This window comes from Pan paniscus, chromosome 18 (genome assembly GCF_029289425.2).
Source record: "Pan paniscus chromosome 18, NHGRI_mPanPan1-v2.0_pri, whole genome shotgun sequence".
Classification (NCBI taxonomy): Eukaryota; Metazoa; Chordata; class Mammalia; order Primates; family Hominidae; genus Pan; species Pan paniscus.
In genome coordinates this window covers 67,150,108-67,216,785 of record NC_073267.2, presented here as the reverse complement: position 1 = coordinate 67,216,785, position 66,678 = coordinate 67,150,108, and the positions used below count along the sequence as shown (strand labels likewise).

Sequence of the window (66,678 nt, the reverse complement as noted above, 5' to 3'; positions counted from 1 at the left end):
TTTACTCTTCCGGCAGAGAATTTGGGGATGAATGAGTAATATGGACATAGAAAACACACAGATTAAAAAAAAAAAAAAGAACGATTATTAACTCCAGGGAAACCAAGTTATTAAAAAGAAATAGTCAGTGGTAAATGACACTTATGCGTCCTTACATTATAAACACCGCCTATTGAAATGGTGCTACTGGGAGGGTGGGAGGAGAAACACGAGCCATGGGGCTGGGAGTGGTGCCATGAGAGAGCTAAATTCTCATCCTTTACAGTAGGAAGAGAATAACTAATGTGTTAACTTTTTTTTTTTTTTTTGAGATGGAGTTTCGCTCTTGTTGCCCAGGCTATAGTGCAATGGTGCGATCTTGGCTCACCACAACCCCCACCTCCCGGGTTCAGGTGATTCTCCTGCCTCAGCCTCCCAAGTAGCTGGGATTACAGACATGTGCCACCACACCCGGCTAATTTTGTATTTTTAGTAGAGATGGGGTTTCTCCACGTTGGTCAGGCTGGTCTCGAACTCCCAACCTCAGGTGATCCGCCTGCCTTGGCCTCCCAAAGTGCTGGGATTATAGGTGTGAGCCACTGCGCCTGGCCACGGTGTTTTTTAAATAAGAAAAGAAAGAAACTGTGGTATGACCATGTCGTCTAGAAAGGTGGAGGCGATCAGCAAAGCACAGACAAAAGCACAGAAAGTTTAGGCTCATGGAGAATGGGAAGGAGTGGGGCAGAAGTTTCCTCTTTCCATTGAAATTAATTGTAGAAATACTGGTATTTGAGGTTTTAAATTTTAGGCTATGTACAACTTCTATACAGATGAAAACTAAATTAAAACAGAGCACAAGGAAACAGATCTGGCCATTCCAGGCTGCCTCTAATAGCACCAGGGAGCCAAGGCAGAGTGGGGACCACCTGGAGTCAGGGTACAAGCTCCCCGGTTCTTCATGGCTGTCCCACGCAGCCACCTCACTCATTCATGTGACCTGCAGGGCCCCTGGCGGCATGTGACATCCCTCTAGGTTCTAAACACACACACACACACACACACACGTGCACGCAGACACACACATCCAAACACACATACATCCAAACACACACACACACACACACACACACACACACACACACCCGCACATCCCCCCACCCACACGAGGCAGCAGTGCATGTCAATGCCAGGCTAATGGGGGTGGAGTGGGTGCCACACTGCCCGGTTAGTGCTCCAGGAGCAAAGCAGCCAACGTAGTCCAGGCAGGCTTCCTGGAGGAAGCAGCACAACTGCAGAGCCTGAAGACTAAGGCAAGTGTGCGTGCACAGGAGGCAAGCTCGGAGGCCTACTTTTGGCAGCTTCCAGGTCCCAGACACGGATGGAGCCCGACTGAGAGCCGGCCACGATGAGCTCCTCGGGGGTGTTGAGGCGGACGCTCTCCACTGGGGATGTGTGGCCCGTCAGGCTCTGTGGAGAGAGAGCAGCAGCTTCAGTGCACTGCTGGACAGACCCCTGCAGTTGTGCCCTGAATTCCAAGTCCCCCGGAAAGGCTTCAGCAAGAAATGGCTAAGGCAGGAGGGGGCGCCCCATGGGGGCCACAGCCTAGCCCTCCTGCAGGCCCTTTCTGAGCACCTACTCCTCTCGGCCTCAGCTCCCAGGGCTAAGAGTGGCCAAACCCCAGTCATCCCCCCACCACCTCCCTCTTCCCTGCTGTGCTTCTGACATGGGCGTCACCTGCAGAAATGGCCCTGGGCCCCTTGGAGGGGAGCGACTGGCCAAGATAAAGGGATGCTGTCCCTTCAGCCCTAAGTTAAGCAACCCTGCCCCCGCTCTGTTCCCATCTTCACTCTGCCCCAGGCAAGCCCCTCAGCGAGGTAAGCCACAGCAGAACCAAGGCCTGCCTAGTCCTGGGCACACATCTCGCCCCTCTAGAACCCCTGGCTCTCCCTGACTGCCCATCCCCATGGAAAGGAGAGGGCTGTGGGGGTTGGAGGAGGGTGGAAGACTTTTCACTGTGGATCCTCTATCTTTTGGATGTTGAACAGAATAAGTGTATCCCATACTCAAAAATAAAAATAAATCCAAGTGGACGGCCTGCAGGGGGACAGCGTGCACAGAAACCCCAAGGGGAGAGAGACCCCGGCAGGCTGGAGGCACTGTGAGGCCTGGGAGGCTGGTGTGTGTGAGCCAGGGCAGTGGCCCGGGGTGAGGCCGGCTGGGGCCTGACAGCTGCACCTGGCGTTCTAAAACAAGCCTGCAGGCCAGGCCCCAGACGGTTGGCCCCGTTTCTCTGGGGGTCGTGGCATGTCCTATTTTTGGTCAGTCATTGGTGATGCTTTTTCAACTTGTGTATGCTACTACTTTGGCATTTCATGGGGGTAGAAAACACATTTGAATCCTAAAAACAAAGTAAAACAAAACATTTCAATTCATCATTACTGACCCCTGGCACCCTTGCTGAGGCTGGGGTGGATCTCAGTTCTCCCCCTGGATCTCAGAAAAACACTGAGGTGATTAAGTTTCTACTAAGAAATTCATCCTTTGCCATATTCTTTTTCTTTTCTTTTGAGATGGAATCTTGCTCTATCACCCAGCCTGAAGTGCAGTGGCACAATCTCGGCTTACTGCAACCTCCGTCTCCCAGGTTCAAGCGATTCTCCTGCCTCAGCCTCCTGAGTAGCTGGGACTACAGGTGCCTGCCACCACACCCGGCTAATTTTTGTGTTTTTAGTAGAGACAGGATTTCACCATGTTGGCCAGGGCGGTCTCAAACTCCTGACCTCAGGTGATCCACCCGCCTCAGCTTCCCAAAGTGCTGGGATTACAGGCGTGAGCCACTGTGCCCGGCCTATTCCTCTTCATCTTTATTTCACCAAGAGTCACAACAATGATACTCCCTGGTTGGCAAGGGATGGGGGTTGGGGCAGGGAGGAAAGGGCAGGTTCCGATGCTGCTGGTGAGAATGTAAAATGATTTCTGGAGGGCAATTTGGCAATCTGTTTTGAAAGCTTTAACAAAAGCACACACCCTTGGATTGAATGCAATGATCACGGATCTGCTCAAGGATCTAGATGGCTGAGGATGTTCACCACAGGGTGCTTTAGCGGAGCCAAAAAAAAGCCGGAAACAATCTCTATGCTGATAACAGGGTGTGGCTAAGCTAATTACGGCTCATCCCTACAATGGACGTTAAGCCATTCAAAATTATGTTGTAAAAGAATACTTGTTGACACAGGCAAATCCTTACAACATTGTTATTTTTAAAAACCAGGCTGCACAAGAGTGGCAGTGTATTTTTATTTATGTGTGTGTGCTTGTATGAGTATTTGTGTGTATACATGTGTACATGCATGTACAAGTGTGCACTTACGTGCATGTACACGTATATGTATCTGTCTCAGCATCTAGAAGGACTCACACCAAAACACCAACTGTGGTGGCCTTTGGATAACGGAACTATATGTAGTTAATTTTGTGTTTTCTCCTTTATGCACTCCTATTTGGAAAACAGTTTCCAGCATTGAACATATAGCTGCATAAATAGTGGGGAGATGCTATTTAAGAACTAGCTCCCTAACCAGCTCCAGCCAGGTCCCCTCAAATCCTCATTGGGGAATGAAGGCTGGGAATGAATTAAAATAAACGCCCACATGTTGCTGCCAGGCAGGCAGATGGGCAGGTGGGAGGGGAGGGGACGGGTACAAGTCTTTTGGCTCAACCACAGGCCCGGGGCTTATTTTAATCTTCTCACGCAGCCTGCCTGGAGTTCTTAATAGTACCACAGGCAGGTGACTCCCTCGCTCCTGAGGGCTGGCCACTGTCCCAGCCATGCTGGGCTGTCCTGGGCCTCACTGAGCAGACAGCTGGGGGAAGCACTGATGGTGTCCCCACCACGCCCCCTCCACCCCTGAGCTAGGCCCCAGCGGATAAGGGGCCCTGGGCTCAAGAGAGTCTGAGAAGCTGCTCACTCTTCAGCCTCCAACCCCTGTCCCCGTCCCCTCCCCAGGCCCTTGTCCTGACCCCCTGCCAGCTGTCGGGGCTCACCATGATGCAGTTGGGCTTGTTGATGGACCACAGGTTGACGCGGCAGTCATCCCCGCCTGTAGCCAGCAGCCGCCCGGAGGCTTTGCCCAGCACCAGTGAGGACACATTGCTGGCATGCGCGACGATCTCTTCTACACAGGGAAGGAGAGGGAGAGGCCATCAGGGCGGCCCGATGGGGCCTTGTGAAGGAGGGGTGACCCTGCTCGGCTACCCGCTTTGGAACCTGAAGCCCAGTGGAAGGATCTGCCTCCTTCAGCTCCCCCTTTGGTGTCCACCATGAGCTGCAGGACCAGCAGACAGGGCAGGGCATGGGCCTGAGACGGAAATCACTGTTTCTCAACTTTCATCATGCCTGTCCTTCCTACCTTTAGACTTCACGATTTTCTTCCTGTTTCTGCACATCACCTGGTAATATTGACTAGTTATACTCAATTTTTAAAATTGACTTGCTATTTTTATTAGCTTGGGCTTAAGCAATGTCCATGAAATTACAAGTTTGATATACTCATGATACTCTTTCTATGATACAAAAAGAAAAACAATTATTAAAATAAAAAAAATTGACCCATGCACTGCCTACACACCTCTCAGCTGCTGCTTGTGTGTATATACAAACCCTGCTTTGGAGAACACACTTTAAGAACAACCGAAGTCACCTCTAGACAAGCTGCCCCCAGGTAAGCCTGCACAGGGCTTCGGCTCAGATTCACAATCACGGATCAGGTTCTGGTCTGAGGTCTGTGATCTGCTATTGCGTGGCCTTGGCTACTAGGTCACTTGTCCTCTGGGGGCCTGGCTCCTCGTCTGGAAAGTGGGGATGCCCATGGTGTCTGCTCACACCTGATGCTGAGGACTCCCTCAGAGCGCGCCTACGTGCTGCTTAGTAGCAGGCGAGGGCTCCGTGACATTGGGCAGGCTCGGGGCTAGTCACCATGAGAGAGTGGGCATGGGGGCCTGGGTGGGCACCAGAGGGTGGGCTTCATGAGGAGGGGGCAGGAGGCAACAGACTGAGCAGCTGGGGTGGGGGTGAGGGCTGACCACACAGAGGAGGAGGCTGTGCAGACAGCCCAAGGCCCTGGCCTGGTCCGTGGAGATGGCAGACATGAGCCTCGGAGGACTCTGCAGGGAGCAAAGCACAGGCAGGGAACCAAGAGGCGGCCCGGGCCTCAGAACCCATCCCTGCATGAGCTCCTCCTGGAAAGAAGGGAGAAAAAAGACAGTTCTCCCCAGACAGGCCAGGGGAAAACCCCAAGGTGCTGACGCCCCGAGGCACCCGGAAGGCCAGCGTGGGTGACGCCAAGGAAAAGGGTGTTGCAGCCACGGCACTCCACAGAGGCCCCTCCTGCACCCCAGCTCCGACTCCACCCTGCCTGGGTGTCTCTGCTGCGGGCTTCAGACCACAAGTAGGTTGGGAAACTGGGCCCAGGGAAGCTGCTTGCCAGAAACCTGGGCTCCAAGGGGCCACCAGGAATACCCAGGGGACAAGTCGCAGGCTGAATCTCACCGATGACACCCTGCCTCCTGGGCCGGTCGGGGCAGAGCCGGCACAGGCAGCAGCGCCAGCAAGGGCGAGGGTTCCCTGTGGTCCCAAACCTGGGCCAGGGCGCTGGGAGCTCGCCATGGGGATCCCAGGGAGCTGGGCCCCACTTTAGTCCCATCTCGATGAGAGCCTTCTGTCCTCTGGACACTGTCGGGACAGAAACCTGGGGAATTCCAGCCACAGACGTGTCTGTTCAAGGTTTCCACCTGACCCGGAAAGAGGGCAAAGCACCCTCTCCCTGGCATTCCGTGCCCGAGCCTGGTGTCCTCTCCGTGGAGGCACTGCTTGCTCCCCCTGGCCTACCTGGAGGGCTCTGTCTGTCCCCTGGCCCTCACTCCTCCCAGGGAAAGTGTCTGGCTGGGCCCCACCTCACTGGGCCTCAGGACTGCTGCCCCTGGAGTCAGGGGCATTCATTCATAATATCAGTATTTCCTGGGTGCCTGTTCTAGGCCTTGCACGAAATATGCCCCAGTATAATCAGATGGTGGTGGGGGCGGGACACTGAGGTGGCAAAACCGCAGACTTTGGAGTGAGAAAGATTCAGAAGTTGGGCCCTTCTGGAGGAGCCCACATCACTCCCCTCTAAGCAGCCTGACCAGGGACTGACTGGAGCCCACAGAGGGAGGGCAGAGGGGCAGGGACACAGCACAGGCACCTGCAAAGGAGGCACGGGGCACCACCCCAAGAGCTCCTCCTTCATCCTGGCTTGTTGGACAGCAACCAACAGCCCAGGCCGAATACTTGATTTTCATACCAAAAATAAAAAATAAAAATCCTCAGTGTCTACTGGCAGGCCAAGCTCTGGGAGTACAACCTGGGCCCCACATCCAGCCAAAGCTGGGGAACACGGTGCGGCGTGGCCAGAGGGGCTGAGGATCAGCATCCCAAATGCAAGATACAAAGTACTAGGTTTCAACGACCTCATGTGGGCCACGCACCTCTGATCCTCACCAGACCCTGGAGCCACAAGGAGCCAGAGGTCACGTGGCCCTGGGCTCTTCAGAGTTGATTCCCATGGACACCACCGTGCACATGAAATCAGCAGCAGCAGATGCCCAATACGCCTGATCTCATTACCTCCTGCTCGCACACACTGATGGCTTGGCCTTGCCTTTATGATAAAGCACGGCAGCCTCAGGAGGGCTGGGGTCCTGAGAACTCACTAGGTCCATGCGGCCCCACATTCCTCCTGCTGCTGTGCCACTGCCCATGGCCTCCCTTGAGTCCTTCCAATGCACTGAGCCTCCTGCCTCAGGGCCTTTGCACTTGCTGTTCATGCGGCCTGCAGCATTCCCACCCCACCCCTACCCCTACCCCCCAGCTAACTGATTCAAAGCACAGGCACCAGCTTGCAACTAGAGGAGACACAGAGGGATACGGTTATCCAGTTCCTGCCTGTTGCTCTCCCCAGGCTCTGAGCTCCCGCTGTACAGAGACCTTGACTACTTTGTCCCCCAGTGGCTCCCCAGTGCCTAGCTCTGGGGAAAGGTCAGCTGTCGAAGGGATGAATACGTAATCCCAATAATTACAAAGCCACTCTGACCACAGTGTGCCCTCCTTGGGGAACCATAACAGGGTTCTCCCAGACCCCTAGAGTTTTGGGGAATAACATGAAAATGGCCCAAACCTCTCACTTAGCAAACAAGGAAACAGAGGCCCTGCAAAGAGCTTTGCCCAGAGTCTTATGGTTAAATTCATGGTTAAAAAGTGTGGAGTCTTGGCCAGGCATGGTGGCTCATGCCTGTCATCCCAGCACTTTGGGAGGCTGAGGCAGGTGGATCACCTGAGGTCAGGGGTTTGAGACGAGTCTGGCCAAAATGGTGAAACCCCGTCTCTACTAAAAATACAAAAATTAGCCGGGTGTGGTGGCGGGTGCCTGTGATCCCAGCTACTCGGGAGGCTGAGGCACGAGAATCGCATGAACCTGGGAAGCAGAGGTTGCAGTGAGCTGAGATTGCACCACTGTACTCCAGCCTGGGTGACAGTGAGACTCTGTCTCAAAAAAAAAAAAAGTGTGGAGTCTTGTCCCAACTCCTGAAAACCAGCCCAGGGACAGCTGGCAGCAGACAGTGACCAGGTGGAGCACACAAAAGCTATGCCAACCAGTTACAATAGGTGGGGCAGGGCCCACCAAGGTGCCAATGTGTAGGGGAATTCTCAAAATATTATCTGGGGATGCTTGGGATCCTCAAGATCCTTTCGGGGGGTCTGAGAAAACAAAAGGATTTTCACAATAACACTAAGATGGCATCTGCCTTTTGCACTCTCATTTGCTCTCAAGCATATGGTGGAGTTTCCCAGAACATCACTAGAGGCCTATTTGATTATATACTCTTGTTTGAAAATGTCTCAGTATTAACTTCTAACATGGTAAATACTGACAGATATATAACTCCAACAAACAAAAGCACTCTGGGGTCCTCAATAATTCTTAAAGTATGAAGTCTTCAGATGAAAGAGTCCAGATCCACTTGTATAGGGCAATGGTGGGAGTGGACAGTGCCCATCAGTTACAGTCCGAGCCCTGTCTGCATCCCTCTGCCCGCCCCTCCTCGCTCCCACTCCTTCCCCCATCCCAGGCCCAAGATGCTTTTATCTGACTGGGGAAGTTTGACTTGTGAGATGTCTGAGAATGCTGTGAACATCTTTCAGGATTTCTCACCCCACTGTCAGCCTAACTGGAAATGCTGTGCTAAGTGCTTTAGGATGGGTTCATCCTGTCACTTGAATTTCACAGCAACCATAGAATGCAGGTGTCATCTCATTGTACATATAAAAAAACTGAGCCTCAGAGAGGTTAAGTCACCTGCCCAGTGTCACCCAGCTAAGAAGTGCCACAGTCATGATTTACATCATGGTCTATCTTACTCCAAAGTCTAGGAGTCTCCTCCTGTGCCAAGAACAGGAAACAAAGCTGTGGGTTCAGGCCTCCCAGCAACAAGCCGCTAACAGAATAAATGGGGTGATAAAGAAAAATGAAAACCACTCACGCAACTTCCAGGCTGTCTTGGTGACCACAGGGGTGGCCATCCTTCAGCTGGCTGGCACCTGAAGCCCCACCCACAAAATAAACTGTGCTTTCCTCGTGGGGTGGGGGTGGATCCCCCCCCAGATCCACCAATCAAGTTGGCAGAGAGTTCCCACACATCCAGGCAGACAGAATGCCTCGTCTTCTGGCCCTGGGGTGCCTCGTGGTTCCAAATTACCCACAGCAGCAACAGCAGCAGCCTGTGCACATCTGTCACAATCCTGGATCGTGGAATGTTAGGCTCGAGCCATCTCAGCTCAATACAGGGCTGCAATACAAACAAGAGGTGACGTCATGTTAGAAAATGCTTGGTAAGAGCTATTGCTCCCTGGATCACCAAGGCCACTTGATAAAGTCTGACACCCACCAAAGCCACCAGAGTCAGAAGCTGCACTGCAAATTAGGTTTGGGAATCTGCAGAGGGGGCACCTCAGGTAGGGTGATTTGGAACATAAGGAGAAAGAAACTCCTCCCAGAGGCCAGGATAATGAGCTGCAGCTCTGTTCCGGGATGCTGGCTGCCTAAAGTGCAGCAGCCGCAGTGGGGCGGAGAAGACCACGTGTCTGCAATTCACATAGATTTCCTGGGAGTCGTTGTTTTTGTCTGACGTGTGGGATGTGGGAGAGCGGAGTCAGAAGCTAAGCTTATGGGCCTAGGAAAGGCATCCCAGAGATGGCCACTGAAGTCCTCCCTGGAAAGAATCTCGAAGACGACCCTGATGGTCCAATTCCCCAGCTCCTGGCAAGGGAACCGCTCCTGCTCCCTGCGATTCCCAAGGACAGAGCTAGGAACTAGGCCTCCAGTCTGGGCGTGAGTGGCTATGACTCTTCAACTCTAAAAGGCCTCCTCATGGAGCCTCCCACCTCCTTCCCACAGCCACTTCACCTCTTTCCCATGAGCCCGCTCCCCTCCGTCCCCTTTCTCCTGGGTCCCCGGGTCTGCCTCTCTAGTCCTCCGTTCACACCCCCTTTTCTCCCTGCTCCCTGAGTCTCCCACTTATGCACATCCTGTCTCCCGATATCCCTCACGTGGCCCCTGCCTCGCCAGACTCCCGTTACTGCCCTTTCCCATATGCTCCCGGGGTCTCCCATTCATTCATTCTCCTACTTCTCTTCTCCCTATTCATTACCTGTCCTTCTGCAGACCCCCAGCTCTGCTTCCGGCCTCCCTGGTTTTGCCCCCTCCGGCCTCCACCCCGACCCCTCTCGTCCGGGGGCGGGGGCAGGTCCCTCGGCCACGGCTGATCCTCCCAACCCTCTGCTTGCGGAGTACGGGCTCTAGCCTCCCCACGCTCAGAGCTCTCTGCCCGCAAGCCCAGCCAGCCCCGCCTGGCTCGGCCCAGCCCAGGGCCCACCGTCCCCTCGCCACCTCGTCCCCTTGCCCACTCCACCTGCAGCTGCGGCTCCGGAGGCCGAGGCTCCGCTCCAGGCGCGACCCCCACTTGCCTCCATCCCCTGCCCTGATTGGCCGCTGCTTGACAACCGACCCTCACAACAAAACCTCCGGCTCAGAGCCCCGCCCACCTTGCCTCCCGCACCAATCAGCTGCCGCGGGTGCTCCGCCTCTTGCCAGGACTGACCAATGGAAGCAGGCGCTTCTGCCGCTTTTCCTCAGTACCCGCCCTCTTTTCCTAAATCGGACTAATCAAGAGGAAGGAGCGTTCAAGAGCCGCCCCTTGGCCTCTAATAAACCAATGCAAGCTGCCGTTTCCTTAGTCCCGCCTCCGTCTCAAGTTTTCCCTTTCCTCTCCGTTTCCTTCCTCGAACCTATTTTGTGTCTGAAAACTTTTGAGAGCCGCCCTCCAATGGCCGCTGCGCCAATGGCTTGAGCAACCGTCCTGGATTGACCAATCAGCGTCCGCATTATTGGAAAACCCATTCCCAGATAGCCAATGGGAAAGGAACTTCGGGGGCAGTGTGAAGCCTCAGGCCTTCCATCTTGGAGTGGGGCAAAACCTAAGGAGGCCTTAGTCGGCATTTTGCCGAAGCTCCTCATTCTTCACATTACCTGCAGATGGTCCCCCGTGGCAGGAGGACTTTGTTCCTGTTCTTTGACCCGGACGCCGGCTTGAATCCCCCATGGGAGGTCTAGAAGGAAACAGCCTGATTCCGGAGCCGAGGCAGGCGCTGAACCCTGTAGCACTGCACACGCAGCCACCGCCTCGACTAATGGATGCGTGGGCAAGGGGCTGCTCCCTGAATGGCTGCAATCAGGGAATCGGAGAAAGGCCAGCTTTATTTGTGACACGTTGGGCGGGGTGGGCTCTGGGAAGCGCCGTAACCCTTCTCGACTCAAGGCCCCTCGCGTGGCCGCTTAGGAGGGACTTGGCCCCGCAGCCGCCTCTCCCTGTTGCCCAGAGGTTGTCCCAGGCACCCAGAGCCCCTCGAACCTCGCCCTTCGGCCTCCAGCCTCTCACCGCAGGTCAGGGCTCCTTGGGCTCACATAACGCCCAGTACAACCATAAAGGGTAGGAATTCCTGTTCCCATTTACAGATGAGGAAACTGAGGCCCGGGTTAAGATGCTTGCAGAAAACCACACGGTCAGAAAGTCATAGCCCCAGAATTCGAACCCTTGTTCTGAAAGCCAAAGCGTGGGGGAGTCCCCACTCTGCCTTCTGCTTCAGCCTTCTGCTTCAGATTCTCCTGCTTCAGCCTCCTGGGTAGCTGGAACCACAGGCGCCCGCCACCACGACGGGCTAAGGCTAGTTTTTATATTTTTAGTAGAGACGGGGTTTCTCCATTTTGGCCAGGCTGGTCTTGAACTCCTGACCTTAGGTGATCCACCCGCCTCAGCCTCCCGAAGTGCTGGGATTACAGGCGTGAGTCACCGCAAGACACCTTTAAAAGTTTAGCAGAATAACATCGGATCAAAACTGTCTAGCCTGCAGTTCCCCTTAACTTTTGTATTATTAAAAAAAAAACTAAACAGAGAAAACTTTAAAAGACAATATAATGATACCACGTAGACCACGTAGATTCCAGTACTTGTTAACAGTTTGCCATATTTGCTTCGTCTGTGTGTCTTTTCGGAACCATTTGAAAATTGTAGATATGACATTTCACCCCAACACCAAATACTGAGCATGTATCTCTTAAAAATAAGGCCCTTGGCCAGGCGCGGTGGCTCACGCCTGCAATCCCAGCACTTTGGGAGGCCAAGGCGGGCGGATCACCTGAGGTCAGGAGTCCGAGACCAACCTGGCCAACATGGTGAAACCTCGTCTCTACAAAAAATACAAAAATTAGCCGGGCGTGGTGGCGCACGTGCCTATAATCCTAGCTACTGGGGAGGCTGAGGCAGGAGAATCACTTGAAACTGGGAAGCAGAGGTTGCGGTGAGCTGGGATGGGGCCACTGTACTCCAGCCTGGGCGACAGAGTGAGATCCATTTCAAAAAATAAAAATAATGCCCTTATTCTACAATAACCATTGTTATCACCACTGCTAAGAAAATTTAATTCTGTAACAACCAGTCCATATTCGTATGTCCCCAGTCATCCCAAAAACCTTTTAGGACTTTTTTTTTCTAACTAAGAACCAATCAGTATTCACCACACTTGACTCTTAAGTTCTTTCCATTTCTGTCCCCAAACTTTTATTTTTATGACATCGATCTTTTGAAGAGATCAGGCCATTTACCTAGATTGTCCCACGTTAGGAATGTTTCCTTTTAGTATCATTTACCTGAATTTCCTGAAGTTCTTGTTAGATGGACGTTCTTCTTAAATGCATTTCTTCCCTTGAATTTCTTAAGTTAGGGCTAAAGGCTTGATTAGATTCATGACAACAAGCACTCAAAAACACTCCAGAGGACACATTGTAAGTGCACAAGGTTGATGAATTTTTACAAACCGAACACACCCAGGTCAAAAAGCAGAACATGACTAGAAACCAGAACCCCCTCCCAGGGCTCCATGCTCACATCCATTCACTAACCCTCACACTCCGAGAGTGACGGTTGTCCTGACTTCTAACATCACCAATTAATTTTCCTTATTTTTGTTCTTTCCATAAATGGAATAATAGAGTATGTACTTTTGTGTCTTGAATCTTTTGACATTATACTTAGGCAGTTTGACCATATCATTCCATATAGTTGTGTTGCAGTTCATTCATTTTCATTGCTCTATGATATGGTTTGGCTGTATCCCCACCCAAATCTCATCTTGTGAATTGTAGCTCCCATAATTCCCACATATTGTGGGAGGGACCCAGTGGGAGATAACTGAATCATGGGAGGGGTTTCCCCCATACTGTTCTCATGGTAGTGAATTAGTCTCACAAGATCTGATGATTTTATAAGGGATTTTCCTTTTTGCTTGGTTCTCATTCTTTCTTGTCTGCCACCGTGTAAGATGTGCCTTTCGCCTTCTGCCATGATTGTGGGGCCTCCCCAGCCATGTGGAACTGTGAGTCCATTAAACCTCTTTTTCTTTACAAATTACCCAGTCTTGAGTATGTCTTAATCAGCAGTGTGAAAACAGACTAGTATGCTCTATAACCTCAGTATTATTGGCATTTAGACCTAGATAATTATTTGCTGTGGGGGGCTGTTCTGGGCATTGTAGAATGTTTAGCAGCATCCCTGGCCTGTATGCACTAGATGCCAGTAGCATTCTCCCTAAGCAGTTCTCCCTAAGCAGTTAAAGACAACCCAAAATATCTGAAGACCACAATTTATGTATCCATTCTGCTCTTGATGGGCATTTGGGTAACTTCCAAGTATGGTGCTATTATCAATAATGCTGCTATGAACGTTCTAGCACATGCCTTTTAGCAGATAACTATCTATCTACATTTCGGTTGAGTTGTTCATCATTCTTACTTGATGAATGATGGATTGGAGTAGAACCTAAGAGTAGAATTGTTGGGCTTTAGTTTAGCTTTAATAGATAATGCCAAGCAGTTTTCCAAAATGGTTGTACTGATTTATACTTTCACTAGGAAGGCTATTTGGGAGTTCCAGTTGTTTCTCATCATCACCAGTACTTTTTATTTTTTTCATACCGGAGGGTGTTGTGACATTTCATTTGCCAGATGACTCATGAATTTGACAACCATTTCATGTGTTTTTTGGCTATTTTGTAAGCTAACATTTAATGACTGCTTTCTATGTGCCATTCCCAGCCTCCCTGCTTTATAATTTATGTCTTTTTTTTTCTTTTTTTTTTGAGACAGGGTTTTGCTCTGTTGCTTAGGCTGAAGTGCAGTGGTGCAATCATGGCTCACTGCAGCCTTGACTTCCTAGGTGAAAGTGATCCTCCTACCTCAGCCTCCTGAGTAGCTGGGACTACAGGCTCATGCCACCATGCCTGGCTCTTTGTTTTTTTTTTTTTTTTTTAGAGATGGGGTCTTATTATGTTGCCCAGGCTGGTCTCAAACTCCTGGGATCAAGTGATCCTCCTGCCTCAGCCTCCCTAAATGTTGGGATTACAGGTGTGAGCCACCACACCTGGCCATAAGTCTTATTTAATGCAACAATGCTACCCCATTCCACAGATGGGTAAGTGGTATCTGGTAAGAGGAGGAGCTGGGATTCAGTCCTCAAATTCTGGGGCATGCATCTTAGCTTTCCCCATCCCACTTGGTGAGGTGGGCCACCCGAGTCACATTGAGATCTAACCAGTTGTTTGCAGATGGCTGTGGGACCATCTGCAGAGGTGCTGTGAAGACCTGACATTCCAACGGAGAGAAGGACAGGAAGCAAATGACAGGCCAAGGGGAGGAAGGGGGTGGTCCCAGGCTATAGATAACAGAAGAAGAGAAAGGCTGCTGCTGGAGCTTGTGAAGTGCGAGGCACAAATGGCAAATTAAGAGTGTGTTTATTTACAGGAAAATCATGAGAAGCAGGAACAAACAGGGCTGTAGGGGAGGTGGGCTGGCAGTGAGGCCAGGTGTCTGTGTAAACAGGCATTGGCTGGATAGAGGGAACACAGGAGCCAGGCTGCAGGAAGAGGTTTCCTTTCTCTGGCAGCTCTGGCTGAGGCCCCAGGAGGGACATCAAGCGAATATTTTCTGGAGCTCCCCCAGGCGTGGGTCCTTGTAGAGCTTTTCCTCCAGAGCCAGGTACTTCAGTGGGGCCAGTTCCTTGTGTCTGAAGTCAGAGAGGCAAGGAAAGAGGGTGAGGGGTTACAAAGCTGGTGGTCCAGCCTCCCAGTGGGTTCTCTCCACCTGCCCTGCCTGCTCACCGATTGAGGCGCTGCTCCAGGATGCGGATGCGGAACATGGCCTGAGAGCAGTAACTCAGGTACAGGTCTTCATCCTCGGGTGTCAGCGTCACCTGGTTCTCCTGGTACCACTGCTGCTTCTTTTGCAGCTCCTGGGTCTCCTGTGGTCATAGGGTGGACAGAGAAGGAGGACTGACAAGGCTGACCTTCACCCAGGCTGCAGGCTGTAATCCCATGGGTCACTAGACAGCACCATGACGGTTGGCCCTACTGTCCCCACTCACACAAGCCACCTATCCATACCTGCCACAGAGGCAGGGGCCACAAAATATCTTGGGTGGGAGCCAGTGGGGTCATGTTTATAGGGATGTCATGTCCATGAGATCAGAGCAGGGGGCAAGACTGAGAGAGCCATGTAGCTCTGGACAAGTTACTGGCATTTCAGAACCTGCAATTTCTTGTCTACAAAAGGAGGGTCATTGTACTCCCCCCTCCCCTTGTAGAGCTCCTTGTGAAGATTAAGTGACATAATCTTAGTAGTGCACGGGAACTACATGGTGTGTGCCTGACCAACAAAAATGGGTCAAGGACTAGGAGTTGTTACAATGTACCATCTCTCTGTCTACCCAGCCATCTGCCCATCTATTCCTCTGCCCATCCCTCCACCCATCCCTGCCCATCCATCCGTCCATCTATCCACTCGTGCATCCATCCATCCACCCACCCACCCATCCACCCACCCACTCATCCATCCACCCACCTACTCACTCACTCATCCACTCATCCATTCATCCATCCATCCATCCACCCATCCATCCATTCATCCATCCACCCACCCACTCGTCCATCCACCCACCTACTCACTCATCCATCCATCCATCCATCCACCCACCCACCCACCCACTCATCCATCCACCCACCTGCTCACTCACTCATCCACCCACCCACTCACCCATCCATCCATCATCCATCCATCCATCCACCCACCCACCCATCCATTCATCCATCCACCCACCCACCCATCCACCCACTCATCCATCCACCCACCCACTCACTCACCCATCCATCCATCCACCCACCCACCCACTCATCCATCCACCCACCCACTCACTCACCCATCCATCCATCCATCCACCCACCCACTCATCCATCCACCCACCCACTCACTCACCCATCCATCCATCCACCCACCCACTCATCCATCCACCCACCCACTCACTCACCCATCCATCCATCCACCCACCCACTCATCCATCCACCCACCCACTCACTCACCCATCCATCCATCCACCCACCCACTCATCCATCCACCCACCCACTCACTCATCCACCCACCCATCCATCTATCCACCCATCCATCCATTCATCCATCCACCCGCCCACTCACCCATCCACTCACCCATTCATCCATCTGCCCACTCACTCACTCACTCATCCACCCATCCATCCATCCACCCACTCATCCATCCATCCACCCACTCACTCACTCATCCATTCATCCATCTGCCCACTCACTCACTCACTCATCCACCCATCCATCCATCCACCCACTCATCCATCCATCCACCCACTCATCCATCCATCCACCCACTCACTCACTCATCCATTCATCCATCTGCCCACTCACTCACTCACTCATCCACCCATCCATCCATCCACCCACTCATCCATCCATCCACCCACTCACTCACTCATCCATTCATCCATCCACCCATCCATCCATTCACCCATCTACCCACCCACTCATCTATCCACCCACCCACTCACTCATCCATTCATCCATCCACCCATCCATCCATTCATCCATCTACCCACCCACTCATCCATCCACCCACTCATCCATCCACCTACCCACTCATCCATCCACTCACTCACTCACTCACTCACTCACTCACCCACCCACCCATCCATCCACCCACCTATCCATACCTATACCCATACACCTATCTATCTACTCACCCATCCATTCATCCTCCCATCCATCTATCCATCCATTTATCCACCCATCCACCCACCCATCTGTTCATGCACCCACCCATCCCTCTATCTACCCATCAATCCACCCACCCATCTATCTACCTATTCATCCATCTATCTACCCATGCATTCATCCACCCATCTATCCATCCATCCATCCACCCACCCACCCACCCACCTATCCATACCTACATCCATCCATCCCCCTATCCATTCATCTATCTGATAAACAAGTGTGAGGAGGAACAACTCAGTCATTTGGAAACCCCAAGCATTGACATATTCATCCCCCTCATCAGGCCCTCACAAGCCTGTGAGGTAGTGGGCAGACAGCCGCGGGCCCATTTCCTGGATGCAGATGCTGAGATCCCCCCCTCCCCAACAAAGGCCCTGGTGGCACCTTCTCAAAGCGGGCCTGGATGAGGTTGGCCTTGTTGATGAGCCGCTGCTTGAAGTCGCTGAGGCACTCATCCTTGAGGCGCACCGCCTGCCAGCGTGTTAGTTTCTCTCCTGGCGGGAGCTGGGCCAGGAATGGGGCCAGGTAGTCCAGCTGGGTCTCCACCTGCCGCAGGTGCTCTTCGTGCATCATGCGCTCCTGTAAAGGTGAGGGGCAGATAGCTGGATCAGCAGGAACTACAGAGACCTCTCCACCAGCTCTGCATCAGCAGTGTGCCAGCACAAAGCCAGACCTCACAGCCAGGTTCCAGTGCATGGCGCCTCCAAGACAGGCCTTAGAAGGGCCCACATGCTGGTCTCTGGACCTGTGTTTACTGGTGACAGCCAACTCTTTTTTTCTTACATCAATTTGTATCTCACTACCTGAGCTTTGGTTTCCTTCTCTGAGGATCTGAGGATCTGACAGGATCATGTCTGTAAAGCACGCAGCCTGATGCCTAACAATCCATAGTAGATGCTTATTCAGTCAACAGTAGTGGTTATTAATGATATTAGTTAAAAACTGCCAGTAACTCCCTTCACTTTTCTTTTCCACCCTGGGGCCTGTGTCCTCCATCTGCAGACAGGGGGCAGTGAAGTTGGAGACGTGGGGGCTGACACCCTCCCCTGGGATCTGAGAACAGTCATCTGATGCCCATCCTGCCTCACGACCCCCAAACTAAAATCTCAACTTGGTTGGTGAAAGGGATTCAGAAGCCGGCCCTGAAAACCAGGCGGGGCCTTGCAACCTGAAGGTGTAACCTGAATGCCCTCCCTGTGCTGGAGAGCAGGAGAGCTCAGGCCTGGAGCCAGAGGTAGCTCACTGGGGCCACTGGCCCAGGGTGCAACCTCAGTGGGAGCCCTGAGTAGAGGTGGGCACATAATTTTAATTCTTTTCCCAACCACAGGGCCTTGGCTTGGCTACAGCCCCTGGGGATGAGGGGAAACCTTGCCCAAATCCCAAGTACTCTTTGGGATGAACCATAGAAATGGTCAGTTGAGCAGCAAGGATGACCGCATGGTATCAATAACCGTATCCCCCACAGAGGGTTTCTCAGCAGAATCCCTCATGGTCCCCACCACCCTGGAGACCAGGGGGGTCTAGGAAAAGCTGGGGCCTGGAGAAGGGATTGGGACTGACCATGGCCTCCCGATATTCCTTGCTCTTCTCATTCCGCTTGGTGTCATAGATGGAGATGGTCAGTGTGTGCGCCGCCTCCTCTTCCTCTCGAAGCTTCAGAATCTCCAGCACCTGAAATGAGAAGTGTTGGAGGGCGTGATGGAGACACCCCCGCTCCACTCCTGTAACCCCAGCACTTTGGGAAGCCAAGGAGGGCAGATTGCATGAATTCAGGAGTTTGAGACCAGCCTGGGCAAAATGGAAAAACCCCATCTGTTAAAAAACAAAAACAAAAACAAGAAATTAGCCAGGCATGGTGGTGTGCGCTAGTGGTCCCAGTTACCTGGGAGGATGAGGTGGGAGGACCACCTGAGCCCGGGATGTAGAGCCATAATTGCGCCACTGCATTCCAGCCTGGGTTATAGAGCAAGACCCTATCTCAAAAACAAAGATACCGCCCACCTGCTCACTCTCCCACAGGACCCTACCTCCAGCTCTGACTCCCAGACCTGATGTCTGGACAGCTTCTCCTCCCTCTTCAGGTGCATCATGGCCTCGTACTGGTAGAGCAGCTTCTTGGTGTGCTCCATGGGCTCCACCTGGGACAACAACCACCTTAGTAACACAGAGAGGCTGCCATGATCGGGGCATAGGACCACCTGGGTTCAAATCTACCCCTGCCACTTTCCAGCTGTGTGACCTCGAGCAAGTTGCTAAACCTCTCTGAGCCTTAATTTTCTCACTTATAAAAATACAGATAATAATAAAAGAGGAACTGAAGACTCAGAAAAGCTGGGGACTGTGCCGGGAGAGTGAGCGTTTGACTAGGAAGGCTAGCCCCTCAGAGGTAGTGAGACTCTTCCCCTCCCACAGAGCCTCCATAGGATCTGAGGTTTGCCCTGACCAGGACTGCAGAGTCGTCTTAGCCTGCTGAGTTCGCTTTTTTGGTGAAAAAGGAAGATTTTCAGAGGAGCTCAAAGAGAAGGGTCCCCAGATGGGAACTTTTGGTTTTCCCAAAGAGCAAAGATGAATTTCCTCGCCGGGATTCACCAGCGCCCATCCTGGTTCTCCCAAGTGGCGGGAATAAGACAGAGAGCCCCGGTTCCTCCTGCAGCCGACCCCTGCCCGCCGTGGCCCCCAGGCCCACCTCGAAGCTGATGCACATGTCGGGCGTCATGATGATCTTGTTGCCTTTGCTGTCCACCTCGGTGCGCCGCAGGAACTCGCGCTTGGAGGCCGTGATGTGGTCCTCACGGCAGTGGTAGCGCAGCTGGATGCGCTCCTCCGCGACCAGAAACACGCGCTCTGCCACGTCCTCCTCCGCGGGCTTCGCTGGGTTGCGGAAGAACCGCTCTGTGATTTTCTGGGAGGCCAGAACATGCAAAGGATGAGCAAAGGATGAGCGTGTGAGAGGAGATTTCTGTGCATGCCCGCAGGCAGGAGCAACGAACGTTCAGGACACTGGAGTCTGGGGTCGTTTGGCGATTCACGTGGAATAGCCCCTCCTAGCCAGACAATGGATTTCGTGGGTTCTCAGGGCCAGGCCACTCCACTCCCATATGGTGCTGGGCCCCTCCTCAGCTCCTTCAAGACTCTGCTTGCCTACCTCAAGAGATGGGGAGCTCACCACCTCTCCAGGCAGCCTACTCCATTGCTAGACATCCCTTACTGCTACAAAGAGCTTATTTGGCATGCTGCCATTACACACAGTTGCCAACTAATTTGTAATGACATGAAGGGGAAAATGCACAATTTCATGTTAAGTGGGTAATACAGGGACTCTAATCCCCGGGTCCCGATCTCAATTACATTAGAAAAAACTCTCAAAACCAAACCTATAATCCGTGGTAACATATGAGAGATGCCATTCTGAGATATTTTTACTTTTCTCTACATTTTAACATATTTTCCAAATGCTTAGTCATGAGTGTGTATTTTTGTATAACAATAAGGAAGTAACACATCCTTGGCCCCATGGCTGAGGGCACAGTCTGACACCAGACAACCCCAGGATGGCGCATTTGGTGATATGGTTTAGTTTCGTGTCCCCCCACCAAAATCTCACCTTGAACTGTAATCCCCATAGGTCAAGGGCGGGACCAGGTGGAGATAATTGAATCATGGAGGTGGTTTCCCCCATGCTGTTCTCGTGATAGTGAGTGAGTTCTCCCACGATCTGATGGTTTTATAAGCAGCTTCCCCTTTGCTCAGCACTTATTCTCTCTCCTGCTGCCCTGATTCTAGTGAAAAGGACCCTTTTCACTAGGCAGAAGGTGGAAAGGACCCTTCTGCCATGATTTGAAGTTTCCTAAGGGCTCCCCAGCCATGCAGAACTGTGAGTCAAGGAAACTTCTTTTCTTTATAAATTACCCAGTCTCAGGTATTTCTTCAAAGCAGCATGAGAACAGACTAATACATTTGGTAAAATGCTTGGTTCATCATTGGTGCCCTTGGATATGTCACAGGCCTTAATGCCACCCCAGAGCCAGGGCTCTCACCATTCAGAGGTGACATCAGCTGCCAGAGAAGGAGGGCGACCTGTCCCCAGCCCCCGCGAGCTCTTACCACAATGGGCCGGGGGTTTGACTCTGCACTGCTCAGAGTGAGCTTCTTGACTCGGGGTCCGAAGCTGGCATGGCGGTAGGAGAGGAAGTCTGGGCGTCCTTGATAGTACTCTGTCATTGTCCTGGGTGTCTCCTCCCGCTTCATCAGGCCATCCACACGGGCCATTTCATAAAACTCAATGACACGGTCCATCTCAGGTTGCATGGACTTGTACGAGTGCACTGGGTGGGGAGCGGGAGGTGGGAGGAGACAGCTTCATAAGCACTAGGAAGTATGGCTGCTGGCTTGGTCGCCCAACCCCAGGCCCAGGGAGAAGACAGACCCACATTATGGATGAGGTTAGCTATGAACCAGTCCCCTATTGCTGGGTGTTTAGGTTGTGTACAACTTTTTCTGATTATTACCAACACCATGATGAACATCTGCATCGTGCATTTTTTGTTCTTGTCCATTATTTGCTAAGAATAAATTCTCAGCAGTGGAATTGCTGGGTCCAAAAGTGTACTTTTTTTTTTTTTTTTGAGACACAGCCTCGCTCTGTCACCCAGGCTGGAGTGCAGTGGTGTGATCTCAGCTCACTGCAATCTCCGCCACCTGGGTTCAAGTGACTCTCCTGTCTCAGCCTCCCAAGTAACTGGGACTACAGGCACCTGCCACCACACCTGGCTAATTTTTGTATTTTTAGTAGAAATGGGGTTTCACCATGTTGGCCAGGCTGGTCTCAAACTCCTGACCTCAGGTGATCCACCCAAAGTGCTGTGATTATAGGTGTGAGCCACTGTGCCCAGCCAAAAGCGTACACGTTTTATGGTCATTATCAATATTTTGCCCAACTGTCCTCCAGAAAAGTTCCAATCTGCTGTCCCATCAACAGTGACACAGAGTGACTGTTGCTCCCATACTTGTTCATACCCAGTAGGACCATTTTTTTCATCTTTGCCAACATGGGGGTTATAAGATGGTCCTTTATTGGTTAGGGACCTTATTAGTTTCTTTTTTTTTTATTATCAACTTCCAAATGAGGTTGATCATTTAAAAAAATGTATATTACTCCTATGCTTTTCTTTTGTAAATTTCTTGGTCAGGATTTTTTTTTTTTTTCTTGAGACAGGATCTCTCTCTGTCACCCAGGCTGGAGTGCAGTGGCATAATCTCGGCTCACTGCAGCCTTGACCTCCTGGGTTCAAGTGATTCTCCTGCCTTAGTCTCCTGAGTAGCTGGGATTACAAGCACATGCCACCATGCCTGGCTAATTTTTATATTTTTTGTAGAGATGGGGTTTCACCATATAGCCCAGGCTGGTCTTGAACCCCTGGGCTCAACTGCCCACGTTGGCCTCCCAAAGCGCTTGGATTACAGGTGTGAGCCCCTGTGCCCAGCACTGCCTCCTTTAAATGTGGCCTCCACCGTGTGACCTCATGGTGAGGTTCCGGCCTGATTCCAACCACAGAACGGGTATGTGGCGCCCCCTTTAGCTTTCCTGGAGGAGCATTTGTTACATTTCCTTAGAATTTCTGAGCTTTCCCTGACCTCCCACACATCGGGTTTGCTGAGGGAGGCAGGGCAGCTTCTACTGCTTGCTGCCCAAGAACCCATGTATAATATGTATGCTGGTTCCTCCCACCACATACCACCTGCCACAGGGTGTGTGAGGCCTCTACCCCAGGCTCCTGGGTGGCCCAGGAAAGGGGAGCCACGCACCGCGCAGAGCCTGGGGGTGGCCAGGCTTGAAGTAGTCTGTCTTCAGGTCTGTGGTCTTGTTTATGTGTTTCAGCTCCAGCATGTCTTCCCGGTTCTGGTACCACTCCTTTATCTCCAAAATATTGGTACCTGTGGGGCCGATGGACACTTGCTGCAGCCAGGCCAGCTCCCCTAGCCTTCAACCCCCCCTTATTCCAGGCACACAGAGGCCAGCAATGACCCCAGAGAGAGTAGAAGCTGCCCCCGCCCCTGGGCTGGCCTGAACCCATGTCCAGAGCAATCCCCCTTACACTGCAAGTCCTCATAGGTGGTGAGGCGGCTCACAAGGCCATTGCTATTGAGGTACGGGGCCCACTTCTCCAGCTTTGCCCTCTTGTACTGAATCACCTTCTTCCCGTTCGGGCAGCGGGTCTCAAATGCTGTGGACACAGTCAGCTGTGGTCTCTTCTTCCTAGTTTGGGGGAAGGGAGGGCCAGCCCTGCCCAGCCATTCATCCATCCACTGCCCGTTCTCTGTGTACTGAACACCTCCAGCCCCAAGCCTGATCCAGGGAGGCCGAGGAGAATAATCACCAGGGGTGGCTCCAGCCCTAGAGGGGTTCTCAGGCCAGGCAGAAGCACAGATCCACCCAAGAATGGGATTTGAGCCCCATCAGAGGGTCTGCCCTGCAGCCAACCACACTCTCACACTGCCAGGCCTTTGCTTGTACAGGTCTCTGCCAGAAACACCGTCATCCCCTCCTCCCCTTGTTGGACTGACTCCTTCAGATCCTTCAAAACTTCACCCAGGTGACCCCTAGCCTACTTCTGGTACCCCTTTCTGCTCACCCATCCCCAGGCCCTAGCCCCAGTGCTGGGCTGGGTGCGCCTCCTCTGGGTTCCCATGACAGCCTCTCTGGCACTTCCCACCCTATTGAAGTGGCCCATGCCCTCCCCATAGGTCTGGGTGCTCCCTAGGTGGGCACCAGCAGATATTGACATGGAGCATGACAGTCCCTGCCCTCCTGCCTTCTCTACCTGCCCCTCTCCGGTCCTGAGACCCCCCGCACCATCTGGGCACTGCCCATGGCCTCCTCTGGGTAGAAGAGTGTGAGAGGGGAATGGGCTGGGTTTCCAGGCCTTGCTGCCACCTACACGCCATCATCCCACACATGCTCACTGAGCTGCATCGCCCCATGTGCCAGACTGGTCGTCAGGCCCTCGGGGTCAGAGCTAAGTGCGTGTGGCAGGAAGGGGGGAGGGAGGGAGGGAGGGTGCAGCTGAAGGTGAGAAGGGTGGAAATGTGGGGCATGGCATTCCCTGCTGTATCCCCGTGTCTCGCTGTTGCAGACCTCTCTGGAGGCCCAGGAACTGGATCTGGAGAGGATAAGTGAATACACAAATAGAAAATACCTTCTGGGGAGATCTCAATCTGCTCCACCCACGAGTGGGGCATGTCGAAGCTCTTATCCTCATCCTCCTTGCCCTGATGGGAGAGAAGGGGTTGGGGGAGGTGGTGCTGGTCAGGGCGTTGAAGCAGAAGTTATGGTCAAAGCTCTGTCTCTGCCTGCAGAGCCAAGCCAAGGTGGTCCGTTGGCTTCCGCAGGGGAACTGGAGGTCATGAGCACGACCCATGATGTGGAAGAGGAGTCGACTCTGGGCAGGGAGCCCTTCCCTATACTTGCCTGGCTTAGGACAGCAGCACCCCCTGCCCTGGCTGCAGGCCCTTCGTGATTAGAGAGGTGTTTCTGGAGTCAGGGCACCCAAGCCCCACCCTCTCTCCAAGACCAGCTAAGGGGTCCTGGGCAAGTCCTTTAACTGCTCTAAGCCTTAGTTTTCTTAACTGTAAACTGGACCTTTTAGGAGGATTAAATGATATAATGTCTGTAAAGGCCTTGGGGCTCTGATTGGCTGACATTATTATTATTATTATTTGAGATGGAGTCTTGTTCTCTTGCCCAGGCTGGAGTGCAGTGGCATGATCTTGGCTCACTGAAACCTCCGTCTCCCAGGTTCAAGTGATTCTCCTGCCTCAGCCTCCTGAGTAGCTGGGATTACAGGCATGCACCTACCACACCCAGTTGATTTTTGTATTTTTAGTAGAGATGGCCAGGGGCGGGGGGGTGGTGTCTCACCATGTTGCCCAGGCTGGTCTTGAACTCCTGACCTCAAATGATATGCCCACCTTGGCCTCCCATAGTGCTGGGATTACAGGCATGAGCCACCATGCCCGGCCTATTATTATTTCCTCTCTGAGCCTTCATTTCCCCATTTGTGAAATAAGGCCTGATCTAGATAAATGGTCCTCAAACTAGATAATCACAGAAACTTGGATAAGACTTTCTCGACTTAAAACCTTTTTTCCACAAACATTGCTCATACCTCTGACAACTGTTTATCTAATTGTGACATTTTGCAGGGGACAAAAATGGGTGAGCAGTCAGCAGTTAGTATTGTCAAAAATCTCTAAGATGGTCAGGTGGGTGGGCTGTCACCCGGGGTCTGGTTTTTCCTGGGGGTCCATGACTGGGTTCTGACTCTTTGGGCTGCCCTCTGTCCGTCTTTGCTGTAATGAGGGCTCTTGGGCCAGGGTGGACCAGGACTCTGTGACTGGAACTGTTTGATTATTAGCCATGTGGGTGCTCAGCCAGCTGCCTGCAGGGCTGGGCTCTCAGGCCCTGGCTGGTCCGTGCCCCAAGGCCAGCAGGGGGCGCCGATGCCTGGATTTACTGCACACAAGATGTCCCCAGTCTCTGGAGATGAGGATGCTGAGAACATTTAGCACCCTTTTGAGACGGTCTACACTGCTGTGCCAAGCACATCACATCAAGCAGCCCCAGGAGGTAGAACAGAGTTACCATTGAGAACCCAGACTGTGGAGCCAGACTGTGTAGGTTCAAATCCCAGCTCTGTCACTTACCAGCTGTATCGCTTTGGGTAAGTGACTTAACCTCTCTGTGTGTGAGTCTTCCCATCGGTAAAATGGGATAATATTAATCACAGGTGGTAATACCAGTGCCCACCTCACCAGGTGGCTGTGGGGATTTAAATGAGTTACTTCAGGTTAAGTAGATACAATGGATCCCAGTGCTTAGTAAGGACCATGTGAGTGCTACCTTTTGCTACGGGCTGAATGGCATCCCCCTAAAATTCACAGGTTGAAGTTTTAAGCCCTGAAAGTGACTGTATTTGTTTTATTTATTTTTCTTATTTTTTCTTTGTTGTTGTTGTTGTCTTGACCACTTACTGTTTGAATGATTGTTTTTAGAGACAGGGCCTTTAGAGAGGTGATTAAGGTAAAATGAGTTCATTAGAGTGGGCCCTAACCCAATATGACTGGTGTTGGTTGGGCATGGTGGCTCATGCCTGTAATACCAACACTTTGGGAGGCCAAGGCAAGGGGATCTCTTGAGCCCAGGAGTTCGAGACCAGCCTAGGTAACATAGCAAGACCATGTCTCTCTGAAAAACAAAAATTAGCTGGGTATGGTGGTGTGTGTCTGTAGTCCCAGCTAATCCAGAGGCCAAAGTGGAAGGATCATTTGAGCCCAGGAGTTCGAGGCTGCAGTGAGCTATGATCGTGCCACTGCACTCCAGCCTGGGCAACAGAGGAGACCCTGTCTCAAAAAATAAAAAGAAAAATGACTGGTGTCCTTATAAGAACAGATTAGGACATAGATTTGTACAGAGGGAAGACAATGTGAAGACAGGGAGAAGACAGCCATCTACAAGCCGAGGACAGGGGGCTCAGAAGGAACCAACCCTGTCCACACCTTGATCTCAGACTTCCAGCCTCCAGAACTGTAAGAAAATTAATTTCTGTCATTTAAGCAACCGCATCTGTGGTGCTTTGTGATGCCAGACGAATGCACTTATTAGAATTACTATGAATACAACTATGATCCTTCTGCCTCCATTTCACATAAAGGCTGAAACTGAATTCAGAGAAGGGAGGCTGGTGATGTGGGTAAGGCCCTGGCCAATGACTTTCAGAGGAACTGACAGAACAGACAAGAAAGGCCTGGCGGCATGTGGGGCTCATGATGGCTACTTGGGATAGAACTGAGAACAGCCAGCTCTGGGACTCCCAGGGGGTTGCAGAGCGGGGTCTTATGACCCCGCTCTGAAACTTTCTTTTTCTAAATTTATTTTTATTTTTATTTTTTGTGGTGGGGTGGGGTTGCCCAGGCTGGAATGCAGTGGCATGAACATGGCTCACTGCAGCTTCGGCCTCCCAGTCTCAAGTGATCCTCCTGCCTCAGCCTCCCAAGTAGCTGGGACAACAGGTGCATGCCACCACAGCCAGCTAATTTTTAAATTTTCTTGTAGAGACAGGGTCCCACTATGTTGCCCAGGCTGGCAAGGGGCATGTTTTCCAAAGGAGCAGGGCAACTCCTGAACAAGGTGGACGATATGGGGGGCAGAAGACCTGACTTCAAGTCCTGTCCCTTCCCTAACCCACTGGGAGGTCCTGGGTAGGTTACTGGCCTTTCTGGGCCTCAATGTGCCCATCTGTAAAATAAGGGAATTGCTCAAGCCTTCCTGCTTTGAGGAACCCATCACTGGTCTACTTGGGCCATCCCCCACTGCCACACATATGCTGCTGGGGACACTTGTCAGGCTCCCTGAAGCCTTCACACACATTCCCTGGGCTCTCGAGCTGCTGAGACTCACCAGATTTTCCACATCATCCTCATCGTTTATGCCACTGTCGTCTTCTTCAGTCAAGGACAGCTGAGACTTATCAGTCCCCAGGAGCATGTACTCCCATCTCACAGGGTCACCCAGGTCAAAGATCAAGTCCTGTTGGGGATGAGGGCAGTCAACTGAGTGTACCCCACAGCCACCATGTCCCCACCTGATCCATGGGGAGTTGGGAGATGGCTACTCCGGGGCAGAGAAGGGACCTGGGCCCAGGGCTTGGGGAAGCAGAACGTCAGTCCCAGGTGGCTCTGAGAGTCCATGCCCACACTCCTCATCCCAACAGGGAAACTGAGGCCCCGAGGGGGAGCAGAACTCCCTGCCCATCATTCAGCCTCCCTGTGAGGAAATCTCGTGTTGACCTCTGTGAAAGACAAGGAGGCTCTCTGACCTGGGCTAGACCTGGATGTGCAGGTCTTTCCGCATCGGCCGGGCAGTGCTTAGAGCCAATGAAAACAAACCAGCAAGATTTGATGGCAGAAGGGTCTAGCAACTCCCAGGAAGTGGAAGGTTTTTTAAAAAGCTTCCTCCTGTTTATTTTACCCATGCCAGGAACAAGGGAAATAGGCAGGCACACGTGGAGGTTATACATAAGAAGCAGGTGGAGAGCCGGGCATGGTGGCTCATGCCTGTAGTTCCAGCACTTTGGGAGGCCAACACAGAAGGATCACTTGAGCCCAGGAGTTCAAGACCAGCCTGGGTAGCAAAGGGAGATCCCATCTCCACAATTTCTTTTCTTTTTTTTTTTTTGAGACAGAGTCTCACTCTGTCGCCCCGGCTGGAGTGCAGTGGCATGATCTCGGCTCACTGCAACCTCTGCCTCCCAGGTTCAAGCGATTTTCCTGCTTCAGCCTCCTGAGTAGCTGGGATTACAGGCACATGCCACCATGCCTGGCTCATTTTTATATTTTTAGTAGAGATGGGGTTTCACCATTTTGGCCAGGCTGGTTTCAAACTCCTGACCTCAAGTGATACACCTGCCTTGGCCTCCCAAAGTACTGGGATTACAGGCATGAGGCACCGTGCCTGGCCTTTTTTTTTTTTTTTTTTAAGCCAGTGCATGGTGTTATGCACCTGTAGTTCTGACTACTTGGGAGGCTGAGGCAGGAGGATCACTTGATTCCAGGAAGTTGAGGCTGCAGCGAGCTGTGAACACACCACTGTACTCCAGCCTGGGAGACAGAGTAAGACCCTGTCTCTCCAAAAAAAAAAAAAAAAAAAAAACAGCAGGTGGGTGGGAATTTCTCCTCCATGGAGTGTGTCTGCCACCTTCTTTTATTTTTCTTTTCTTTTTTTTTTTGAGACAGGGTCTCCCTCTGTTGCCCAGGCTGGAGTGCAGTGGTATGATCTCGGCTCACTGCAACCTCTATCTCCCCGGTTCAAGTGATTCTCCTACCTCAGTCTCCTGAGTAGCTGGGACTACAAGTGCTCGCCACCACAGCCCAGCTAATTTTTGCATTTTTAGTAGAGACAGGGTTTCACCATGTTGGTCAGGCTGGTCTCAAACTCCTGACCTCTTTTCACCCAGCCCACCTGAGTCCTCAGTCCCCTCAATAAAAGTGGCTCATCTGTCAGATAATTCCTAGAAGGTGGGGAGCACCTCACATTCTAATCAACCTTCCTAGAGCAAGGTGTTCTCCCCACCCTAAATCATGTTCCAGAGGAAATCAGAGGCTGCAGAACAGCTCCCTGGAGGGGTGTTAATATTAAGCTGTCCTGAAGCCAACTCTAAGCCTAGTACTCACTGTCATGTGTGGGTCCTGGGAGGGCTCCTGAGTATTTCTCTGCCCTAGCTCGTGGGTGGAGGGGAGAGAAGTAGGGGGCACAACAGAGGAGAGTTGGGGAGAGAACTGCTGGTAGATGTCACAGCGACTATGGCAAAGCTTAATGGGCTTAGTGGATAGGAACCCAATTGTACAGATATTTGCCTTTTTTCACTCTTTTTTTTTTTTTTCAGATGGAGTCTTGCTCTGTTGCCCAGGCTGGAGTGCAGTGGCATGATCTCGGCTCACTGCAACCTCTGCCTCCTGGGTTCAAGCGATTCTCATGCCTCAGCCTCCCGAATAGCTGGGATTACAGATGCCCGCCACCACAGCCAGCTAATTCGTGTATTTTTAGTAGAGATAGGGTTTCACCATGTTGGCCAGGCTGGTCTTGAACTCCTGGCCTCAAGTGATCCACCTACCTCGGCCTCTCAAAGTCCTGGGATTAAAGGCGTGAGCCACTGTGCCCGGCCAACCTATTCGCACTCTTGGCCTAAATTTTGTTACTTTTGTAAACCAGTGTAAGCAGTAGTTAGATATTATGCTTTGTTACTTTAACTTAAGTTCTATTTCTTTAGAAAAAGCATAATTGAATGGACAACAGCCACATCCATGTGCCCAGGGTACGTTTGCACCAGGCAGTCACTCTGTGGATGCCTTGCCATCCTCCTCCAACCCCTCGCTATTTCAAGGTTCTTTGAAGAAACAAAGCAGCTGCTCCAATGTTCGTGTGCTGGTAAAAGTGACAGCCTATGCCATCATCTCTTCCTCATGCCCTCACTTGGCACAGCACTGCCCCTCTGGCCTCACTTCCACCTTCACCTCGGAGCCTGATGGATGAGATGAGGACATTCAGGCTGGAAGAGGGGCTGAAGGACTGTAGCATCCTCTGAAGGGCTGTTATCCTTCAGAGGACACCGACCACCATGGTGCTTATGAGCCCAGGCCCTGGGGGAGGGCAGTGTCGGCTCTGCCCCCTCTGTGTGGCGTGGGAGAAATGATCTCACTTTACTTGGCCTCAGTTTCCTTACCTGTAAGATGGGAGCAACAATAGTTAACATTTATTGAACAGCTAGAGACTATTCTAAGCATCTACTGAGTGTTACTTCCCACAACCCTGGAATCAGTGCCTAAGGGAGGCAGAGTGACGAGAGGCGTCTCCTTTGCTGAAGGCAGAAGTTTCTCATCTCAGAGCTTCTGACTTCTTCACAAAGACAGAGCAACCGGCAAAGCAATCATGCATCAAGTCTGCCTGTCTCCCACAGGGGCTGGCAGTCGCCCCTCTGACACTTATTTACTTATTTCTTCATTCCCCAAGACTAAATGACCATTAAAAAAGCAGGTCATCAGGTACAGTGGCTCACGCCTGTAATCCCAACACTTTGGGAGGCCAAGGTGGGCAGATCACTTGAGGTCAGCAGTTCAAGACCAGCCTGGCCAAAATGGTGAAACCCTGTCTCTACTAAAAATACAAAAAAATTAGCCACTTGTGGTAGTGCATGCCTGTAATCCCAGCTACTCAGGAGGCTGAGGTGAGAAGATCACTTGAACCCGGGAGGCGGGGATTGCAGTGTGCCAAGATCGCGCCACTGCACTCCAGCCTGGGTGACAGAGCAAGAGTCTGTCTCAAAAATAAAATAAAATAAAAGTGTGGAACACTATATAGAAATCAACATTGTCTCCCATAATTTGGTGCATCTGGGACTATAGAAATGTCACTGTCCCGCCCTACATCTTCAAATTAGCATTCTCAGGTCACAACAAGTCTTCCCAAAGGGATGCTTTGGGAAAAACAAGCTATTTCCTCGGCTCATATTTCCCTCTTTTTGTAGCATGCACCAGCAATTTATGCAAGTAGTATATACTGGGAAGGAAGAAGGGGGTCCACCAGCAAGCCCATGGCTGTTGACAGCCATAAGATTAGAGACAAGCACAAAGGGATAGGTCAACATACTGGCAAACAGTGCTGTGACATCTTGAGAATAACTCTTCATACTCTTCATTTCATTCCCAATAGAAACCTCACTGTCCAGTGCGTATGTGTGTGTGTGTGTGACAGAGAGAGAGAGACTCTCTCTCTCTGTTGCCCAGGCTGGAGTGCAGTGGCACAATCATGGCTCACTGCACCCTTGACCTCCCGGGCTCAAGCAATCGTCCCACCTCAGCCTCCCTAGTAGCTGGGACTACAGGTGCATGCCATCATGCCTGGCTAATTTTTTTGAATTTTTTTTTATAGAGACGAGGTCTCACTTTGTTGCCCAGGCTTGTCTCAAACTCCTGAGCTCAAGCGATCCTCTCACCTCATCCTCCCAAAGTATCAGGATTACAGGCGTAAGCCGCCATGCCCCACCAGAGTGCATAGGTATTGATGAGGTAGGCCAGTGAGTTACAGAGCCATAAAGAAATGATGTTGCTTAGGAGGTGAGGAATAAGACACACGAGAAATCCTAGGATGCCTTCTTCTCAACAGATGGTTACTATGGAGTCACAAAGTTCACAGTACTTGGACTCTCTGTCAGTGAATTGTACCACAAATCTCAGTAATCATGCAGAAGGGATGTGTGATGGCGGTAGCAACAGAACGAGTGATTATCACTTGAGTTATCTCCATGATAACTCGGTCAAAGGAAGATGAGACAGCTTTCTGTACATTTCCAGGTCCTGACTACTGCAAAACTTGACCATGGACTCCCAGGCAGTTTTGGTGTTAAGCCTGTGAACAACCTGCACCTCCCATCAATGCTGGCAATGTACTGAGTGTAACTAAAGGGACCAGGTAGCTGACCTACTTGCTGCCCCAAAGTATTCTGACCTGTTGTTGCAGGAAGAGGCTCATACACCATGAAAGCAGCTGGGACAGGATGGTGAGACGGGAGTTCAGAAGCAGCAGACTGGCTACATCCGCCATGCAGATGGACAGACAGTCCAAGCCACCAAACAAATGAGCGAGCCGTTCCTCAGGGTCACCTTAAAAAGGGCCCAAGGGAAACTGGCCTGGTCAGAAACAGAGTGCCTTCGAGACAACGAAAGAGCACTGATAGACATACCCGAGACTGGGTAATTTGCAAAGAAAAAGAGGTTTAATGGACTCACAGTTCTGCAAAGAGGATAACCAATGCTAACACAAATCAAAGCTCCAGTGGCTATATTAATATCAGACAAAACAGACATCAGAAGGAAAAATATTACTAGGGATAAAGCTGATTATTTCATACCGATAGAGAGGTTAATTCATCATGAGGACATAACAATCTCAAACATTTACTCATCTAATAGCAGGGCTTCAAAATACATGAAGCAAATACTGATAGAACTGAAAGAAGAAATAGAGAAATCCAAAACTGTAGCCCAACATTTCAATAATGTTGTCAATAATTGAAAGAAATGTAGGCAGAAAATCAGCAAAGATGTATAAGATTTGAATAACACTATCAATCAACTTGAGATTATTGACATTTATAGAACATTCCACCCAACAGCAAAATACACATTCTTGTCAAGTACACACAGAAAATTCACTATATTAAGAATTTGGTGAATTTCCTAGACAGACCATATTATGGTCCATAAAACAAACTATAGCAAGTGTAAAATAATAGAAGTCATACCAAGTTATATTCTCTAATCACTACAGAATTAAATTAGAAATCAACAATAGAAATACCTCTAGAGAGTTTCTAAATATCTGTAAACTAAACACATTTTCAAATGGCCCATGAATTAAAGGAGAAATTAAAAGGGAAATTGGAGAGCATATTGAATGGAAAGAAAACGAATACATGATAGAGTAAAATGTGTGGGATGTCACTAAAGTAGTACTTCCGAGAGAAAGAAGGCTTATGTTAGAAAAGAACAGGCTTAGCTGGGCGTGGTGCATGCCTGTAATCTCAGCTACTCGGGAGGCTGAGCCAGGAGAATCGCTTGAACCCAGGAGGTGGAGATTGCAGTGAGTGAAGATCGCGCCATTGCACTCCAGCCTGGGCAACAAGAGCGAAACTCTGTCTCAAAAAAAAAAAAAAAAAAAAGAACAGTCTTAGATGAATCATCTCAGCTTCCACCTTAAGAAACTAGAAAAAAGTAAATGAAGCTCAAAGTAAGCATAAAGTATAAAATAATAAAGATCAGAGTGGACATCAATGAGATAGAAAACAAAAACAACAGAGAAAAACCACAAAACCAAAAACTGGTTTATTGACAATAAGGTGGGACTTACTGACCAGAAGGTGGGACTTGACTTCCAAGCTGGGGGCTCAGACACTGGACCAAATTGAGGACTAGCTAAAACGGGGCCAAGGCAACACCCAGAAATTACACCTTTCCATGGCAATGACAAAGTGAACCAGAGGTTACCACTCTATTTCTAGAAATTTCTGCATAATCTGCCCCTTAATTTGCATATGATTAAAGTGGATATAAATGTGACTGTGGAACTGCCTCTGAGCTGCTACTCTTGAAACCGCCTTTGCACAATTATGACTAAGACACTGAAAGAGATCTCAATCGACTCCATCTTGCTTCTAACCTCCAAGCTGTCCTTGTTCATTCCTAGGTGAAGGCTGAACTAACTTTGGGAGAAACTTAGTTTATTATAGTTTAAAACAAAGGCAATAACAGCCCTTTCCCAAAGCAGACCTCCTTCTTGCTTAGGGACTAGATTAGCTACAAGATTAGAAATTATGGTTTAGGAGTCATGCAGCTGGAGGCTACAAGATTCTGACCCTCCCTAAACTGCTCCTAAGATCAGTGCTTGAGATATTTTGCAGGCCCTACACTTGATGGATCAGATGGCACCACCAGATGGATAAACTGGCTCATCTGATCTTGTGAGCCCCACCCAGGAACTGACTTGGTGCAAGAAGACAGCTTTGACTTTCTATGATTTCATCTCTGACCAATCAGCACTCCTGGTTCCCTGGCATCCCCCAACCCACCAAGTTGTCCCTAAAAACTCTGCTCCCTGAATGCACGAATGCTCTGGGAGACTGATTTGAGTAATAACAAAACTCTGGTCTCCTACACAGCCTGCTCTGCATGAATTACTCTTTCTCTATTGCAATTCCCCAGTCTTGAATCAGCTCTGTCTAGGCAGCTGGCAAGGTGAACCCCTTGGGTGGTTACAATCTGGGCACACTGCCTATGGGGTAGCCCTGCTCCACAAGGAGCAGTCCATCTGCTGCTGCCGTACGCTGCCACTTCAAGAAAAGTTGCCTCTAACACCACCAGCTTGCCCTTGAATTCTTTCCTGGAAAAAGCCACGAATCCTCACTGGCAAAGCCCTGATTTTGGGGCCTGCCCCTGCATCAAGAGCAACAAAATTGATAAACCTCTAACCAGATTGATCAGAAGCAAAAGAGAGAACACACAAACTACCAATATTAAGAATGAATGGGGTAATGTCACTAAAGACTCTTAACATATTAGAAGGAAAATAAGGAGCTATTTTGAACACTTTCATAACAATAAATTTGAAAACAAATGAAATGGACAAATTTCTTGAAAGATACAAACACCAAACCTCACTCAAAAAGAACTTGAGTCTTCCTATTGAATTTGTACCTTAAAATCCTTCCACAAAGAAAATTCCAGCCCCAGATGGCTTCACTTGTGAAGTCCAGCAAACGTACAAAGGAAATCATGCCAATTCTACAGAAACTCATCCAGAAAACTGAAGAAAAGGGAAACTTCCCAACTCATTCCATGAGGCCAGCATTACTGTGATACCAAAACCTGGCAAATATATTCTAAGAAAACTACAGAACAATATCTCTCTTCAACAAAGATACAGAAATTCTAAGCAAAATTTTCAGTTCAACACCAATAATATATAAAAGATTTAACCATCACAATGAAATGAGGTTTATCCCAGGAATGCATGGTTAGTCTAACATTCAAAATCAATCCAAGTAACTTACCATGTAGATAAACTAAAAAAGAAAAATCATAATAATCTCAATAGACTCAGAAAAAGTATTTGACAAAAATCTAGCATCTATTTCTGAAAAAACTCTCAGCAAACTAGGACTGGAGAAAAACTTCCTTTATTTGATAATGGGAACCAATAAGAGAAACCTGTGGCTAATACTATACTTAATGGTATCAGACTAAATGCTCTCCGTAAGATCAGGAATAAACAGGTTTGCTTTCATCACTTCCGTTTAACATTTACTGATGATTCCAGCCAGTGTGATAAGGCAAGAAAAGCATCCAGATGGGAAAAGAAGTAAAACTGTTTTTATTCACAGATAACATAATTATCTGTATAAACATTGATGGAATCCACGCAAAGGCTATTAGGGCAAATAAGTGAATTTGGGAAGATTTCAGGATAGAAGATCAATATGTAAAAATCAACTGCATTTCTATTCACTAACAAAGAATAGTCAGAAGGTGAAATTTAAAAAAATCATAGCATCAAAGAGCGAAATATTTAGGAATAAATCTGACAAAAGATGTGCAAGAACTGTACACTGAAACCTACAAAATGTTGCTGACAGACATTTTAAAAGACTTAAATAACTGAAGAGAGATACCATGTTCATGGGTGAAAAATTCAATATTGTTAAGAAAACGGTTCTCTCCCAATTGATCTATGGATCCAGTATAATCTCAATCACAATCTTCTTTTTGGGGCCCGGGACAGTGGTTCAAGCCTGTAATCCCAGCACTTTTGGAGGCCAAGGTGGGTGGCTTGCTTGAGACCAACCTGGGCAACATTGCAAAACCCATTTTTTGTCTCTATAAAAAATACAAAAATTAGCTGGGCATAGTGGCACATGCCTGTAGTCTGTAGTCCCAGCTACTCGGGAGGCTGAGGTGGAAGAATTGCTTGAGTCCAGAGGTTGCAGTGAGCCGTGATTGCATCACTGCACTCCAGCCTGGTCAACAAAGGAAGACCCTGTCTCAAAAAATAAAAATCTTCTTTTGGGGTGATGAAAAAATTCTGGAATTAGATAGTGGTGATAGTTGCACAATCTTGTAAATATACTAAAAGCCACTAACTTGTGCACTTTAGTGGATTTATGTTATGTCAATTACACCTCAATTTAAAAAAGGGGGGAACACAATCAGTCTAATTTACCACTTAATAGAAGAAAAAATTATGATCATTTAATAGATGAAAAAACATTTGATATAAACAAATTTTGTTTGATTAAAAAAAAAACCTGCTAGTGAACTGAGAAAGAAATCCCTTAGTTAAATAAAGGGTAGCTAGCTATAAAAACCCTACAGTCAAGATAAACATCACACAAATAGTGAAATGTTATGATACTAAGGCGTTACTTGTGAATCAGGACTGAGACAAGGATGTTCAGAATCCCCACTTCAATTTGACATTATACTGGATGTACTAACCAGAGAAATAAAACAAGAAAAAGAAATGAAAAAGTATAAGGATTAAAAATGAAGAAACAAAACAGCCATCATTCAGCTATAGAACTGATTGTATATGCAGAAAACCCCAAAGTCTTTACAGATTAATTTTTAAAATGAATAAGCAGGTTTAAAACTTACTGGATATGTGAACAGTTTGCAAAAAGCAATTGCTTTTTTTTTTTTTTTGAGACAGAGTCTTGCTTTGTCGCCCAGGCTGGAGTGCAGTGACGCAATATAGGCTCACTACAACCTCCGCCTCCCGGATTCAAGCAATTCTTCTGCCTCAGCCTCCCAAGTAGCTGGGATTACAGGTGCCCACCACCACACTTGGCTATTTTTTGTATTTTTAGTAGAGACGGGGTTTCACCATGTTGGCCAGGCTGGTCTTGAACTCCTGACTTCAAATGATCCACCCTCCTCAGCCTCCCAAAGTGCTGGGATTACAGGTGTGAGCCCCCACACTCAGCCAAAAATCAATTGCATTAAATAAAACCACAGTGCAATACCATTACATGTCCACTACAATAGCTAAAATGGAAAAGAAAGTATCCAGTATTGGCAAGGATGTGGATGGAGCTCTGAGAACCCTCATACATTGCTGGTGGGAGTGTAAATGGATGCAATCACTTGAGAAATCGGGCAGTATCTACTAAAACTGAGTATGTGCCCACCCTGTGACTCAGCGATTCCACCCCTCAGTAGTTACCCAACAGAAATGTGTGTACGTGTTCACTGAAATATATGTATACAAATATTCATGGTGGCATTATTCAAAATAGTCCCAAACTGGACACAGTCTCAATGTGCAACTGTAGAAAGGACAAATAAGTTCTGGTGTATTCAAATAATGGAAAGTAATAAAAAATGAAAATGAACAAACCACACAAAAAACCACAATGAATTTCATATACATAATGAGTGAAGGAATCCAAGAGTAAGAGTATTGAATCACTGTGTGATTCAACTGATGTAAACTCCAAAAACAGATGAAACTAATGGATGTCGTTAGAAGTCAAGATAGTGCTTAACTCTGGGGACGATGGTAGGGTTGGTGGCCAGGAGGAGACATGAGGGGGCTTCTAATGGTCCTGGCTACACAGGTGTGTTCAGTGTGTGATAATTCAATGGTATGTACACTTAGGATTGTGACCTCCTCTGTACCCTCTTGTAGGTGCGTGTGTGTACCAGTGCCACATACGTGAGTTAAAAATACATTTGGGGGAAGATAGTAATTGTGCAAAGGGACTTTCTGGGGTTTGGGCAATATTCTATTTCTTGATCTGGGTGTAGGAAACCAAGGTGTGTTCAATTTGTGGAATTTCATTGAACTGTATGTATGCATGGGATGAGTGTACTTTTCTGCATGTAGGTTACACTTCAATATAGAGTTTTTTAAAAATGCATTCAAACAATCCACATTTTAGAAGGATACACAAATCAGGAGAGACAATAATCGTATCAGAATGGTTATTCATGGGCAAGGGAGTGGGCCATGGAGACGCAGCTATGGAGAAGGTTCAAAGCCCTCATGGCCTGGTGTCCCGCTCTCCCCAAGGTCTGGCTGCCATTGCTTCCCTCTATTCCTATCACCTGCACTGTGCCTGCCACACCCACCCAGCTCCCCCTCCCTAGGCACCTTGCAGCAGTTCCAGCAATCCTGCATGTTGATCCAGTAGTTCTTGTGGTTCCACAGGCTTTCGATGCCCAGGAAGTGCTCATCCTGGGTGCTGTAGCTATGTCCTGTGAATGGGTCGATGAAGAAGTTCTCAGGCACCTCGCGCTTCCCCGATAGCACAAGGACCCAGGAGTGCACCCGCAGGCCGTGCAGGGCATCCGGCTTTGCCTTCTCCGCTTCCTGCCAAGGAAAGGTGGGTGACTACAAGTCAGATGGCTGGAAGAGGGGTGTCAGGGGCCCAGACATCTCCCTGGGGCTGGGGAACCAGCAGGAGAGCTGAGTTCTGATGTAGACTGCACCATCAACCGGAGTGTGACGGCCCATCTCCCCTCCCATCACCCAACCACTGAGCCCATTTGTAAAATCAAAACAATGGGAGAGTCTGACTAGATCTGTGGTTTACAAATCGGACTCTTTGGGGCACTGGACATCTGGGGGTTACCGGCTTTATATGTTATGACTTTGGGTGAGGTTTCATCCACAGAAAGGAAATGGGAGACCAAGTACCTTTCTTATCTGCCTCCCTCTGAGAGAACTGTGACTGTCTTGTTGTTCATTGTTATGTATAAATAGGTCTGGACCAGAAAAGAAGCTCAAGGAATACTCTATGGAAGGAAAGGAAAGAAGGGAGTGGGGAAAGAGGATTGGAGGAAGGATAGGAGTGTAGAGTTGGAAGAAGAGATGGGAGATGGGTGGGAGGATGGCTGGCACGATGGATGAGAGGACTGATGGCAGGAAAAATGGATAGGAGGATGCATGGGAGGAGAGGGGGAGGATGGATGGATGGGAGGATGGGTGGATGGGAGGATGGATGGATGGGAGGATGGGTGGATGGGAGGATGGATGGATGGGAGGATGAGTGAGACAATGGATGGATGGGAGAACAGTGGGTAGGAGGGTGGATGGATGGGAGGATGGACGGATGGGAGGATGGGTTGGAGGAGAAATGGAAGGAAGGATGGATGGATTGGAGGATGGTGAGAGGATGGATGGGAGAATGGATGGGAGGATGGATGGATGGGAGGGTGGGTGGGAGGATGGATGGATGGATGGGAGGATGGGAGGATGGGTAGATGGGTGGATGGGAGGGTGGGAGGATGGATGGATGGAAGCATGGATGAGAGGACGGATGGATGGGAGGATGGATGGATGGGAGGATGGATGGGAGGAGAAATGGGAGGACGGATGGATGGGAGGATGAGTGGGACAATGGATGGATGGGAGAACAGTGGGTAGGAGGGTGGATGGATGGGAGGATGGACAGATGGGAGGATGGGTTGGAGGAGAAATGGAAGGAAGGATGGCTGGATCAGAGGATGGTGGGAGGATGGATGGGAGAATGGATGGGAGGATGGATAGTTGGGAGGATGGACGGATGGGAGGGTGGGTGGGAGGATGGATGGATGGGAGGATGGGTGGATGGGAGGATAGATGGATGAGAGGATGGGAGGATGGGTGGATGGGAAGATGGGTGGATGGGAGGATGGGAGAATGGATGGATGGAAGCATGGATGAGAGGATGGGAGGATGGGTGGATGGGAAGATGGGTGGATGGGAGGATGGGAGAATGGATGGATGGAAGCATGGATGAGAGGATGGATGGATGGGAGGATGGATGGATGGGAGGCAAAATGGGAGGATGGCTGGATGGGAGGATGGGTGGATGGGAGGATGGATGGATGGGAGGATGGTGGGAGGATGGATGGATGGAAGGATGGATGGGAGGATGGATGGATGAGAGGATGGATGGGAGAATGGATGGATGGATGGGAGGATGAGTGGGATGATGGATGGATGGGAGAATAGGTGGGTAGGAGGGTGGATAGATGGGAGGATGGACGGATGGGAGGATGGATGGGAGGAGAAATGGGAGGATGGATGGATGGGAGGATGGATGGGAGGAGAGATCGGAGGATGGATGGGAGGAGAGATCGGAGGGTGGATGGGAGGATGGATGGATGGGAGGATGATGGATGGGAGGATAAATGGGAGGATGGATGGATGGATGGGAAGATGGATGGATGGGAGGATGGGTGGGAGGATGGATGGATGGAAGGATGGATGGATGGAAGGATGGATGGGAGGAGAGATGGGAGAATGGATGGTTGGGAGGATGGATGGATGGGAGGTGGGTGGGAGGACAGATGGATGGGAGGATGGGTGGATGGGAGGATGGATGGATGGAAGGTTGGGTAGGAGGATGGATGGATGGGAGATGGACAGATGGGAGGATGAATGGGAGGAGAGATCAGAGGATGGATGGGAGGATGGATGGATGGATGGATTGGCGAATGGGAGGATGGATGGGAGGGGAGATGGGAGGATGGATGGGAGGAGAGATGGGAGGATGAATGGATGGGAGGGTGTATGCAGGTATATCCCCAGTAAGAGTCTAGAGCAAAGAGGACACCAGAGCTGCCTAGCATAGAATGGGCTGCCCCAGGCAGTACAGTGCCCTGATGTTAGGAGTCCATCATGAGAAGCTGGCTGACCACCAGTGGGAGATTCCTGCAGGGCCAGGTAGAGGTTGGGGGTGATTGTGAGGTGGACCTAGTTGGGGGGTCCATACACACATCCCCTCCATGACCTATGCCTCTTTTCCCATCCGTAGCAGTCCTTTCTCAATAGCTGAGCCCAGGGGATTCAGGGCTGAGGACCCACCATGAGGCGCTCCTCCTCCTCCCTCAGCCGCTTCTTCTCCTGGGCTCTGATCTCCTGCTGCTTCTTCACCTCTTGCTCCTGCTCAAACCTGCTGCACAGGTCCCTGGGGGGTTTGATGGTATACTTCTTAGGCAGCACCTTTTCCTCCTTCTTGATGGTCTGTCACCCAAAAGAAGAGGAAGGGTCAGTGGCCCTGCATCCCCCCTTTACATGTGCAACTCCAAGAGGTGAGACCCGCCCAGCCAGTCCCTCAGACCGGGGGATGGCAGCTACTCCTGTAGCCTGTGGCCTTTCTGGCCCTAAATGCAGCTCCAGCTCTGTGACCTTGGGAGGTCCTCTCACTTCTCTGAATCTCAGGTTCATGGTGTGAGAATAATAGGAACTTTCTCCCCAGCCTCTTTCTGAGAAGTAAAGACAGAAAAAATGCCCGAGGGAGGTACCTGTCAGGGCCAGGAGCTCAGGAGGTGTGGCTTTCTCCTCTTCAATCCTCACCACCCATCCTAGCCATGACCTGGGTCCGATCCAGAAGTGGGGAGAATTGTCAGGAGTTGGATTTTTCAGATCTTGTCATTGGAGGGCCTCATATGTTGACTTTAACAGTTTGCTGGGCCAGGAAGGAGAAGAAACCGTGTGTGTGTGTGTGTGTGTGTGTGTGTGTGTGTGTGTGTGTGTGTGTAGGCTTGCGTGTCTACAAATGTGTGCTAAGTGGCAAGAAGTATTCCCAGGAAAGAGCACTGCAGAGGCTGCAGAGGTGGGCCTGTGATAGTCATGAAGGAGAAATAGTGAATCTCCAGCGTTTCAAGTTCACCTGACTCAGTCCCTGAGTCTCCATTTTCCTGCTGTGTGACTTTGGCCACATTATGTTACCTTTTGATTTCATCAACATACTCATCTGTAACATAAAAGTGACAATATCTACCACACTGGGCCATCGTGGGGAGCAACGAGCACAATGGACATGAAAGCAGATTTTAAACCCGAAAGTTCTCTGCATCTGTTTGTTATTGATATAATGTTAATCATTAAGCTTTTGGCTGAGCTGAGACAGCTGAGATGCCCGGGTGGGAGCCCAGAGGCTTTTTTTTTTTTTTTTTTTTTTTTGGAGCCAGAGTATCCCTCTGTTGCCCAGGCTGGAGTGCAATGGTGCGATCTCAGCTCACTGCAACCTCCACCTTGCAGGTTCAAGCGATTCTCCTGGCTCAGCCTCCCGAGTAGCTGGGTTTACAGGCATGCACCACCACGCCCAGCTAATTTTTATATTTTTAGTAGAGACGGGGTTTTGCCATGTTGGCCAGGCTGGTCTGGAACTCCTGGGCTCAAGTGGTCCACTTGCCTCAGCCTCCCAAAATGCTGAGATCACAGCCTCCCAAAATGAGCCACCGCGCCCAGCCAGAGGCTTTTGAAGCCAAAAGCCATGGCAGAGCTCGTGCTCCATCTTCTCTTGGGGAGGTGGGCCTGAGAGAGCAAGGCTCTTCTTGTGCCTCCCCTTCTGTCTCACCCTTCTCCCACCAGAGCACCCACCCTGGGGTCCCTGGGTGCTCACCCAGGTATAACCCAGGTACACAGTGATCCTGCTGGGTGCCTCAGGTCCCTGGATCCCCATCTCCAAGCTGCAGACACCCACGGGAGCCTGACCCTGATCCCAGAGTCCTGGAATTAATCCACCTCATGAAGAGCATTTTCTGTCTGTAGCATGACTATTTTCTAAATGTAAAGAGATGCATTTGTGATTCTGATATTCATTCCAGAGTATTTCTTGTGTCTGTAGCAGCCTGTGGTCCTTATGGAGATCTTAATAAGCAGATCTAAAAACACAGCCACCAGCCACTGAACAGTTGGTGATTTTTTTTTTTTTTTTTTGCTATTAAAAAGGGGCCTTGAGGGCCAGGCACGGTGGCTCATGCCTATAATCCCAGCACTTTGGAAGGCTGAGGCGGGAGGATTGCTTGAGTCCAGGAGTTCACGACCAGCCTGGACAACATAGTGAGAACCTATAAAAAACAAACAAAATTAGCTGGCCGTGGTGGTACATGCCTGTAGTCTCGGCTACTTGGGAGGCTGAGGCAGGAGGACGGCTTGAGTCCAGGAGGTTGAGGTTGCAGTGGGCCGAGATCATGCCACTGCACTCCAGCTTGAGTGACAGAGTAGAAGAGACCCTGTCTCAAAAAAAAAAAAGCAGGGTGGTGGGGGGCTTTTTACCTCGGGAGTGTGGGACTGAGAACCAAATGTCTGTCCGCTTGTCTGCTATTTTTTATTTATTTTATTTATTTTTTGAGATGGAGTCTTGCTCTGTCACCCAGGCTGGAGTGCAATGGCACAATCTCAGTTCACTGCAGCCTTTGCCTCCCGGGTTCAAGTGATTCTCCTGTCTCAGCCTCCTGAGTAACTGGGACTACAGGCACATGCCACCATGCCTGGCTAATTTTTTTGTATTTTTGATAGAGACAGGGTTTCGCCATGTTGGCCAGGCTGGTCTCGAACTCCTGACCTGAAGTGATTCGCTCGCCTTGGACTCCCAAAGTGCTGGGATTACAGGCGTGAGCCACCGCACCCGGCCTATTTTCTTATATAAAAATGGCTGGCTGGATTTTTATCAAATGCATAGGGTAAATTTGGAATCGTTTGACTTAAGATATAAGCTATGTGGCATTCATAAAATTTACCAAGCAGGGAGCATAGTAGCTGAAAACTGAGTTACAACAGACAGAGAAGAACAGCCAGCTTGGAAAACTGGGCTGGATGTGTTAAGACACCGAGGACATAAATCACTGGTGGTTTGAAATATGAACTCCAGGGCAGCGGAAGGGCTGGTGGTGAGGGATCTGTGTCCGCGTGGCCAGGGCCGGGGATGAGGCGGCAGGGATGGACGTCTCTAAGGATGGCACGACAGCACCGGGAATGTTCATCCTTTGGGAAACCCAGGCAGCTCAAGCCCGACCATACCTCCTTGGGCTTCACAGTGAGTGGGCACACCTCCCGCGTCAGGTCCATGTGGCACAGGTCCAGCGAGCCGTAGCCATTGACGCAGTAAGCATCATAGCCAGAGCCGATAAGCATGGAGCAGAGCAGCGTACTGAAGTCAAAGCAGTTCCCCTTCTGGTACTTGAGCACAGTGGTCGAGGAGTACAGGTGCGAGGGCTGGTCACAGTGGGACGGTCAGCACAGCTGGGGCCCCGCTGCCCCAGCCTGTCCTCCCCACCGGTCACAGCCCACCACCTGTCAGGGCGGGGAGCCAGGACCAATGCACAGGCTGGACCTGCTTTGGGCCCCTAACCCTTGTGGGGTCAGGGAGCCTGCTAAGAATGGAATGACAACCAGACGCCATGCCATTCACATTTGCCTGTCATTTGAAGGGGCTATGGACTTCCTGATAGGGGAAACCTTCTGGACTGTAGGAGTGTCTGATCTAATGCCCTCTGATTGGTAAGTTTACTGTTTTGCTCCAATGCTCCCCCTTCCTTCGATCCCCACCTTTCCTCCTCCTCCCTTTATCAGTTCTCCACTGTTGACCTTGCCCTTTCTTCCTCCCTCCCTCTATTCTGAAGGAGAAGCTGACGAAGTTGGTCAGAAGCCCAAAGATGGGGTTAGGGCCATGGGCAGCAGGGCCTCCCCTCTCTCTCTCCTGCACCGCTTGAAGCCATGGCAGGGAAGCTCTGAATGCAAAGGAGAAAAGAGGTGGGAACCAGAAGCCCAGGCTTGCTGTGTGTCCTCAGGCAAGTGGCTGTCTCTCTCAGGCAAGTGGCCTAGGCCTGTTTGCCCTTAGGGGCCCTGAGAGGCTGTACCCTGAGCCTGGCTGAGCTTCCTTTTCCCAGACCGTGCCTGACATCCCATTGAAGGAAATAATGTACACAGTGATCCGTTTCCAAGGCAAAGTGCCTTGAATAGGCTTAGGTCAGCAAACTACAAAAAACCCAGGATATACTAGGCCCCTGCTTGAATAGCCAATGCCTGTTTGTCAGCCTTCTCCTTCCTCCCCCTTACCTACCGCCTTAGTTGCCCTCACTCAAACCAAAAAAGTTTAGCCTAAGATAAAAGTTTACTAGTCTGCAAAATAGCTCGCTTTGTAGCTCGCTTTGTCTGTTCTTATCAGCCTGCGCAGCTACTCAGGTCATAAGTCAAATACTTAAAGAGCCCCTGAGCTAACTAGGATTGCAATGCATTGTGGGTTGCAACAAAATGCTGCAAAACAACCCTAGAAAAAACACCTAAAGCCCCTGCCTAACAATCAATAGGCGATGTCTGGGAAGATTGTGACCCCATAGTACTCAGCCTGTGAGGAACCAGGGGAGGGACCTGCGCACTAGGGGATAAACTGCTTGTTAAAACTATGCTGGGTGTGTCTGCCTATCAGACACCCAATCTTGCAAGACCATCATTAAAAGTCTCACTTTCGCTGTTCTCCAGGTCTCTAAGTCCATTCTTTTTTTTTTTTTTTTTTTTTTTTTTGAGAGAGTTTTTTGAGAGTTTTGCTCTTATCACTCAGGCTAGAGTGCAGTGGCGCCATCTTGGCTCACTGCAACTTCCGCTTCCCAGGTTCAATCGATTCTCCTGCCTCAGCCTCCCCAGTAGCTAGGATTACAGGCATGCGCCATCACGCCCTGCTACTTTTTGTATTTTTAGTAGAGACGGGGTTTCACCATGTTGGTCAGACTGGTCTCAAACTCCTGACCTTGTGATCCGCCCGCCTTGGCCTCCTAAAATGCTGGGATTACAGGCGTGAGCTACCACGCCCGGCCTCTAAGTCAATTCTTTGGGTTTGGATGGGTGAGTTTGTTTCTCACACCATCTTAGTCCTGGTGGGCTCAGGCATGCAGCCTGTGAGTGGTGCTTACCGGCTTGAGGGGGTCAGGCAGGGGCACCATGGTGAGGAAGTCGGAGACAAACTGGGCACAGCTGTCCCAGTTGTAGAGCTCGGGGTAGGGCATCAGTGTGGGCCGGAGGGTTGTGCTCACGAACTTCTGCAAGGAGAGATGGTGCCAGTGGGGTCAAGGCAATAAAAACTTGTGAGATCAGGCTTGGGGCCTTCCTTGAATCCACAGGGGGACCCTAGAGGCCTGAGCAAATGCAGGAGGCCAGGCCCACATGACCTGGGGTGGCAGAGCAGCCCTTGGCTGGGAAGGTGATGCCCAGATCTGGCACATGGCAGCCATCAGTGGCGCAATGGCAATGACTGGGAGGCCCCTATCATGTTGCCAGCACCCGGAGACAGCACAAGCATATTCTGGATCTGGACTTTGAAGGGTTTTGAAGTTTTGCCGCCTTCAACCCCTAGGGCATTGTGGAGACACCTGAGGCCCAGAGCGGGCTTGAGAGCTGCTTGAGGTAACCCAGCAAGTCAGGGCTGAATGAGGAGATCAGGTCTGTTTCCTGGGGTTCCTGGGAGCACTGTGCTCTCCTCCCAGGAGCGATGCTCTCCCTGGGGCCTACAGAGGTTCTGGGCTGGGGCCAGCTGGCGACCAGTACAGTCTGAAGCCTCAGAGGTCAGCCTGTCCAGGGAAGGACAGAGAAATAAGACAAATTGGACCAGGACAGGCATAAGAACCTAAGCTCTGGCTTTTTCCTTCCAGCTCTGTGACCCAGAGCGTGTCTCTGAGCCTTTCTGGGCCTCAGTTTCTCCATCTGTAGATGGAATGACATGGGATTCATCCAGGGGGTGGGAAACAGCTGCCCACGAGCTGACAGGGACCCACAGACCCGCTTTATTTGGCCCACGTGGCAATGTTTAGCATTTATGTCAGCTGCCAGCATTTAAAAACCAGACTCCCACACAAATCCCGAGTCTCCTCTTGATCAGGTAACCCCAGGCCTGCAGTTTCCCCGCAGCAATCAGCAGCTGCCTCTTTAGGCGGGGGCATGGGGTCTCCAGACCACCACCGCCCTCCAGGGTAATCTGCACTGAGCCTGCTGAGGCCTGCTGGCGTTCGAGTTTATGTTGCCCCCAGACTAGAAGCGCTCTGGCCCACAGGAGGTCCGTGATTTGGCCCAGTGACCTTGGAGAACCTGCCCCACTTCCCTATGCCCTCTGCTCTCCAGCCCTGCCCTCAACATGCCAGCCTTACGGGCACTTCACACTCGTTCAGGGGGTGCAGGAAGAGGGGCACGCGGTCCGGGCACAGATGGCTGTACTGGCGGGAGAAGTTGTCTGCCACCTGCAGCAGGTGTTCCTCCTTGGGTGTGTTGGTTTTGTAGGAAACGGGCAGCTTGGAGATGTCAATAGTGTCTTTGGTAAAGGCCCTGCGCCACAACAGGGATGGCATTAGGGAAGCCATGCCTGGCACACAGGAGCCCTGGTTCCACTGAGTTGCCATTGGCTCTACCCCTTCCTCATTTAATCCTCACGGCTACTGAGAAGGCAGGTATCATTAACATCTGCACATTTTTATATATATTTAAGAGACAGGTCTTGCTCTGTTGCCCAGGCTGGAGTTTGATAGCACAATCATAGCTCACTGCAGCCTTGAACTCCTGGGCTTAAGTGACCCTCCCACCTCAGCCTCCCAAGTAGCTGGGACTATAGACACCACCACACCTGGCTAATTTTTGTATTTTTTGTAGAGATGGGTGGGGGTCTTGCTATGTTGCCCGGGCTGGTCTCGAACTCCTGGCCTCAAGCGATCCTCCCACCTTTTCCTTCTAAAGTGCTGGGACTACAGATGTGAGACACAGCGCCTGGCCAGCACCTGCACTTTTAGACAGATAAAGGCACTGAGGCACCGAGAGGCTGAGTGACTTGCCTAAGGTCACACAGCTAGTTGGGAGAGCATGGACACTCGGCCCAGGCCATTTGAAAGCAGAAAGCCTTCACTCTTAACTGCCTCCCTCTATCTCCTGGTCACCCTGCCAGACCAGGCGCCACCACTCTGCCTGGGTCTCCCTGTGCCCAGCCCCGGTCTACCCTTGCCAGAGCCCCCACCCTGCCACACTCACGGGAGCTCCGCTGAGACAGTGATCTGGATCTCCGACAGCTTCTTCTCCAGGTCTCTGAGCGTCTCCTGCTTTAAGGTGGTTTCCTCCTTCCGCACCTCGACTGGCCTCATCATTTTCTCCATCCTCGCCCATTCAGCCCGCTCGGCCGCCTCCTCCCTCTCGGCCTCCTCCTCCTCCTCCACCTTCTCCCTCAGGACCTCCATTCTGGAGCGTCTCTGGCTGTCTGGAGATGGAATGTCTCTGTGGGGAAGGGTAAGTATACTCCATGGCCGACTGTCAGCCCAGGCAGGAGCCACCAACACCACCTGGGCATCCCCGGGAGGCCTGGGAGATGGTTTTGAGGAGGTGTCGAACACATAGGGAGTGATTCCCTCTTTGACTTCCTTTCAAACATGGAGAAAGTCTCTGTTTGGTGCCACCCCATCTGTAACACCTTTCTAATCCTGGCAAATATTCCTTTACAACAAAGACAAAGCAGGCCTCCGGTTGGAAGCCATCCTCAGGACAGGACAGGGAAAGGCACGTGTCGATTTGCTTTTAGTATATTTGACAGTTATCTTTTTTTTTAATTTTTTATTTTTTTGAGACCGGGTCTTGCTCTGTCTCCCAGGCTTGGAGTGCAGTAGCACGATCATGGCTCACTGCAGCTTCAAACTCCCAGGCTCAAGCAATCCTCCCACCTCAGCCTCCCCAGTAGCTGAGACCACAGGTGCACACCACCACACCTGGCTATTTTTTTTTTTTTTGGTAGAGACAGGGTCTGGCTATGTTGCCCAGGCTCAAACTCCTGGCCTCAAGCGATCTTCCTGCTTTGGCCTCCCAAAGTGCTGGGATTACAGGCATGAGCCATTGTGCCAGCTGACAGTTATCAATGACAAGTACTGCGAATGCTGTGGGGATTACTATAGTATTGTCAAGTTTCCTATTTAAATAAATGAATTGGCTGGGTGCGGTGGCTCATGCCTGTGATCCCAGCACTTTGGGAGGCCGAGGCAGGCGGATCACTTGAGGTCAGAAGTTCGAGACCAGCCTGGCCAATATGGCGAAACCCCGTCTCTACTAAAAATACAAAAATTAGCCAGGCGTGGTGGCACACGCCTGTAATCCCAGCTACTCAGGAGTCTGAGGCAGGAGAATCACTTGAACCTGGGAGGCGGAGGTTGCAGTAAGTTGAGATCGCACCACTGCACTCTAGCCTGGGTGACAGAGTGAGACTCCGTCTCAAATAAATAATAAATAAATAGATTGGTTTAAAGAAAATCCTAACAGTAAGGTGATATGATCTATAACCCACCCAAAAATGAAGATGGCAGGTGAATGATATCTCACCTGATCAAACTGGGAACCGAGGCACAGAGAGTGAAGGTGCCTGTACCAGGGCATACAAACAGGGAGTGGGGGGTGGGGGTAACACAGCCTACTCTCTCTTGGCCAAGGCCTGTGTTGGCCCAGAGAACAGGCTTCATTCTGTGATCCACGCAGAGACGCCACATGTGCTCACCATATGTCCTGTGGTCACAGAGCAGAGCCACACTGAGAGGGGACTGCTAGTCACCTACCCAAAGATCCAGTCTCCTCTTCTGTACGGCAGAACCCCAGTTGTGTGGGGGGCAGCAGTGTGCCTGGTTTGAATTGCTCAGCTTCCCAGATTCTCTTGCAGCTAGAGGTGGCCCTGTGATGTGACCCGGTTCTGGCCAATGAGATGTGGGCAGAAGTGATTGGGGAGCCCTCTGCCCTTTTCCTCCCACCTGGAATGTGGAGATAAAGTGGGAGGTGGGGCAGCCAAGGCGAGACCATGAGGTGGCCACACATGAGGGCTAAATCTGCCTGCTATGGACGGCAGGGCCGAGAGACGGGGGAGCTGGGGTCCCCAGCGGTGCCACAGAGGCCTGGAGTGCCACCTCCAGCCTTTCCTTATATAAGAAACCTCAGCCTCTATGGGGGTCCCTGTTCCACACCGCCCAACGCCATCCCAGATGATGCACTATTTGCAGCCTCCCAGCTGGGGTCTTTCCATTTCTGTCCTCGAACATCTGTTTTCCTTACGGCAAATGGGGGTCCAGAGATGAGGAAAACAAACGAAACCCACAGGACAAAGGGGGCGAGTAGTAAGGAAAAAAAGCAGAATCCCCTTGACTTTCTAATCATCCCCCCCTTCCCTGGGTGAAGCCAGGAGCAAGAGGGCAGAAGGGAGCAGCAGATAAAGGCTGGCCCCAATTTCCAACTCCACAGCCACATGGGCCACCTCGGCCTCCTAGGGAGGTGAGTCCCTGGCCACCAGCCACGACTGAGCCTGGTTGGGGAAACCCTGGCTTTGCCAGTAGCTCCTGCTGGACCCTTGGGTCACTGTCTGCTCCTTTCTGTGCCTCAGTTTCTCTTTATGGTAGGAAGGGAGGGCAGATATTTTCTGTCCAATTCTGACATTCTGTGCTCTGGGACTCAGGAGGGGATGAATGCTCATCTGGCTGGAGGCCACCCAAGGCCTAGGTAGCCCAACACCATTCAGGACCCCAGATCCTCAGGGGAGAACCTCTAGCCAAGCAGCACTTCTCAGCGATCAGATCCATTTGTTGGCCTCTTGGTCCCAGAGAGAATGAGCCCAGGAAGGGCAGTCATCACCATTACAAGGCACTTACAGTTTGCTGAATGCCTACTGTGTGTCAGACCTGTGCTGAGGGTTGTACGGAGATCATCTCTCTTATCCTCTACTGACTCTATGAGGCAGACACTGAGGACACCCACTTTGCAGATGAGAAGATTGGGGCCCAGAGAGGTTAAGTGCACTGCTTAAGGTACAGCCAGTAAGTAGCAGGTCTGGGATTTGAACCCCTGTATTTCTGGTTGTGAAACCTGTGTGTCTCAGGCCGGAAGAGATATGAGATGGGGAAGTGCTAGAAGGGATGGTGGGGGTGGGGGAGTGGTGGGCAAGGAAAGAAGTAGGCCGAAGAGGAAGCCGACGTGTCAGTCCCAGAACACCATCAGAGGCAGAGCTGGGGAGAAGAACCCACAGCACTTTATTTCCTACACAGGTGGCCTCTTCAGCTATAGCCCAGTGTGGGGAAGGCAGTCTTATCTCAAGGTTCCCTAGATTCTGCCCCAACCCACCGGCCCTTCCCTGCACCCCCTCTCCACCAGCAACTTCCTCCTCCCAACACACATAAACACGCACACACACCCCACCAACAACTTCCCCAGAAAGATCAGGGCTGGAGGCCCCCAGGCAGAAGGGTGCCACCAGCCTCACCCTCTCCCTGCCAGACAGGGTCCAGCCACCCCAAGTCCCTTGCTCCCTCCTCACCCGTCCGAGGACAGCCTGCTCTAGCTGTTAGCCATCTCCATGGTAACAACCTGGGAAGCTGAACGCCCGTCCTGGGAGAGGAGGCTTCTGGGAAATGTAGTCTTCCCAGGTTGCATGGGTCCTTCAGCCAGCGGTGCACTGGTATAGTGGCGCATCAACTTGATAGTTGTTAAAATTTCCAAAATTTTTGTGAAACACAGCCATTATTAAAAATTAAGAGGGCTGGGCACGGTGGCTCACACTTGTAATCCCAGCACTTTGGGAAGCCAAGGCGGGAGAATCCTTTGAGCCCATGAGTTCAAAACCAGCCTGGGCAATATATAGTGAGAACCTCTCTAAAAAAAAAAAAAAAAAAAAAAAAAAAATTGGCCATGGGGTTATTTACACCACAAAAATTAGCAAAAGCCAAGACCAGGGCTTTTCCTCTGAGCCAGCCAGTTGTTAAACATTTACCAGCACACCGTAGCCCCTGCCCCACGGCATGCCGAATGTGGCCTCGATCGAGACAGACAGAAACCAGTGTGGGGCCTGGAGTAGCTGCCAGCTGCGGTGGACAGAACCAGGCTGCCTTGACTGAGTCCTGGGTTCTAGTCCAGGCCGGAGCTGTGATGTAGAACATTACCTCGAAGTACGGGGAAAACCTATCCATTAGGCTAGTGGCTCATGAAAATGTTTAATTTCTTTTAAATTCAAAAGAAAAAAATGAGAATAATAATGACTATATAGTGTGAATCTGCCCTGAATTATATTTGTGTTTTTACCAATACAGTCCTAAAATATAATCTTCACTGTTTTGTTTTTGGAGGGAGAGGTGCACGGGCCTTTTTTGGTCAGGGGATAGGGCTGCCAGGAGGGAATCCAGACTGTCACTGTGCTGACAAGTTTGCACAGTTAGTGTTACTGCTAGAAACTTAGGAATTGCCTCAATTCTCATGAATAGAGAATGATGTTCCCCCTCCCAGTTGGAATATCATGCAGCCATAAAAATAAGCTGTAAAGGATCAATTGCACTGTGGAGAGCTCACGAGACAGTGTGTGTATTTCAGACTTGGTGCTAAGCAACTCGTAATTACCTCTGTGGGGAACTGGCTGGGATGAAGGCAGGAAGGGAGAAGGGAGGAGAAAGGAAAACAGGTGATGCGTTATGCTAGTGGGATGCAGCATAGGCTTCACTGTCCTTTTTCAACCCTATGCAACACTTCATTCCTTTTACATATTTATTCATTCCTTTTTCTCTTCATACCCACTTTCATTTCCCACCTCTATAAAGTAACCATTCTGATGTGTATTTTTTTTCCAAAATGAGTATTGTTTTGCATGCTGGTGTTTTTAATATATGTTTAATATGAGACTGAACAAATATATCCTTCTGGTTCTTGTATTTTCATGAAGGGCTGTGTTTTTAAGATCTCTCCACGTTATTGTGTGGATCCACACTTATTACCTCTTCGTCCTTCCAGTGATGGGCACTCGGTGTCCAGGTGTTCTAGAGGGAGCTTTCAACGTCCCCAGGCACTGATAGTTGTTTAGGTTGTTGCTGGAAACATGGAAAGATCAAACAAATGCTAAACGTGCCCCAGCCCTGAACCAAATCCCTTAAACACTCATATAAAGTCCATAAACCCACCTCCTCGTTATGAACAGACTCATCTCCCTTCTTGCTGTCTGTCATGAGAACACTACAGCCTTCCCTATGTACGTTTCCCTAATAAATGCTTTGGACGGATACGGATCACCCCGGCGCTTAGTGTTTATTTCTTTGGAATTCCAACTGGCCCTATCTCTTGACGGTTTGGGGCAGTCTTGAGGGAACTCCCCAGCAGACATTGGGTGGGCTGGACAGACCACTCAGATTTGCTACCAGCTCCCTTCCATCACAGACAATGCTACACAGGTCTAGAGGGGTCTAGATCTGGAAGAATGTTTCTTCAAGATAAACAACCAGTAGCAAGATTGCTGGCTCAGCAGAAGCACTGTGTTTTTCTCCAGGCAGCTGAAGCAGTCTAGACCCTCCCTGGCTCCCATATCGTCCCTGCCCATTGGTACCATCTAGCTTTCTAGTTCATCAGTTTAATAAGGAAAAATGAGGTCTCATTGTCATTTCAATCTGCAGCTCTCTGATGACTAATGATTTTAAATGTGTCTTCATGAACTAATGTGTTAGTTTTAGGTATTTCCTCCTCTGAAAATAATGATGCCACCTTTGTCACATATTAAATCCCCCAGGTGTCCATGGGTCTGCCTCTGAGCACTCTGTGCTGTTCCACTGATCTTTCCTATCCCTGCACAGACACCACGTTGCATTTACCAAACTGGCCTTGTAATATCTTTATGTCTAGAGGTCAAGTCTTCCTTCTATGCCCCTCTTTCTGTTTTTTCTTTCTGAGACAGGGTCTAGCTCTGTTGCCCAGGCTAGAGTGCACAGGCATGATCTCGACTCACTGCAACCTCTGCCTCCTGTATGCCCTCTTTCATTAAGATTGACTTAGCTATTTGAGGTCTATATGCCTCCATATCAATTTTAAAAGTTTCTGGAGAATCAAAAAAAATAAAATAAATTAGAATATTTATTTTTTTCCTTTATTTAATTTTATTGTAGAGACAGGGTCTTGCTATGTTGCACAGGCTGTTCTGGAACTCCTGGGCTCAAGCAAACCTCCTGCTTCAGCCTCCCAAAGTGCTGAAATTAGAGATGTGAGCCACCGTGCCCGCCCCAAAATCTTTACTGTAATTTCATTGAATTCATTAATTGATGAAGGATTTATATCTTTTAGTGTTGCCTATCTGACAGCATGGAGCAAATAAGTCTTCTTTTTTCCTGTGTATTTGTTATGTTGTAATGAAAAAATACAAGGAATGAAGAGATTTGGGCAGAACAGAGAACCAGGCAGGAGCCATGGCAGAAGGGACCCTCTCTGTACCCAGGACCTGATGAGATGATGGCCAAGGCAAAGCTCTGGCTTTGTCACATTCATTCTGGGCCAGGCAGGCCAGGCAGTGGGCAGTCCTTGCAGGCACTGTCTCATTTATTCATTTCCTTCATTAACCCTGTGGGGCAGCTACTGCTGTTTCTGCTTTACAGGCTCAGTAGTTGAAGAATTTGCCCAAGACAAGTTGCAAAGACAGAATTTGAAACTGGTGAACTGAGATCAGGGTCTGTGCTCCCACCTGTGATGATGGCCCATCTCCTAGGTTGCTATTGCTGCTGTGCAATGATGGAGGAACTCCATCCATCTGCTCTGGGCTTTGGGGTGTATTTTCACCATAGCCCCCTTGGCCTTATGGGTGCTCAACATGGCACTTGGAGCTGCTTTTGCAGGAACCGCAAGTGATGAGGAACTCCAGCCCCTCAGCCCCTGCCTAGCCCCAGGATGGAGAGCAAGCCAGAAAAGCAGTGCACCCCCAATGCTAGCCACACCTTCTTATCTGCCCTCTCCTTCTGAGCCAGGAAGCCCAGCCATCCAGGACTTCTGGTCCTGTTGGTCCCACATCCCACTAAGCAGTTTGGGAAACTCTGCAACCCGGGATTTTCCTTGAGACTGGGGGCTGGGACCAGATGATAATTCTTCTTCTTCTTCTTTTTTCTTCTTCCTCCTCCTCCTTCTCCCTCCTTCTTCCTCCTCCTCCTCCTTCTCCCTCCTCTTCCTTCTCCTCCTTCCTTCTCTTCCTTCTCCTCCTCCTTCTTTTTTTAAAAACATGGTCTTGATTTGTCATCCAGGCTGGAGTACAGTTACGTCATCATAGCTCACTGCAGTCTTGAACTGCTGGGCTCGAGTTTTCTTCCTGCTTCCTCTTCCAAGTAGCTACCATGCCTAGATAATTTTTTTTTTTTTTAAGAGACGGAGTCTTGCTCTGTTGCCCAGGCTGGAGTGCAGTGGCACAATCTCAGCTCACTGCAACCTCCACCTCCCGGGTTCAAGCAATTCTCCTGACTCAGCCTCCTGAGTAGCTGGGACTGCAGGCGCACGCCACCATGTCCAGCTAATTTTTTTTGTATTTTAGTAGAGACGGGGTTTCACCATGTTGCCCAGGCTGGTCTCGAACCCCTGGGCTCAAGCAATCCTCTTGCCTTGGCCTCCCAAAGTGCTATGACTACAGGTGTGAGCCACCAAGCCCAGCCAAGGACCAGGTGATAATCCTTAAACTCAGGGACCGCTCTGGGATGAGGGCAACCCGGGGAGGCCTGGCCCTAGCTTCAACCCAGCCCATGGAGTGACCTTAGTTGGGCAGGTGGCTGGGCCTGTCTGGACCTCCATTTCCTCATGCCATTACCCTTGGCTGGTCTTTCTTTAAATCAAGGCAGGGTGGGGGAGCTGACTAACTCCTGCGGAGTCAGTGCTGGGCACTTTATTTCTGTCACTTCATTTAATGCTGTCAGGATGAGGTGAGGACTTTATAATCCCCATTTTATGGATGGGGAAACTGAGGCTCAGAGAGGTGAAGTAAAATGCCCAGGATCACACAGCTCCTAAGTAGCCGAGCCAGGATTTAAGCCCAGACCTATCAGATGGTGGAACAGCTGTTTCTCAGGTTACTATCCCTGAGACTTTGAGATAAGGAAGTTGAGACCTTCAGTGTGAGAAACAGATGTCTGTGAAGACAAGCCCCAAAACACACCAAGTTTGTCCACCAGAACTGCTCCTGTGGCTCAAATGATGCAATGTCCACACCCCAGAATTTCCCTTCCAGGAACACAGAGACTTGCATAAAGTGAGGGCCCGCCTTCCTGTCTTTCAACTGCTTGCGGGCTGGGAGGGGAAGCGAAGCGCATCCATTTGCAGTCAACGTCAGCACCCAGCATCTGGACGGGGAGGTGGGCTGCAGCCTGCAGCTTCCAGGGCTGTTGGGGGAGGCCTAACAGTGACAGTAACTTCTCACCTGCAGACAGGGCTTGACAGTCCACAGAGCTCCCTGGAGAGGGTCGGGGGCCGGGTAGGGAGGATGGTTGGTAAGTTGTGAGTACAGTGAGGGATGGACTTGTGCGGTGAGGCTCCAGGGAGGGGAATGATGTCAACACTCACTGCTCCCCCCGAGCAGGGGGGTTGCTGGAGCCGGCGTGGGGCTGCCATCTCTCTGCATCTGTCTCTCCGCCACCGTTCTCCCTCTTTGTGTCAGCCTGTCTGTTAAGTCTCTCTCTCCTTCTCTCCATCTCTGTATCTCTACCCCATCTCTGCTATCTCTGCCTCTTTTTGTTTCCTACTGAGAAACCTGCATGTGATTGTGACATGGAGCCCCAGCTGCTGGAAGTACCCTGCCCAACCTAGGTCTGGCCTGAGACACCCCCTTGGCTCAGGGATCTGCCAGGCTGGTGCCAAACTCATACATCCACTCATTCAGCCAACAAATATTTATTCAAGGTTTGCCACGAGCCAGGCCCTGTGCTCGGCCTGGGCTGGAACAGTAAGTGAGGCCACCCAGGTCCTTGTTCTCTAGGAGCTCAGGTTCTAGTGGCAATGCCCAGCCTCTGCTCAGGGGCCCCACACACTGAATGAGTGGGAGCACCCCCAGGTGTGCTGAGCCCCAGATTGTTTGCTTTCTACCTCTATGATGACAGCAGGTCAGAGGTCGGGCCACCCACGTGGCAGTCAGAGTCAGGAGTGGGGGGTTTGCCCAAGGTAGCTCACCCACTCAGTGGTTCTTTGAAACGCAGTGTCCCTGGACACGTGCAGGGCTGCCAGCACTCTGAACGCGGGGGTCTCTTCCAGGAGGGTGGGCTCTGATGGGATGGGCAGAGACCACGGGCAGACTGGGTGGGAGGATCAACTTCCACCGCACAAAACAAACCCCCAATGCCTGAGGGAACGCTGGCCTCCTGAATGCCCCTCAAGGTTACAGGCAGCCAGAAGGGGAGTTGTGGGAGGCCAGTGACAAGGAGGAGGAGGGGAGAGGCTGGGGGCTCCTTCCAGGGCTACGCCAGCAACAGACTCTCCTCCCTTGCTGAGACCAGAAGGTGAGTGAGGGCTTTGCAATGAGGGCAGGGCATGGAAGTGACTGTCACTCTTTGCTGGCAGGGGGTCTCAGGACTATAGGAACTTTAGAGCCTTGCAGACCTGCTTACGTGGACTCTTGGACCTATAGTTGGATCTGCATGGGACCTCTGATGCCGCGTGGTCCAACCTGGTCCCATCCTCTCCCTCCCCAGCCACACTGTACAGAGAAGGAAACTGAGGGAGTACAGAGAGAGGCACGGAGCTGCCCCAGGTCACACAGCGAGCCAGAGCTGAGTCCATATTGCAGGGCCATGCCTTCCTATTCTTGAGATGCGGAGTGGGCCTGGTCCAGTCTTGCAGTAGAGGAGGAGACTGTGGTGCTCTGACTTGGGAGGTAAAGGATGGTGAACCAGCAGCAGATGAAGACACCTGTTAGGAAGGAGAGGCCTCGGTGAGCCTGGAAAGGGGTGGGCAGAGAGTGGGGCAGCCTGGGCTGGTGGCTGCTGAGAGGGAGGAGACCCACCGTAACCACTCAAGAACTGCTGGGAAAGGCAAAAATGCAACCATTTCACAACCATTTCAAAAATGAAACAAAAAAGAACCAAATCGAAATCTGGGAAATGAAAAACAGAGACCTTCAAATAAAATATCTACATATGCCTATTACAGAAAAGAAAGAGCAAAATAGAGGAATTTTCAGACATACAAAACAACCATCACTCCCTCTATAAAGGATTATTATGGGAGGCACTCCAGCAAGAGGAAAAGGGAAAGTGTGGGGTGAAAGAAATTATAGTAAGTACAGAACATGACTTAGAAAAACTCTATGTTTCAAGGAAATCTGTAACTAAACCTCTATATGCAAGACAAATATTGAGAAGAGTTCAATGGGCAATTCAAGTATACCAAGGGCTCTGTTGTATTGGAGAGGAAGAGAGAAATACAGAATAACTCAGACCCAGTGGAAACTTAGTAGAGTGAAGTGTGCAGGCTTACATATTAAGGTAACCTCTGAAAGAATAACGATGTCAGCTATAGTTTCAAAGTTCATTTCTCCCCAACCATCAACCCCTGGGATTCTCCAGGCATGGACTCATGATTCTCCACCTGGAGACAGCCTCAGATGGCCTTACAGTCATAATTTCTATGATTATTAATATAGTTCCCACATATTGAAGACCTAGTAGTTCCCACATATGCATTGTCATTGTTCATTGTGAAATCTGGCAGGCCAGGCACAGTGGCTCACGCCTGTAATCCCAGCACTTTCGGAGGCTGAGGCAGGTAGATCATCTGAGGTCAGGAGTTTGAGACCAGCCTGACCAGTATGGTGAAACCCCATTTCTACTAAAAATTCAAAAATTAGCTGGGCATGGTGGCATGTGCCTGTAGTTCCAGCTACTCAGGAGGCTGAAACCAGGAGAATTGCTTGAACCCAGGAGGTGGAGGTCACAGTGAGCTGAGATCGTGCCACTGCACTCCAGCCTGGGTGACAGAGCAAGACTCCATCTCAATTAAAAAAAAGAAAAGCTGGTGAGATAAGTATGGGATTATCCCAATTTCGAGATGAATGAGGACGGAAGGAGCCGAGTGACTTGCTGGGTCAGGGATGGGGCTAGGATTTGGACCCAGGGCTGCCTGGCCCTAGCCACTAAGCCACACATCTCTCATGGGGCGCTGGGAGCCAGGCCTGGTCTTGGGGGCTTATACCCGCTGCATCTAGGACGCCTGGGTTTCTAGTGACTTCCCTGAACAGGTTGAGTCTCGTCACTCCTGTCTTGGCTGTTTCTCTCACAGTCAGACTGTGATGCCTCTCTGGGCTGTGCATGTAAGGAGCAAAGAGAACACATATAAACCATAGCACATGGACTGCTCTTACCCCTTTGCTGGGATCTCAGAGGAAGGGCCCTGCGGGGGCCAGTAACAAATACAGCAAGCATTTCCTTCCTACCTCCATAGATCCCTGGAGATCCCATCCATGTCATGTGGACATCATATCACATGATTCTGCCCTTCTGGTCGCAGCTGATTGGACCAGAGATGGACGATGGACACCCAACTTGCAAGGTCAGGTAGGGTTACGGCAGCCATGTTGGGTAACAATTTGGGGCCATGGGTAGTAAAGGGTGAGTGGAGAGAGAATGAAGGAGTTTCCACAGACACTAGGTGAGAGACTCCATAGCTCCAGGAAAAAGATAGGGAACGTATCTGCTTTGGTTTGGGTGGCTTTTTCTGATTCTGGTAGCAGCTCCCATGAAGGCAGCTGATATGTCTGGGATGTTCGTTCCTTCCAAATCTCATGTCAAAATGTGATTCCCAATGTTGGAGGTGGGGCCTGAGGGGAGGAGATTGGATCATTGGAGCGGATCCTCATGAATGGCTTAGCACCATCCCCTTGGTGATGAGTGAGTGCTCACTTGGAGTTCATGCGAGATCTCGCTGTTTAAAACAGCATGATGCCTCCCCACTCCCTTGCTCCCACTCTCGCCATGTGATACGCTGGCTCCCCTTTATCTTCCACCATGATTGGAAGCTTCCTGAGGCCTCACCAGGAGCAGATACTGGTGTTGTGCTTTGTCTAAAGCCTGCAGAACCATGAGCCAATTAACCCCATTTTCTTTATAAATTACCCAGTCTCCAGTATTCCTTTGTATTATAGTAACACAAACGGACTAATACAGCAGCCAAACTTTGCTGCCCTGGATCCTTGCTCTGAGTATTTGAAATCAACATCCTTGACTTCAGCTAGCCTGAACAGAGTCCTGTGTCTTGCAAACCACCCTCTTCCCCACCTCCCAATACCTCCTGGGACAGACAACACAGCCCATCACCTCCCTGGTGCAGGGGCCTCACCTTGCAAGGAGTTGAAAAGTGCAAAGATGTAGACGGTGGAGAGGCCCAACGGGGTGAAGATGGCCAACCCCCATGTCACACCCACCAGGCTCGAGAGGCCCAGCAGGGTGAGCACCTTCTTCCGGTTCTTCCCCCGCTCCTTGACCGCTGTAGCACGGGACAGGGTGAAGATCTTCCAGGCCACCAGGGCCAGGACCACCATGCCAAAGAGGAAGGTGATGAGGAAGTAGCCGTGGACGGTGATATAGAGGGCGTACATGGTTGTCCCTTCACGGAACCAGCATCTGGAGGAGGGGGCAGCTGTGGTGGGACTGGGAGTGGTACCTCTGGCCAGCAAACACAGGAAGTCCCCTGGCTGAGCTTTTCTGTCTGTGAAGGTGCCTCTCCCATTTCCACCCATCAATCCCTGGCTCTCCCGCTGTGGGAGGGGCCGTCACCTGGCTCCAGTCTGGTGTCTCTTTAATGCCAAAGTGACCTCAAAGACATGTTTCATTTGCCCCATATTACATTGTGAAAAAACTGAATTAGTGGCCGCCTTTAAAATCAGAAGCTTTGGTATAAACACCTAGATTTCTGCTTCTCCTATAAAATCATACACCTGGCAGCTCTGTGGATGCCCTCCTGAAGGATAGTAACTGACCGCTAATTAGATGGGCTTGTGACTGCCAGTCCGCTGCAGTCCCCACCTGGCCCACTGCCTGCACCTTTGTGACCCCTCCAGCTCCTGGGGCCCCTGCTTTTGAGGCCTGGGGACAGGTCCAAGGCCTCACCAGCTCCTCTTAGCACAGAGCCATGGGCCCAGTGGTGGGTGCCCCATGGATCCCAAGGTGTGAGTCTAGAAACTGAACTCAGCTCCACTGCCCTCTGCACTGCAGGGGCAAAGGGCCTCAAAGAGCATGTTGATCAGTTCCCCCATGGTGCAGATGAGGAGACTGAGGCCCTGGGAGAGATTGGGCCTGCCAAGATCACACACATAGCAGGCAGGGCAGAGCCCAGACTAGACCCAGGGCTACTGGGAATCACTGGGCAGGTGGTGGCCTGAACAAGGACACCTGGCTGGGCAGCAGGTGGGGGCTGAAATCCAACACACCCTCCACTCTCCAGGCTGCACATCCCGCATGCGGACGGGGTGACCTTTTTTACTTTGCCTCAGGTGCCATGTGGGCTCGTGTTGGCCCAGGCTCGAGTAAGGCATCCTGCCTCCTGGTCCAGTTCTCCCTCTCCTTTCTCTCTCATTTCACTTCCTCTCTCTCTCTAGGCTTCAGTTTACTTCTCTGTGCCATGAGCTAGCTGGATCTGAGGATTCTTCTGGTCTTGACATATTTGGTCTAGATTTTCCTAGAAATCCCTCCTCTCCCCACCTCTCTCCAGCCCCAATATGTGTAGCCGGGGAGCTGGTATCACCCCTGCTCCCACAGCTGCCACTCACAGCTCCAGAGAGGTGCGGTTCTCCCTATCACGGATGGTGTAGAGGCCGTAGCTGTTGGCACTCCCAGTGCCGATGACCATCAGGGCGGGCAGGCCTGGGCACAAGGGGAAACGGCATGACACCACTGGGGCTTACTGGCACTTCCTCCTCCACGTCCCCTCCAGATGGCCATCCCTCCAGCTCTGGGAACCCCTCCTCTCTCTCCCCAAGGCTATTTCCCTCTGCACCCTCAGGGCCGGCCGTTTATTCTGTCCATCCAGGCAGCACCTACCCCAGCCCACCAGGCTCAGCTTCAGGAAGTATTGCCCGAAGTAGGTGTTGAAGACCCTGACGGCGAGCAGGTAGAGGTGGAAGGCTTCAAGGCCCATCCAGGTGAAGGCACAGAGCAGGAAGTAGTGGAAGACAGCCCCCCGGGCCCAGCAGGCAGCATCAGACCCCTTTGAGCCACTCCCCACATTGACCAAGAAGGCCAGATTCAGGAGGAACAGGCTGCCACCCAGGGCCACGTGGATCTTTGGGGCATCTTCTGACTTGAACCTCTCCCGGGAAAGCCTGGGGTGAGAAATAAGAGGCCCCAAGGGGCCACAGCTCCCATGGGGAGCTCCCATGAGGCACCCAGGCCTGTCCACCCCAATAGCCTATGGCTCTCCACCCCCACTGCCAGCTCCTGCCCGCTCATCCAGCTTCCATCCCTGCCGGCAGCCAGAGTGGGAGTGTCCTGAGGTTCAAGTCCAGGAGCCTCTCATGGCCCACGGGGCCCTATGGGTTCCGGATCCTGCCAGCCTCATCCCTTGATCGATGTGAGGCAGGATAATAGGGAAAATGAGGCCAGAAAATGAGGCAGGAGAATAGCAAAGGGAATTAAAAGTTGGATAAAGGGCAGAATAAGTAAAAGCAGATAATAGAAGCAGGGTGAATGGGACGGGTGAGCAAGAAGTGAGATGAAAAGCAGAGGTTCAGCAGGCAAGACAAAAGTGATATAAAAAAGGGACCCCATGGCCGGCAAGATCCGGACCAAACCAGTAAGGGGCAGCTCTTCAGAGATGGGCATTTACATTAGAGAGAAAAAGTTTCTTTCACAAAACCCTGTATGATAATTAGCTACTTAAGGTTCATGCATATGGGGTGCATATCATGCATGTACTTAAAATTATGGGATGGAGGTGACACACAAACGTACACAGGCCCAAAATAACTGAGCAACACACCTATCAGTCAAAAGCCAGACACTGGCTAGAGATTAGGCAGCCTTGGGAAGAGAAGAAAAAAAACACCTGGAATGACCCAAACTACACCAAGGTGAGGCTGATCTCATTTCGCAGAGGTCAGCTCTTCCCACTGCTCTCAATGCCTTTCCCTGCTCCCCAGTTCCTCCCACCTTCTTTGCCTGACTCCTCTTCTTCTGCCTTTCAAATGCCCCTTAGATGTTTCCTTCTGGGGAGGCCATCTCTGAATGCCCCTTAGCCTGAGCTGAATTGGACATTTCCCAGCAGCATAGTGTAACTCCCCATCCTCTCCCTTCTCGGGTCTCTCCCATGCTGTGAACTTCAGGCCTAACAGTGGAGGGACCATGGATCCATTGGTAAAGTGGATGGACAGATGGGTGGATGCATGAAGCCGAAAATGCAGTAGGAGAGTGAGGCTTAGAGAGGGACGGGAGCCTTACGGGGTCACAGAGCAGGGCAGGGGCTCCAACCCTGGGCTCCAACCCTGGGCTCCAGACTCCCTGCCCAGTGACTCACCAGGCTCACCTCCCTCTCTCTGGAGCCCCCACTCTGAATTCTTAGCAAACCAGATCCAAAAGGGCTCTCAGCCGAGGGAGGGGAGCCGGGGGCTTCCTGGAGGAGCATCTGGGATCATGTCCACCTCACCTGAGATGCCAGGCCCCACCCTGGGGAGCTGGTGGTAATTTCTCCTGGCACTCCAAGCCCCGCTCACAGGGTCCAGCAATGCGGCCAGCTGGCAAGTCACACTCGGCTTGTTGGGGATGGGGACCATGTCCTAGGCCAGAGCTTGGAGGGTGGGGGTGAGGGGCACCATTTACACTCATGGGTTGGTCTGTGATGGATTGGGTGGGCCTAGTGGGGGCTGCAGCCTAGGGCCAAATGCTGACACAGAGGCACGTGGAGAGGGCGGAGGGACGGCCCTGGATGCGGGGGCAGGAGACCCAAGGGCTGCTTTAGGCCACCCCCAGGGACCCCCAGGAGGCGGGGGACAGGACAAGCTGGGGCACTGGCAGCTCCCCTAGGCTCCTTCAAGCTGGCAGATCCTGTGGGTCCCTCAGCCATGGCCTGGGCCCAGGCTGCAGTGCTCTCTGCTGTTTCTGCCTGTCCTGCACTCACTCCCACCTCTTCTGGACACAGCCCCAGGTTTCCCTAAGGAACGCCCGTCCCCACTCTCATAAGTCAGGGGCCAGGGGTTCTTTGTTAGCTCAAACCCAAGAGCAGACACATGGCCTGGCCGGCCAATCTGTGTATTCCAGCTCTTGACCACAGTGACCCAGACAGGCATGGGCACATGGTCCAAGTTAGACCAGTAAGACTCAACTCTGGTGTATACATGGGATAAAACTGCATAGGATGATATACACAGACATGCACACACATGCTCACACAGGGCCAGTTTCATGAGCATGTGACCTCTGTAGGACCCCATACGCAGAAGGACTTAATGTTCTACTGTCGCCATCTTGACATTCTTAAAATTTTTTGAATAAGGGGCCATATATTTTCTTTCTCTCTCTTTTTTTTTTTTTTTTTTTTTGAGACGGAGTTTTGTACTTGTTGTCCAGGCTGGAGTGCAATGGTGTGATCTCGGCTCACTGCAACCTCCGCCTCCTTGGTTCAAGCGATTCTCCTGCCTCAACCTCCTGAGTAGCTGGGATTACAGGCGCGCACCACCACGCCCAGCTAACTTTTTTGTATTTTTAGTAGAGACGGGCTTTCACCATGTTGGCCAGGCTGGTCTCGAACTCCTGACCTCAGGTGATCTACCTGCCTCGGCCTCCCAAAGTGCTGGGATTACAGGCATGAGCTACTACGCCCAGCCTTCTTTATTTTCATTTTGGACTGGGCCAATCAAATGATATGTCCTGCGCGCAAGCGCGCGCACACACACACACACACACACACACACACAGACACACACATGAATGTACATAAAAAATGGTGAAAACTGAGCAAAGTCTATATTCTAGTCAACAGTACTGTACCACCAGCTGCTGGTTTTGATATTGAACTACAGTTGTCTATGATGTATCCACAGGGGGAATCTGGGAGAAGGAACCACAGGACTCTGCACTATTTTTGCATCTTTCTGTTTTATCTCAAAATAAAATCCTTCTCAATCCTGGGATTCATCTTAGAATACTTGGAAAGAGGAGATCTCTTTTATTTCTGCCTAAGTAGCTAAGGAGCTATGATGCAATCCTGAGGCAGCCAGGGCCCCTGAGGGTGGTAAAGCTGCCCAATGTGACTGTCAAGGGGTGAGCAAAGCTGTGAGAGGTAGAGGGAGACCAAGTTCTGGGGACCTCTTTTGACCCCCTGGATCAAACCCTGCCAGAAGTCCGTGCACCTTGGGTTTTTCAATTACATGAACCCTATTTGCTATTTGCTATTCTCAGTTACGTGAACCACACATTCCCTATTATGTTTAAGCCAATTTGAGTTGAGTTTCTGCCACTTGCTCCTGAAATAGCTCTGACACATTTCAACCCCCAACCCCATTTTGGGATGAGGACACTAACGTGTGGAGGGGACAACGGTCAGAGGCTGCACAACCTGAATGCTTCCCACCCTGCCCTGCTGCCTCCCTTGAGGGCGGGAGGGAGACATGGTGGGGAGGTGGGGATCACTCACCTCAGAAAGGCATAAAGAATAATGGTGAAGGCCAGGAAGATCATGGAGACCCCACAGCCCGCCTGGGAGATGCGTGTGAGGATATGCACCGTGGACTGGTCCAAGGTGGGTCTCTGTGGGTGACCCCAGAACCGGGACCACGTCAGTTGGAGGCCAGGCCCATATACCCAAAGACCACCAGGCAGCCCCCTCCCCAGGGCAGGAGCTGGAAGCCCCTGGGATGGCTGGGATCAGAGTGGAGGGGGCTGTTACCAGGAGCAGGGCAAAAAAGGTCAGGTGGTCACAGCAGCACACGGTCCCCTCAGGTCTGACCTCCGTGGAGCAGCCCTCAGAAGACCAGTCTCCAGTGGGCCCTGGAGAGGAGGCCAGGGGAACAGAGGGAAAGGGAATATAGGGAGGGGAGGGCAAGGGAGGGGAGAGGAGGGGAACAGAGGGGAAGGGAATATGGGGAGGGGAGGAGAGGAGAGAGGGGAGGGGAGGGGAGGGGAACAGAGGGGAAGGGAATATAGGGAAGGGAGGGGAGGGGGAAGGGGAGGTGAGGAGAGGAGGGGAGGGGAGGGGAAGGGAGGGGATGCAGGGAGCAAAGAGGAAGGGAGGGGAGGGGAGAGGAAGGCAGGGGAAGGACTCAGCCAGTGGAGCTAGCCCCGCCCCACAGTGCAGCCCATACCCTCCCTTCCTGTCTTACCCCAGAGAAGGTCCTCCGGGCCCTACCTTTAGTCACATCCCAGAATACACAGGTGAGGGTCATGTTCTGAAACCGAAGAGTGGAAGTCAGGAGAGAGGAAAAGGGAAGGTTGGGGGAGGGCAGGGGAAGCGGGAGGACGGTGTGCTCCCCCGAGTCCTAGTGTGAGTGTGCATTAGGTAGAAAGCAAGGTTCACACCCATGGGCCACACAGAAAAATTAAGTGCACCATTTGATGAGCCCTGGGCCGGCGTGTGAAGCGCGTGACTGTGGTGTGGGGCTGTGGGCGGGAGGGTTTGCCTGTCTGCATGCATGTGTGCGTGTCAGGGGAGCATGGGTGTGGAGGATGTGGAATGCCATGTGTATGCAGGTGGGCTTGCCAGGTCCTCATGTGCACCTCTATGGTGTGTGGCCTTGGATCCAATTATGTGTATGGCCCTAATGGCTCCTCCTGGGCGACTGTGGAAGGGTAGGGGACAGATGTGTAGTGTCCCATGCAGGGCCCATGGGCCCAGGTGCGCCCACTCGCCTGTCTGCCCTGCAGTGACTGCCAGGCCTGAGCAGGGGACTCACGGGGGGCGGTCGCTGGTGAGAGAAGACGATCTCCAGAGGCTCAGCCAGCTTGGTGACACGCATTTGTCCCACACTCAAACCCACCAGGCGATTGTTCAACACGCTGCTGCCATCTCCCAGGCCGAGCCGGGGGCCCTGTGAAAGGGGAGATCGGGGAGGCCAGGTTGCAGAAGGGGCCATCCCAACCCACCAAGGCTGGGGTTCCTAGGAGCCTCCAGGAACCCATGGCCTTTGCTTGGAGGGCAGAGTTCGAGACCAGGGGACCAGGGAGCCAAGGAGTCACGGGCAGCCTCCTCCCTGCTGCTCCCAGTGGTCTCCTGCTTGGGCTGGGCCAGGTCAACTGGCTGCAAAGCTGTGCACATGACAGCTCTCCATTGCTGGCCTCCAGAGCTCCTCTGCCCTCTTAACTAGAGGGGGCATGG

General features: G+C 51.0%; 3 protein-coding genes and 1 pseudogene across 25 annotated transcripts in view; all 4 read right to left on the bottom strand.

Moving 5' to 3' along the window:
• Positions 1–10,968, bottom strand: part of KATNB1 (katanin regulatory subunit B1) — a 22,430-nt gene extending 11,462 nt beyond the window's left edge. For 3 of the 9 annotated variants that reach the window (XM_008977388.4, XM_008977392.4, XM_008977391.4), the window contains exons 1-4: positions 9,982–10,113; positions 8,554–8,859; positions 4,024–4,154; positions 1,329–1,446 (exon numbers count right to left, since the gene is read on the bottom strand). In XM_008977388.4, the coding sequence (XP_008975636.3) occupies positions 1,329–1,446; positions 4,024–4,154; positions 8,554–8,593 (289 nt within the window). In that variant the 5' untranslated portion in view covers positions 8,594–8,859; positions 9,982–10,113. Of the gene's footprint in view, positions 1–1,328; positions 1,447–4,023; positions 4,155–8,553; positions 8,860–9,720; positions 10,115–10,598 lie in introns of those variants that run through there. The other 6 variants (XM_008977389.4, XM_055100048.2, XM_055100049.2 and 3 more) reach the window with 5 other exon arrangements.
• A 3,428-nt stretch (positions 10,969–14,396) lies between these two features.
• DRC7 (dynein regulatory complex subunit 7) lies at positions 14,397–51,740 on the bottom strand. 15 transcript variants are annotated; one of them, XM_014341769.4, is made up of 19 exons: positions 50,933–51,738; positions 49,194–49,382; positions 47,635–47,874; positions 46,767–46,941; positions 45,540–45,665; positions 43,651–43,845; positions 40,708–40,866; positions 38,008–38,226; positions 27,208–27,336; positions 23,948–24,020; positions 22,847–22,975; positions 22,557–22,685; positions 20,856–21,076; positions 19,438–19,653; positions 18,779–18,889; positions 18,312–18,422; positions 17,136–17,330; positions 14,780–14,919; positions 14,397–14,685 (listed from the first exon to the last, which is right to left on the bottom strand). In XM_014341769.4, the coding sequence occupies exons 3-19, from the start codon at positions 47,835–47,837 to the stop codon at positions 14,592–14,594; spliced, it is 2,625 nt and encodes an 874-aa protein (XP_014197255.1). In that variant the 5' UTR covers positions 47,838–47,874; positions 49,194–49,382; positions 50,933–51,738; the 3' UTR covers positions 14,397–14,591. The 15 variants fall into 15 exon arrangements, with proteins under 15 accessions (XP_014197255.1, XP_034796168.1, XP_054956014.1 ...); XM_034940277.3 differs by having other exon boundaries at positions 49,194–49,324; XM_055100039.2 differs by lacking the exon at positions 18,779–18,889 and having other exon boundaries at positions 50,933–51,740.
• LOC100976715 (mitochondrial carrier homolog 2-like) lies at positions 30,153–31,905 on the bottom strand (annotated as a pseudogene).
• A 4,524-nt stretch (positions 51,741–56,264) lies between the features above and the next one.
• Positions 56,265–66,678, bottom strand: part of ADGRG3 (adhesion G protein-coupled receptor G3) — a 20,987-nt gene continuing 10,573 nt past the window's right edge. The window contains exons 5-12 of the mRNA XM_003823738.6: positions 66,257–66,391; positions 65,713–65,752; positions 65,254–65,354; positions 65,002–65,114; positions 61,416–61,696; positions 61,145–61,238; positions 59,716–59,999; positions 56,265–57,291 (exon numbers count right to left, since the gene is read on the bottom strand). Of these exons, the coding sequence (XP_003823786.1) occupies positions 57,182–57,291; positions 59,716–59,999; positions 61,145–61,238; positions 61,416–61,696; positions 65,002–65,114; positions 65,254–65,354; positions 65,713–65,752; positions 66,257–66,391 (1,158 nt within the window). The 3' untranslated portion in view covers positions 56,265–57,181. The remainder of the gene's footprint in view (positions 57,292–59,715; positions 60,000–61,144; positions 61,239–61,415; positions 61,697–65,001; positions 65,115–65,253; positions 65,355–65,712; positions 65,753–66,256; positions 66,392–66,678) is intronic.

Bases quoted from the DNA above. Each gene is read 5' to 3' on its own strand.
- DRC7 (XM_014341769.4), bottom strand. From the start codon at position 47,837: ATGGAGGTCCTGAGGGAGAAGGTGGAGGAGGAGGAGGAGGCCGAGAGG. The intron at 43,846-45,539 runs GTAAGCACCACT...CACTGTGACCAG, and splicing joins TGCCTGACCCCCTCAAGCCG to CCCTCGCACCTGTACTCCTC. The intron at 24,021-27,207 runs GTGAGTCTCAGC...CTCTCCCATCAG, and splicing joins AGGATGATGTGGAAAATCTG to GGCAAGGAGGATGAGGATAA.